The sequence below is a fragment of the Oncorhynchus tshawytscha genome, linkage group LG28, assembly GCF_018296145.1.
Source record: "Oncorhynchus tshawytscha isolate Ot180627B linkage group LG28, Otsh_v2.0, whole genome shotgun sequence".
In the NCBI taxonomy this organism is placed as follows: domain Eukaryota; kingdom Metazoa; phylum Chordata; class Actinopteri; order Salmoniformes; family Salmonidae; genus Oncorhynchus; species Oncorhynchus tshawytscha.
Window position 1 is genome coordinate 44,535,897 of NC_056456.1, and position 72,089 is coordinate 44,607,985.

Here is a 72,089-nt window from a genome sequence, read left to right on the forward strand (position 1 = left end):
TCTGGCTGACTGGCGGATCTGGAAGAGTCTGGCTGACTGGCGGATCTGGAAGAGTCTGGCTGACTGGCAGATCTGGAAGCTGGAAGAGTCTGGCTGACTGGCAGATCTGGAAGAGTCTGGCTGACTGGCAGATCTGGAAGAGTCTGGCTGACTGGCAGATCTGGAAGAGTCTGGCTGACTGGCGGATCCGGGCAGACTGAAAGATCTGGCTGCTCCATGCTGACTGGCGGCTCTGGCTGCTCCACGCTGACTGGCTGCTCTGGCTGCTCCATGTAGGCTGACAGCGCTGGCGGCTTCTTACAGACTGGCAGCTCTGGCAGCTCCTTACAGACTGGCAGCTCCTTGCAGACTGGCAGCTCCTTACAGACTGGCAGCTCCTTGCAGACTGGCAGCTCCGTGCAGACTGGCAGCTCCGTGCAGACTGGCAGCTCCTTGCAGACTGGCAGCTCCTTGCAGACTGACAGCTCCTTGCAGACTGACAGCTCCTTGCAGACTGACAGCTCTGACTGCTCCATGCAGACTGACATCTCTGGCTGCTTCATGCAGACTGGCAGCTCTGGCTGCGCTGAACAGGCGGGAGACTCCAGCAGCGCTGGAGATGAGGAAAGCTCTAACAGCGCTAGATAGGCGGAAGACTCCGGCAGCGCAGGAGAGGAGAAAGGCTCCGACAGCGCTGGAGAGGCGAGGCGCACTGTAGGCCTGATGCGTGGTGCTGGTACTGGTGGTACTGGACCGAGGACACGCAAAGGAAGCCTGGTGCGGGGAGCTGCTACCGGAGGGCTGGGGTGTGGAGGTGGTACTGGATAGACCGGACCGTGCAGGCGCACTGGAGCTCTTGAGCACCGAGCCTGCCCAACCTTACCTGGCTCGATGCCCACTCTAGCCCGGCCGATCCGAGGAGCTGGAATATACCTCACCGGGCTGTGCACCCGCACTGGGGACACCGTGCGCACCACCGCATAACACGGTGCCTGCCCGGTCTCTCTAGCCCCCCGGTAAGCACAGGGAGTTTGCGCAGGTCTCCTACCTGGCGTAGCCATACTCCCTGTGAGCCCCCAATAATTTTTGGGGCTGACTCCCGGGCTTCCATCCGCTCTGCCGTGCTAGCTCCTCATAATGCCGCCTCTCTGCTTTTGCTGCCTCCAGCTCAGCTTTGGGGCGACAATAATCTCCAGGCTGATTCCAGGGTCCTTTACCGTCCAGATCCTCCTCCCATGTCCATTTCTCCAGGTGGTGCAACCTCTCTCACTGTAGCTGCTGCTGCTCCTGCTGCTGCTGCCTCTGTTGCCTCTTCTCCTGTTTCACCTTTGGGCGGCTACACTCCCCTGGTTTAGCCCAGGGTCCTCTCCCGTCGAGGATCTCCTCCCATGTCCAGAAATCCTTCTTACACATCTCCTCTTTGGGCTGCTCCTGCCTGTTGACACGCTGCTTGGTCCGTTTGTGGTGGGTGATTCTGTTCTCTATGACACTCACACCAAACTCAAAGAATATGGCTGCCTAAATATGGTTCCCAATCAGAGACAACGATAAACACCTGCCTCTGATTGAGAACCACTTCAGACAGCCATAGACTTATCTAGAACACCCCACTAGCTACAATCCCCCATATATACACACCACATACAAAAACCCATGCCACACCTTGGCCTGACCAAATAAATAAAGATAAACACAAAATACTTCGACCAGGGCGTGACACCTACAGAGCATTCCAGATAGTGAGGTAATGTCTTGGTACTATGAAGAACCAGGAACGATATTAGAATCTTGTTTTAGAGACCAAACTGAACGATAATTTATAGCTAATGCTATCTGACTATGGGATAATCCTTTCTCAAGTAAAAGGCCTTTTGTGAAGAGTTCCTGAGATCTGTGGTTTGTCATGTAAGTTGAGAGGGGTGGATCGTTGCTATAAAAGATCTCAGTTGCCATTATGTTGACACTCTCAACTATTCATTAGAGATAGTGAATTGATCTGAGAGTCAAAGGGCTATTGTAATTCTCATACTATTAAAAGATGAAGTTTAAGTATAACTCTGACTGGTGTGTGGTTTGTAACTCTCCTCATTTAGTAATTGCCACGACACCTCTTGCTCAGTTCTGCACCGGGGCCTCCCACTCCTCCTTCTATTCTATTTCTATTTCTACACAGCATTGTACAAGATCTTCAGTTTCTTGGCAATTTCTTGCATGGAATAGCCTTCATTTCTCAGAACAAGAATAGACTGACGAGTTTTAGAAGAAAGTGCTTTGCTTCTGGCCATAATCGAACCCACAAATGCTGATGCTCCAAATACTCAACTAGTCTAAAGAAGGCCAGTTTTATTGCTACTTTAATCAGAACAACAGTTTTCAGCTGTGCTAACATAATTGCAAAAGGGTTTTCTAATGATCAACTAGCCTTTTAAAATGATAAAATTGGATTAGCTAACACAACGTGCCATTGGAACACAGGAGTGATGGTTTCTTCTAATGGGCCTCTGTACGCCAATGTAGATATTCCATAAAAAATCTGCCGTTTCCAGCTACAATAGTCATTTACAACATTGACAATGTCTACACTGTATTTCTGATCAATTTGATGTTATTTTAATGGACTAAAAAATGCTTTTCTTTCAAAAACAAGGACATTTCTAAGTGACCCCAAACTCTTGAACGGTAGTGTATATATTTATATATATTCCCCCCTCCTCCCAAGATGGACAGGGGACACAGTATATATTTATTATATTCCTTCTCCCTAGATGGACAGTAGGTACAAAATACAGTATATATTTATTATATTCCTCCCTAGATGGACAGTGGATACAGTATATATTTATTATATTCCTCCCTCCTCCCTAGTTGGACAGTGGATACAGTTTATATTTATTATATTCCTCCCTAGATGGACAGTGGATACAGTATATATTTATTATATTCCTCCCTCCTCCCTAGATGGACAGTGGATACAGTATATATTTAATATATTCCTCCCTCCTCCCAAGATGGACAGCAGATACAGTATGTATTTATTATATTCCTCCATCCTCCCTAGATGGACAGTGGATACAGAATATATTTATTATATTCCTCCCTCCTCCCTAGATGGACAGTGGATACAGTATATATTTAATATAGCATGTTTATTCTGGGCTCAGTTTTTGACAGTGTAACACGGAGGTCATGCTCAGCATTGACAGTTTCTGTACTTGAGAACCCGGACTCATGTATGTGGTGCCAAACTGGATCAGAACATCTACTGCTTTCTCAGTCAGGCAGGAGACCACTTCCTGTTGTAGATTTACGACCCAGAGCTGTGTGAGTGTGTTTACCTCAAAAAGCATCTTGCTTCAATCAGTTTATTCCAGTTCTGAATAAAAATGACTTGTATTTTAACAGCAACAGTTCCAACCTAGACTTGTTTTCAACAATAATTTCTACAGTAAGATATACAGTAGGCCTGATCATTTTTCATCTTCATCTGTACTGTTACTAGGGTTGCACTATCAGTAGCTAGTTAGCTTGCTCCGGCTAACATTATCTATTAGCTGTGTAACGTTACAAGGCCAGGGGATTGTTTTAAAGATAAACTCACATCTACTAGTATGAGAGATAGTACTCCCTTATTTCTGCTTATCATTACCTGTTATAAAATGACAACAACACCTTGCTAGCTGACTTACTTTTCCACAGTCGAAGCCCTGTTTCCTGAAGCATCCTGCCCTGTTCTGAAAGAACTCCCTGGGTTTACCGTCATGCTGTGGATGTTTGGTCAGGACGTGTCGTTTTATTAATTTGTTCATTTTGAGAGACTCACTACTCAGCACTTCCCCGCACAAAACACTCCTCGTTATTTCTCAAAGTTTGTATGAAAGAGACCGAAAGTCATTGCTGTATTTGCGTTTCATGACGATTGAGCTGTCAGAAGTTGTGCCTAGCATGAGTCCATTTCATGACAGTGGTGAGTGGGAATGACAAGTCAGTGGCACATTTTAAGACAATTAAATACCCTACTAACAAAAAAAGCTGTTTGAATTATAAGGTGTGTCCCTTAAGATCCTTGTGTAATGTGATATTGTACCCCCTAGCCCTGCCCCCAGCCCCGCCCCTAGCCCAATTGTTCTTTGTGTATTATTTATATATACTTGTGTTCCCACATGTACTTCCTGTATTGATTTGTTGTTAATAAAAAATAAAATAATAATAATAAACAGTTTATTTTAATTTTTTACAAATAAATAAATAAATAAAAAAAGACAAGTCAGTGGCGCATCGTCTGCTGATGAACAACAGCGCTGCAGTGTGTTGGTTGCGGTGTGATCTTCAAGAACGGGCTTCTCCCTCCACCTCTCCCACTCACACAGACTGAACCGAGAGCACAGTTGCACTTGGCTAAATCAATTCCAGTAATTCATTAAATAATTATACATTTATGTCGCTACCCATACTGTAAGAAACACTGAGTATTTCTTTTTTTTTTCTTCAAATTTTTAAAATTGTCTTTTTATTTTACATTTTTCTTATATATACAGTGGGGAGAACAAGTATTTGATACACTGCCAATTTGGCAGGTTTTCCTACACACAAAGCATGTAGAGGTCTGTAATTTTTATCATAGGTACACTTCAACTGTGAGAGACAGAATCTAAAACAAAAATCCAGAATATCGCATTGTATGATTTTTAAGTAATTAATTTGCATGAGAAACAATGAGAAACAACAATGAGAAACAAAACAAACCAGAAACAATGAGAATTTGTTCTGTACCTTTTAACCCAGTTGACTTTGATTGAAGAGAGTGAAGTCTAAGACATTTAGACGGCCATCACAAACCCCGTCGGTGATAACATCTCTTTATCTTATGTGGCTTGTTTAATGTGTCTTGTTGTGGCTTGTTTTTCTTATGTGGTATAGAGTATAGGCACACATTCTATATGTTGGTAACTAAGCACTGACTGCAATCATATGAATCCCGTTTAGATTATAAACATGATAAGATATATAGCTAATTCTGCTAATCAGAACATCTATATTTACTAAGCTGTAGTATTCCGTGGGATATTATATGTGAAAGCACAGATAGAGGAACATCTTACTTTCTTCAGAGGGAGAACATCAAATCATGAATCATTAAATGCTAAATAAATGCCCAAAGCATTTCTCCTATCATATGATATCTCCACATATACAGCTTGGCAGAAGTTCAATATCATTATATTATTATAATAATAGACAGTAGTCACTTATAGATCATATTCTATATGGGGTGTCTTATAGTTTTAAAAACAGCCAAGTTACAACTGGCCATGTCTCAATGGCATCTTATTCTCTATATATAGTGCACTAATTTTGTCCATGGCCCATAGACAATAGGGTGCCATTTGGGACACAGCTCATTGTTAATTGCCAAGTACTGTTCATTAAGGCACATTTTAAACAAACAACAACATTGTAATAATGGCACCCAACATTATTACAATGTTGTTGTTTGTTTAAAATGTGCCTTAATGAACAGTACTTGGCAATTAACAATGACCTGTGTCCCAAATTAAACCTATAGGAAGAAAGGAGAGAGAAAGATATGGATGTCCAGAATAATACATTTTAGTACAGCTAAGCCTGGAATGACACACAGGATCACCAGAAATAACTACCTCAGTATAAACATGTTTAACTTTGAATCACAAAGAAAGGTTTAAGGTGTTATATAAAGGTAAAGGATCAGATCATGTTCTTCCGGCGCCGACAGAGATGTTCTTCCGGCGCCGACAGAGATGGCCGCCTCGCTTCGCGTTCCTAGGAAACTATGCAGTTTTTTGTTTTTTTACGTGTTATTTCTTACACTAGTACCCCAGGTCATCTTAGGTTTCTTTACATACAGCCGACAAGAACTACTGAATATAAGATCAGCGTCAACTCACCATCAGTACGACCAAGAATATGTTTTTCGCGACGCGGATCCTGTGTTCTGCCTTACAACCAGTGTAACCGAGTGGATCACATGCAGCGAAGAAAAAGAGGGAAACGAAGCGGTCTTCTGGTCAGACTCCGGAGACGGGCACATCGTGCACCACTCCCTAGCATTCTTCTTGCCAATGTCCAGTCTCTTGACAACAAGGTTGATGAAATCCGAGCAAGGGTAGCATTCCAGAGGGACATCAGAGACTGTAACGTTCTCTGCTTCACGGAAACATGGCTAACTGGAGAGACGCAATCCGAAGCGGTGCAGCCAGCGGGTTTCTCCACGCATCGCGCAGACAGAAACAAACATCTTTCTGGTAAGAAGAGGGGCGGGGGCGTATGTCTTATGGCCAACGTGACATGGTGTGATGAAAGAAACATACAGGAACTCAAATCCTTCTGTTCACCTGATTTAGAATTCCTCACAATCAAATGTAGACCGCATTATCTACCAAGAGAATTCTCTTCGATTATAATCACAGCCGTATATATCCCCCAAGCAGACACATCGATGGCTCTGAACGAACTTTATTTAACTCTCTGCAAACTGGAAACGATTTATCCGGAGGCTGCATTCATTGTAGCTGGGGATTTTAACAAGGCTAATCTGAAAACAAGACTCCCTAAATTTTATCAGCATATCGATTGCGCAACCAGGGGTGGAAAGACCCTGGATCATTGTTACTCTAACTTCCGCGACGCATAAAAGGCCCTGCCCCGCCCCCTTTCGGAAAAGCTGACCACGACTCCATTTTGTTGATCCCTGCCTACAGACAGAAACTAAAACAAGAAGCTCCCACGCTGAGGTCTGTCCAACGCTGGTCCGACCAAGCTGACTCCACACTCCAAGACTGCTTCCATCACGTGGACTGGGAGATGTTTCGTATTGCGTCAGACAACAACATTGACGAATACGCTGATACGGTGTGCGAGTTCATTAGAACGTGCGTTGAAGATGTCGTTCCCATAGCAACGATTAAAACATTCCCTAACCAGAAACCGTGGATTGATGGCAGCATTCGTGTGAAACTGAAGGCACGAACCACTGCTTTTAATCAGGGCAAGGTGTCTGGTAACATGGCTGAATACAAACAGTGCAGCTATTCCCTCCGCAAGGCTATCAAACAAGCTAAGCGCCAGTACAGAGACAAAGTAGAATCTCAATTCAACGGCTCAGACACAAGAGGTATGTGGCAGGGTCTACAGTCAATCACGGACTACAGGAAGAAACCCAGCCCAGTCACGGACCAGGATGTCTTGCTCCCAGGCAGACTAAATAACTTTTTTGCCCGCTTTGAGGACAATACAGTGCCACTGACACGGCCTGCAACGGAAACATGCGGTCTCTCCTTCACTGCAGCCGAAGTGAGTAAGACATTTAAACGTGTTAACCCTCGCAAGGCTGCAGGCCCAGACGGCATCCCCAGCCGCGCCCTCAGAGCATGCGCAGACCAGCTGGCCGGTGTGTTTACGGACATATTCAATCAATCCCTATACCAGTCTGCTGTTCCCACATGCTTCAAGAGGGCCACCATTGTTCCTGTTCCCAAGAAAGCTAAGGTAACTGAGCTAAACGACTACCGCCCCGTAGCACTCACATCCGTCATCATGAAGTGCTTTGAGAGACTAGTCAAGGACCATATCACCTCCACCCTACCTGACACCCTTGACCCACTCCAATTTGCTTACCGCCCAAATAGGTCCACAGACGATGCAATCTCAACCACACTGCACACTGCCCTAACCCATCTGGACAAGAGGAATACCTATGTGAGAATGCTGTTCATCGACTACAGCTCGGCATTCAACACCATAGTACCCTCCAAGCTCGTCATCAAGCTCGAGACCCTGGGTCTCGACCCCGCCCTGTGCAACTGGGTACTGGACTTCCTGACGGGCCGCCCCCAGGTGGTGAGGGTAGGCAACAACATCTCCTCCCCGCTGATCCTCAACACTGGGGCCCCACAAGGGTGCGTTCTGAGCCCTCTCCTGTACTCCCTGTTCACCCACGACTGCGTGGCCATGCACGCCTCCAACTCAATCATCAAGTTTGCGGACGACACAACAGTGGTAGGCTTGATTACCAACAACGACGAGACGGCCTACAGGGAGGAGATGAGGGCCCTCGGAGTGTGGTGTCAGGAAAATAACCTCACACTCAACGTCAACAAAACTAAGGAGATGATTGTGGACTTCAGGAAACAGCAGAGGGAACACCCCCATCCACATCGATGGAACAGTAGTGGAGAGGGTAGCAAGTTTTAAGTTCCTCGGCATACACGTCACAGACAAACTGAATTGGTCCACTCACACAGACAGCATCGTGAGGAAGGCGCAGCAGCGCCTCTTCAACCTCAGGAGGCTGAAGAAATTCAGCTTGTCACCAAAAGCACTCACAAACTTCTACAGATGCACAATCGAGAGCATCCTGGCGGGCTGTATCACCGCCTGGTATGGCAACTGCACCGCCCTCAACCGTAAGGCTCTCCAGAGGGTAGTGAGGTCTGCACAACGCATCACCGGGGGCAAACTACCTGCCCTCCAGGACACCTACACCACCCGATGCTACAGGAAGGCCATAAAGATCATCAAGGACATCAACCACCCGAGCCACTGCCTGTTCACCCCGCTGCCATCCAGAAGGCGAGGTCAGTACAGGTGCATCAAAGCTGGGACCGAGAGACTGAAAAACAGCTTCTATCTCAAGGCCATCAGACTGTTAAACAGCCACCACTAACATTGAGTGGCTACTGCCAACACACTGTCAATGACACTGACTCTACTCCAGCCACTTTAATCATGGGAATCGATGGGAAATGATGTAAATATATCACTAGCCACTTTAAACAATGCTACCTTATATAATGTTACTTACCCTGCATTGTTCATCTCATATGCATACGTTGATACTGTACTCTATATCATCGACTGCATCCTTATGTAATACATGTATCACTAGCCACTTTAACTATGCCACTTGGTTTACATACTTATCTCATATGTATATACTGTACTCGATATCATCTACTGTATCTTGCCTATGCTGCTCTGTACCATCACTCATTCATATATCCTTATGTACATATTCTTTATCCCCTTACACTGTGTATGACAGTAGTTTTTTTTGGAATTGTTAGTTAGATTACTTGCTTGTTATTACTGCATTGTCGGAACTAGAAGCACAAGCATTTCGCTACACTCGCATTAACATCTGCTAACCATGTGTATGTGACAAATAAAATTTGATTTGATTTGATTTGAAATGCAAAACAGAATCTTCTATATATGAACAGTGGATAGACATATTTGATCTGATTTGTTTAAAAAAATAGTCTCTAACCCTAGTCTAGTCAGGTACAGGTGACTTAGCATTGGTCGCCCGGAATAGGCTAGTCAGGTTCAGGTGACTTAGCGTTGGTCGCCCGGGGCTAGTCTAGTCAAGTACAGGTGACTTAGCGTTGGTCGCCCGGGGCTAGTCAGGTACATAAAGGTGACTTAGCGTCAGTTCCCAGGCTAGTCTATTTAGGTACAGGTATAAAGGTGACTTAGCGTCGGTTCCTAAGGCTAGTCTATTTAGGTACAGGTATAAAGGTGACTTAGTGTCGGTCCCCCAGGCTAGTCTAGTCAGGTACAGGTATAAAGGTGACTTAGCGTCAGTCCCTCAGGCTAGTCTATTTAGGTACAGGTATAAAGGTGACTTAGTGTCGGTCCCTCAGGCTAGTCTATTTAGGTACAGGTATAAAGGTGACTTATCGTCGGTTCCTCAGGCTACTCTATTTAGGTACAGGTATAAAGGTGACTTAGTGTCGGTCCCCCAGGCTAGTCTAGTCAGGTACAGGTATAAAGGTGACTTAGCGTCAGTCCCTCAGGCTAGTCTATTTAGGTACAAGTATAAAGGTGACTTATCGTCGGTTCCTCAGGCTAGTCTATTTAGGTAAAGGTATAAAGGTGACTTAGCGTTGGTTCCTCAGGCTACTCTATTTAGGTACAGGTATAAAGGTGACTTAGCGTCGGTTCCTCAGGATAGTCTAGTCAGGTACAGGTATAAAGGTGACTTAGCGTCGGTTCCTCAGGCTAGTCTATTTAGGTAAAGGTATAAAGGTGAATTAGCGTCGGTTCCTCAGGCTAGTCTATTTAGGTACAGGTATAAAGGTGACTTAGCGTCGGTTCCTCAGGATAGTCTAGTCAGGTACAGGTATAAAGGTGACTTAGCGTCGGTTCCTCAGGCTAGTCTATTTAGGTACAGGTATAAAGGTGACTTAGCGTCAGTCCCTCAAGCTAGTCTATTTAGGTACAGGTATAAAGGTGACTTATCGTCGGTTCCTCAGGCTAGTCTATTTAGGTAAAGGTATAAAGGTGACTTAGCGTTGGTTCCTCAGGCTACTCTATTTAGGTAAAGGTATAAAGGTGACTTAGCGTTGGTTCCTCAGGCTAGTCTATTTAGGTAAAGGTATAAAGGTGAATTAGCGTCAGTTCCTCAGGCTAGTCTATTTAGGTACAGGTAAAAAGGTGACTTAGCGTCGGTTCCTCAGGCTAGTCTAGTCAGGTACAGGTATAAAGGTGACTTAGCGTCGGTTCCTCAGGCTAGTCTATTTAGGTACAGGTATAAAGGTGACTTAGCGTCAGTCCCTCAGGCTAGTCTATTTAGGTAAAGGTATAAAGGTGACTTAGCATTGGTTCCTCAGGCTACTCTATTTAGGTAAAGGTATAAAGGTGACTTAGCGTTGGTTCCTCAGGCTAGTCTATTTAGGTAAAGGTATAAAGGTGAATTAGCGTCGGTTCCTCAGGCTAGTCTATTTAGGTACAGGTATAAAGGTGACTTAGCGTCGGTTCCTCAGGCTAATCTATTTAGGTACAGGTATAAAGGTGACTTAGCGTCGGTTCCTCAGGCTAATCTATTTAGGTACAGGTATAAAGGTGACTTAGCTTCGGTTCCTCAGGCTAATCTATTTAGGTACAGGTATAAAGGTGACTTAGCGTCGGTTCCTCAGGCTAATCTATTTAGGTACAGGTAAAAAGGTGACTTAGCTTCGGTTCCTCAGGCTAGTCTAGTCAGTGCAGGTATAATGGTGACTTAGTGTCAGTCGCAAAAGCTTGGCTGACGCTGTTCCTAACAGAAGGTGAGGTTAACGGCTGTGACAGGCGCTAAAGGTCTAGAGGAGTATTCCAGGTGAGTTACAGGTGAGTTACAGGTATGTAATTAACACATACAGTTCAAGGGTGAAGTTTACATAAACTTAGGTTGTTGTCATTAAAACTCATTTTTCAACAACTCCACATATGTCTTGTTAACAAACTATAGTTTTGGCAAGTTTATTAGGACTTCTACTTTATGCATGACGCAAGTAATATTTCCATCAATCGTTTACAGACAGATTATTTCACTTATAATTCACTGTATCACAATTCCAGTGGGTCAGAAGTTTTCATACACTAAGTTGACTGTGCCTTTAAACAGCTTGGAAAATTCCAGAAAATGATGTCATGGCTTTAGAAACTTCTGATAGGTAATTTACATCATTTGTACCTGTGGATGTATTTCAAGGCCTACCTTCAAACTCAGTGCCTCCTTGCTTGACATCATAGGAAAATCAAAAGAAATCAGCCAAGTCTGGTTCATCCTTGGGAGCAATATCCAAATGCCTGAAGGTACCACGTTCATATGTACAAACAATAGTATGCAAGTATAAACACCATGGGACCACGCAGCCGTCATACCGCTCAGGAGGGAAACGCATTCTATCCCCTAGAGATGAACGTACTTTGGTGTGAAAAGTGCAAATCAATCCCAGAACAACAGCAAAGGACCTTGTGAAGATCCTGGAGGAAACAGGTCCAAAAGTGTCTATATCCACAGTAAAACGAGTCCTACATCGACATAACCTGAAAGGCCGCTCAGCAAGGGAGAAGCCACTGCTCCAAAAATGCCATAAAAAAGCCAGACTACGGTTTTCAACTGCACATGTGGAAAAATATTGTACTTTTTGGAGAAATGTCTTCTGGTCTGATGAAACAACCGTAAGCACGGGGGTGGCAGCATCATGTTGTGGGGGTACTTTTCTGCAGAAGGGACTGGTGCACTTCACAAAATAGATGGCATCATGAGGCGGAAAATTATGTGGCTATATTGAAGCAACATCTCAAGACATCAGTCAGGAAGTTAAAGCTTGGTCGCAAATGGGTCTTCCAAATGGACAATGACCCCAAGCATACTTCCAAAGTTGTGGCAAAAAGGCTTAAGGACAACAAAGTCAAGGTATTGGAGTGGCCATCACAAAGCCCTGACCTCAATCCCATAAAAGAATGGTGTGCAGAACTGAAAAAGTGTGTGCGAGCAAGGAGGCCTACAAACCTGACTCAGTTACACCAGCTCTGTCAGAAGGAATGGGCCAAAGTTCACCCAATTTATTGTGGGAAGCTTGTGGAAGGCTACCCAAATCGTTTGACCCAAGTTAAACAATTTAAAGGCAATGCTACCAAATACTGATCGAGTGCATGTGAACTTCTGACACACTGGGAATGTGATGAAAGAAGTAAAAGCTGAAAATAATTAATTCTCTCTACTATTATTCTGACATTTCACATTCTTAAAATATAGTGGCGATCCCAACTGACCTAAGACAGGGAATTTTCACGATTAAATGTCAGGAATTGTGAAAAACTGAGTTAAAATGTATTTGGCTAAGGTGCATGTAAACTTCCGACTTCAACTGTAGATACATCCAGTTGGGGGTGTCGGTGGATTGAAGAGTCTGTGAAGGCTCTTTACCCATAATGCACCTCAACTGTAAAAACAAAAACAATGTCAATCACAACATAGGAAAGGAAGGGTTTGGCTCAAATAACCTGCAATAAGCAACAGGGTTGGGTTCCATTACATTTCAATTCAGTCAATTCAGTAAGTTCTCAAGATCTGAAGTTCTGATTTTTCCTCATTGCTTCAAAGAGCTCTCATGTATAAAGTAGAGGTTGGCTCTTACGTACTCTACATATGATAAGAAACAGCGGATGGAGGATGGAGGGATGACATGTAATAGTCTCTGTCCAGTAGAGAGCGTTAGAGCTTCAGCCTCCTGGTCTGCTGCTTGATCCTAGTGCAGATCTACCGCTGAGGGAAACAACATAGAACTTCATGTTACCTGTCAATAGAGGTCGGTGTCTCTTCCCTTCATGTTACCTGTCAGTAGAGGTTGGTGTCTCTTACCTTCATGTTACCTGTCAGTAGAGGTTGGTGTCTCTTCCCTTCATGTTACCTGTCAGTAGAGGTTGGTGTCTCTTACCTTCATGTTACCTGTCAGTAGAGGTTGGTGTCTCTTACCTTCATGTTACCTGTCAGTAGAGGTTGGTGTCTCTTCCCTTCATGTTACCTGTCAGTAGAGGTTGGTGTCTCTTACCTTCATGTTACCTGTCAGTAGAGGTTGGTGTCTCTTACCTTCATGTTACCTGTCAGTAGAGGTTGGTGTCTCTTACCTTCATGTTACCTGTCAGTAGAGGTCAGTGTCTCTTACCTTCATGTTACCTGTCAGTAGAGGTCAGTGTCTCTTACCTTCATGTTACCTGTCAGTAGAGGTTGGTGTCTCTTCCCTTCATGTTACCTGTCAGTAGAGGTCAGTGTCTCTTCCCTTCATGTTACCTGTCGGTAGAGGTTGGTGTCTCTTACCTTCATGTTACCTGTCAGTAGAGGTTGGTGTCTCTTCCCTTCATGTTACCTGTCAGTAGAGGTTGGTGTCTCTTACCTTCATGTTACCTGTCGGTAGAGGTTGGTGTCTCTTACCTTCATGTTACCTGTCAGTAGAGGTCAGTGTCTCTTCCCTTCATGTTACCTGTCGGTAGAGGTTGGTGTCTCTTACCTTCATGTTACCTGTCAGTAGAGGTTGGTGTCTCTTACCTTCATGTTACCTGTCAGTAGAGGTTGGTGTCTCTTACCTTCATGTTACCTGTCAGTAGAGGTTGGTGTCTCTTACCTTCATGTTACCTGTCAGTAGAGGTTGGTGTCTCTTACCTTCATGTTACCTGTCGGTAGAGGTCAGTGTCTCTTACCTTCATGTTACCTGTCGGTAGAGGTTGGCTGTCTCTTACCTTCAGGTGTTTTGGTCACTCTGTGGAGACTCTGCCCCCTCTGACATAAGAGAAAATGTTCCCTGAAAAACCTGTTTAATATACAGTATAATGACACCTACACTTCTGTAATGGTGGGCTGGTGTCTGCTGCACTTCCAGTCTGTGTCCTCACTCCATCCCTCTCTCCTGTCCTCACTCCATCCCTCTCTCCTGTCCTCACTCCATCTCTCTCTTCGGTCTTCTCTGTGCATTTGTCCTGACGTAAGTTGAGCTCCTCTGGCACTTCACTCTCCTCTTCTCCCACTCCCTCCACCTCTTCTTCCTCTCCCTCTTCCTCTCCCTCTCCCTCCTGTGACTCTGTATCTCCCAGCTCTGTTTCAATTTCTCTCTCCTGGGGTTCCATAGTGTCTTCCTGCAGCACTCTCTCTTCCTCAGCCTCCCTTCTGGCCTTCTCCTGTGTCTCTGGAGGAACACACATACACACACACACATGCACACACACAAAAGTGTCAAGGGATATTGATTGGTTGGTTGGTTGATTGATTGGTCGATCAATAAAACTACAGACAAGACACCTTTAGTGGCCTGTGTCTTCCATCTCTCTCTGTTCTGATAAACCTCTTCGTTCCACAGAGCCTTGAAGTTCTTCAGGTCCACAGCCAGTAGAGAAAAATGTCCAGTAGCACTGCCCTCTGACCCGGTACTTTTTACACTACCATGCTTAGCATCCTCACAGCTAATACTGTTTAGACTGGAGAGAGGAGAGAAGAGAAGAGAAGAGAAGAGAAGAGAAGAAGAAGAGAAGAGAAGAGAAGAGAAGAGAAGAGAAGAGAAGAGAAGAGAAGAGAAGAGAAGAGAAGAGAAGAGAAGAGAAGAGAAGAGAAGAGAAGAGAAGAGAAGAGAAGAGAAGAGGGGAGGGGAGGGGAGGTTGAGGGGAGGGGAGTAAAAAGAAAAAGGTATCTGCATGGTTGACAGGGAGAAGACTTATAGTTAACTGAGACTGGACCACTAGAGGAGAGATAGTTTCTACAGGGTTGACAGGGAGAAGACTTATAGTTAACTGAGACTGGACCACTAGAGGAGAGATAGTTTCTGCAGGGTTGACAGGGAGAAGACTTATAGTTAACTGAGACTGGACCACTAGAGGAGAGATAGTTTCTACAGGGTTGACAGGGAGAAGACTTATAGTTAACTGAGACTGGACCACTAGAGGAGAGATAGTTTCTACAGGGTTGACAGGGAGAAGACTTATAGTTAACTGAGACTGGACCACTAGAGGAGAGATCGTTTCTACAGGGTTGACAGGGTGAAGACTGTGAAGTTGCCAACTCTCGGAGTGGAGGCCTGTGTTTGGGATAACAGCAGTGTTTAATCCTCCACAGACTCGACCACACAGTGGGTGTAACAGTGTATAACAGGGAATAACAGTGCAATCCTTCACAGGCCCTGAAACTCATTTTGACTTTCTCACAGTCCTTGGAGCCGGATGACCGCATCATCTCCTGGACCCACTGCCACACACTGATAGGTCCAGAAGATACACTGTGTTGGCGATGCACTCTTTTCCTACAGGAGAAACAGGAAGTAGAAGCCGGTACCAGGAAGTAGAAGCAGGAATTGTGGTACCTGGAGCGTCTGAACCCTGCCAGGCTGAGTGACGCCTCGTTGATGAGCGGAATGACAATCTTCTCCGTCATTTCTGTCAACACGGTGAAGGTTGGAACCACAATGAAGTCTATAAACCCTGGAGACAGACACATAGAGAGGCCAGTGGTTATCAACCGTGTTTTAACCATGGCACACCTTGATGGGATAAACAATTCTACAGCACAACTAACATTTCCCTATTCATTTATTTACTGGTAATGACTTGAATTTTTATTTTTGCAGAGCGTACCTGTCCCCCTGCGGGAATCGAACCCACAACACTGGCGTTGCAAAAGCCATGCTTTACCAACCAAGGCACATGGGACTCTCTCATCACACTTTTCATTTTCCATTTGTTTTGTCTTGTCTTCCTCACACCTGGCTCCAATTCCCTCATTACATGTTGTGTATTTAACCCTCTGTTCCCCCCCATGTCCTTGTCCGGAAATGTTTATTGTAAGTGCATGTGCACGTTTAGCTGGTGTGCAACGGGTTTTGTACCTATTTGACTGTTTGTTCTGGATGCCAGTGGTTTTATGTGTTAAACTGCTCCGTTGTAACCCAGTTTTTGCTCTCCTGCGCCTGACCTCCCTGCCGCCAGTACGCTGTATTCAGTTAAGGTGTATGTAAACATCTATTTTTTTGTGACAAAAGTTTTTTGTAGATTAAATTGGGTTTTGTCTAGAGACGAGTGGTTCTCTGCATTTTAAAGGTGCAACCACAGACACAAAGCCATGCTCTGTTTGTTTCTATGGCAGAGGCTGTGGTATAGCTAAGCCTAATCAGACTTGCTTGTGCTAATGCTTCTCACAAAACAAGTGAAATTATACAAATTAATTTGCTGATAATGTCGAATGACATTGGGTTCGAGTCCAGGCTTTGGTTGGGCCACTCAAGGACATTCAGAGACTTGTCCCGGAGCAACTCCTGAAGCTGTCTTGGCTGTGTGCTTAGGGTCGTTGTCCTTCACACCAGTCTGAGGTACTGAGCGCTCTGGAGCAGGTTTTCATCAAGGATCTCTCTGTACTTTGCTCCGTTCATCTTTCCCTCGATCCTGACATGTCTCCCAGTCCCTGCCACTCAAAAACACACAGCATGATGCTGCCACCACCACCATGCTTCACCATTGGGATGGTGCCAGGTTTCCTCCAGACATGATGCCTGGCATTCAGGCCAAAGAGTTCAATATTGGATTCATCAGACCAGAGAATGTAGTTTCTTATATCTGAGAGTCTTTAGGTGCCTTTTGGCAAACTCCAAGCTGCCTGTCATTTGCCTTACTGAGGAGTGGCTTCCGTCTGGCCACGCTATCATAAAGGCCTGATTGGTGGAGTGCTGCAGAGATGGTTGAGTTTCTGGACGGTTCTCCCATCTCCACAGAGGAACTCCGTAGCTCTGTCAGAGTGACAATCGGGTTCTTCATCTTAAATGATGAATACATTTTTTTGGTCGGAATACTTATGTAAATAAGGCTTTCTAGAAAGATTTCTAAAAACCTGTTTATGGGGTATTGTGTGTCTCTTTTTAAAATCCATTTTAGAATTAGGCTGTAAAGTAACAAAATATGGAAAAATGGAAGGGGTCTGAATACTTTCCAAACAGACTGTATATCACAATGTATGATACTTACTTTACTGTTCATGGAAATGTATCACATATGTCAGGGTTGAGGTTATGTAACTCACCTATCTGGGACTGGGCCACCATGGTTGACTTGCGGTCACACAGAGGAGAGAAGGGCAGTCCTAGCTCTGCCTCCTTATCACCCTGGAGACACACAGCACATCACATGATCAACATGATGACATCACACCGTCAATAACCCAATCAAGACATGGCATATGGGAGTGTAGTGAGACACCCAATGGACTGGAAGATTCTCTTCTCAACACTGATCTTGAAAAAAACGTAAAAACATGAAAATCAATCAATTCACCATTATTAACACAATGGAAAAATATCATTATTTATTATCAAAAAATTGAAATACTATGGATGACAGAGAAAAACACATTGGTACAATTTAAAGCCAAGTGGCAAACAATAATGCAGGCACCAGGTACTGGGGATGGAGGTGTGACTAGGTACTGGGGATGGAGGTGTGAATAGGTATTAGTGATGGAGGTGTGACTAGATACTGGGGATGGAGGTGTGACCAGGTACTAGGGATGGAGATGTGACTAGGTACTAGGGATGGAAATGTGACTAGGTACTAGGGATGGAGGTGTGACTAGGTATTAGTGATGGAGGGGTGACTAGGTACTGGGGATGGAGGTGTGACTAGGTATTAGTGATGGAGGTGTGACTAGATACTGGGGATGGAGGTGTGACCAGGTACTAGGGATGGAAATGTGACTAGGTACTGGGGATGGAGGTGTGACCAGGTACTAGGGATGGAGGTGTGACCAGGTACTAGGGATGGAGGTGTGACTAGATACTGGGGATGGAGGTGTGACCAGGTACTAGGGATGGAGGTGTGACTAGGTACTAGGGATGGAGGTGTGACCAGGTACTAGGGATGGAGGTGTGACCAGGTACTAGGGATGGAGGTGTGACCAGGTACTAGGGATGGAGGTGTGACCAGGTACTAGGGATGGAGTTGTGACTAGGTATTAGTGATGGAGGGGTGACTAGGTACTGGGGATGGAGGTGTGACTAGGTATTAGTGATGGAGGGGTGACTAGGTACTGGGGATGGAGGTGTGACTAGGTATTAGTGATGGAGGTGTGACTAGATACTGGGGATGGAGGTGTGACCAGGTACTAGGGATGGAAATGTGACTAGGTACTGGGGATGGAGGTGTGACCAGGTACTAGGGATGGAGGTGTGACCAGGTACTAGGGATGGAGGTGTGACTAGATACTGGGGATGGAGGTGTGACCAGGTACTAGGGATGGAGGTGTGACTAGGTACTAGGGATGGAGGTGTGACCAGGTACTAGGGATGGAGGTGTGACCAGGTACTAGGGATGGAGGTGTGACCAGGTACTAGGGATGGAGGTGTGACCAGGTACTAGGGATGGAGGTGTGACCAGGTACTAGGGATGGAGGTGTGACCAGGTACTAGGGATGGAGGTGTGACCAGGTACTAGGGATGGAAGTGTGACTAGATACTGGGGATGGAGGTGTGACCAGGTACTAGGGATGGAAATGTGACTAGGTACTGGGGATGGAGGTGTGACCAGGTACTAGGGATGGAGGTGTGACCAGGTACTAGGGATGGAGGTGTGACTAGATACTGGGGATGGAGGTGTGACCAGGTACTAGGGATGGAGGTGTGACTGGTACTAGGGATGGAGGTGTGACCAGGTACTAGGGATGGAGGTGTGACCAGGTACTAGGGATGGAGGTGTGACCAGGTACTAGGGATGGAGGTGTGACCAGGTACTAGGGATGGAGGTGTGACCAGGTACTAGGGATGGAGGTGTGACCAGGTACTAGGGATGGAGGTGTGACCAGGTACTAGGGATGGAGGTGTGACCAGGTACTAGGGATGGAGGTGTGACCAGGTACTAGGGAGGGAGGTGTGACCAGGTACTAGGGATGGAGGTGTGACCAGGTACTGGGGATGGAGGTGTGACCAGGTACTAGGGATGGAGGTGTGACCAGGTACTAGGGATGGAGATGTGACTAGGTACTAGGGATGGAGGTGTGACCAGGTACTAGGGATGGAGGTGTGACCAGGTACTAGGGATGGAGGTGTGACCAGGTACTAGGGATGGAGGTGTGACCAGGTACTAGGGATGGAGGTGTGACTAGGTACTAGGGATGGAGGTGTGACCAGGTACTAGGGATGGAGGTGTGACCAGGTACTAGGGATGGAGGTGTGACCAGGTACTAGGGATGGAGGTGTGACCAGGTACTAGGGATGGAGGTGTGACCAGATACTAGGGATGGAGGTGTGACCAGGTACTAGGGATGGAGGTGTGACCAGGTACTAGGGATGGAGGTGTGACTTCTTAAAACCTCTTAAGGATCGGACCCTTTTTTTTCTCAATTTTCGCCGAAAATGACATACCCAAATCTAACTGCCTGTAGCTTAGTAGCCCTGAAGCAAGGATATGCATTTTCTTGGTACCATTTGAAAGGAAGCACTTTGGAGTTTGTGTAAATGTGAAAGGAATGTAGTAGAATATAACACAATAGATCTGGTAAAAGATAATACAAAGACAAAAAAAACATATTTTTGTATTTTTTGGTTCCATCATCTTTGAAACGCAAGACAAAGGCTATAATGTATTATTCCAGCCCAGGTGCATTTTAGATATGGCCACTAGATGGCAGCAGTGTATGTGCCGAGTTTTAGTCTGATCCAATGAACCATTGCATTTCTGTTCAAAATGTTGTATCAAGACTGCCCAAATTTGCCTAATTTGTTTATTAATAACTTTTCATGTTCAAAACTGTGAACTCTCCTCAAACAATAGCATGGTATTATTTCACTGTAATATCTACTGTAAATTGGACAGTGCAGCTAGATTAACAAGAATTTAAGCTTTCTGCCCATATCAGATATGTCTATGTCCTGGGAAATGTTCTTGTTACTTTCAACCTCATGCTAATCGCATTAGTCTAAGTTAGCTCAACCGTCCCGTGGAAGGGACAACGATCCCAAAGAAGTTGCGTTTGAGCCAATCAGTTGCGTTGTTTAGGTAGGGGTGGTATACATAAGATATCCCTATTTGGTAAAAGACCAAGTCCATATTATGGTAAGAACAGCTCAAATAATCAAAGAGAAACAACAGTCCATCATTACTTTAAGTCATTAAGGTCAGTCATTTCGTTTCTTCAAGTGCAGTCGCAAAAACCATCAAGTGCTATGATGAAACAGGCTCTCATGAGGACCGCCACAGGAAAGGAAGACGCAGAGTTACCTCTGCTGCAGAGGATAATTTCATTAGAGTTAGCTGCACCTCAGTTTGCACCCCAAAAAATACTTCAGAGTTCAAGTAACAGACACATCTCAACATCAACTGTTCAGAGGAGACTGCGTGAATCAGGCCTTCATGGTTGAAATGCTGCAAAGAAACCACAACGGACACCAATAAGAAGATGAGACTTGCTTGAGCCAAGAAACACGATCAATGGACATTAGACCAGTAGAAATCTGATAATACTATAAGGCTATAAGACCTGTCAACACAGCATAATAAATAATTCCTGACAGGCCGCCCCCAGGTGGTGAGGGTAGGTAGCAACACATCTCCCATGCTGATCCTCAACACTGGAGCTCCCCAGGGGTGCGTGCTCAGTCCCCTCCTGTACTCTCTGTTCACCCATGACTGCATGGCCAGGCACGACTCCAACACCATCATTAAGTTTGCTGACGACACGACAGTGGTAGGCCTGATAACCGACAACGATGAGACAGCCTATAGGGAGGGGTTCAGAAACCTGACCGGGTGGTGCCAGAATAACAACCTATCCCTCAATGTGACCCAAGACTAAGGAGATGATTGTGGACTACAGGAAAAGGAGCACCGAGCACGTCCCCATTCTCATCGACGGGGCTGTAGTGGAGCAGGTTGAGAGCTTCAAATTCCTTGGTGTCCACATCAATAACAAACTAGATTGGTCCAAACACACCAAGACAGTTGTGAAGAGGGCACGACAAAGCCTATTCCCCCTCAGGAAACTAAAAAGATTTGGCTTGGGTCCTGAGATCTTTAAAAGGTTCTACAGCTGCAACATCGAGAGCATTCTGACCGGTTGCATCACTGCCTGGTACGGCAACTGCTCGGCCTCCGACTGTAATGCACTTCAGAGGGTAGTGGGTACGGCCCAGTACATCACTGGGGCAAAGCTGCCTGCCATCCAGGACATCTACACCAGCCGGTGTCAGAGGAAGGCCCTGAAAATTGTCAAAGACTCCAGTCACCCCAGTCATAGACTGTTCTCTCTACTACTGCATGGCAAGCGGTACCGGAGTGCCAAGTCTAGGACAAAAAGGCTTCTCAACAGTTTTTACCCCCAAGCCATAACACTCCTGAACAGGTAATCAAATGGCTACCCGGATTATTTACCCCTCTTTTACGCTGCTGCTACTATCTGTTTATCTTATATGCATAGTCACTTTAACTATACATTCATGTACATACTACCTCAATTGGCCCGACCAACCAGTGCTCCCGCACATTGGCTAACCGGGCTATCTGCATTGTGTCCCGCCACCCGCCATCACCTCTTTACGCTACTGCTACTCTCTGTTCATCATATATGCATAGTCACTTTAACCATATCTATATGTACATACTACCTCAATCAGCCTGACTAACAGGTGTCTGTATATAGCTACATGTACATACTACCTCAATAAGCCTGACTAACAGGTGTCTGTATATAGCTACATGTACATACTACCTCAATAAGCCTGACTAACAGGTGTCTGTATATAGCTACATGTACATACTACCTCAATAAGCCTGACTAACAGGTGTCTGTATATAGCTACATGTACATACTACCTCAATAAGCCTGACTAACAGGTGTCTGTATGTAGCCTTGCTACTCTTTATTCAAATGTATTTTTACTGTTGTTTTATTTCTTTACTTACCTACACACACACACACACACACACACACACACACACACATACCTTTTTTTGGCACCATTGGTTAGAGCCTGTAAGTTAGCATTTCACTGTAAGGTTTACACCTGTTGTATTCAGCGCATGTGATAAATAAACTTTAATTTGATTTGATTTGATATAACCCTGTAAGTGTTGTCAACACAGCATAATAAACTAGAACCCTATAAGTCCTGTCAACACAGAATAATTAGAGGTCAAGGGTTAGAAGTCAGAGGTTACCGGTCTGAAGAACTCCTCCAGAAGGGATACTGTCCAGCGGTGGTATAGGGTCAGAGGTCAGAGGTTACCTGTCTGAAGAACTCCTCCAGAAGGGATGCTGTCCAGCGGTGGTATAGGGTTAGAGGTCAGAGGTTACCTGTCTGAAGAACTCCTCCAGAAGGGATACTGTCCAGCGGTGGTGCAGGGTTAGAGGTCAGAGGTCAGAGGTTACCGGTCTGAAGAACTCCTCCAGAAGGGATGCTGTCCAGCGGTGGTGTAGGGTTAGAGGTCAGAGGTTACCTGTCTGAAGAACTCCTCCAGAAGGGATGCTGTCCAGCGGTGGTATAGGGTTAGAGGTCAGAGGTTACCTGTCTGAAGAACTCCTCCAGAAGGGATGCTGTCCAGTGATGGTATAGGGTCAGAGGATAGAGGTCAGAGGTTACCTGTCTAAAGAACTCCTCCAGAAGGGATACTGTCCAGCGGTGGTATAGGGTTAGAGGTCAGAGGTCAGAGGTTATCTGTCTGAAGAACTCCTCCAGAAGGGATGCTGTCCAGCGGTGGTGTAGGGTCAGAGGTCAGAGGTTACCTGTCTGAAGAACTCCTCCAGAAGGGATGCTGTCCAGCGGTGGTGTAGGGTCAGAGGTCAGAGGTTACCTGTCTGAAGAACTCCTCCAGAAGGGATGCTGTCCAGCGGTGGTGCAGGTCCCATGTCTTAGCTGGGTGGCTGATATCAGCTGTATGGAGCAGCAAAGACATGGCTTTGGGTTTATCAATCCTGGTGGAGACACACACACACACACACGCGCGCACGGTTAGATAGTTAACAGTAGAGACAGGGCTTTGGGTTTCTCAATTCTGGAGAAGGAGACAGAGAGATAAAAGGGTAAATCCATGACATCACAGCAGACAGTCTGTATGTGTTGTAACAACGACAAGGTCAGAGTTCAGCAGACAGTCTGTATGTGTTGTAACAACGACAAGGTCAGAGTTCAGCAGACAGTCTGTATGTGTTGTAACAACGACAAGGTCAGAGTTCAGCAGACAGTCTGTATGTGTTGTAACAATGACAAGGTCAGAGTTCAGCAGACAGTCTGTATGTGTTGTAACAATGGCATGGTCAGAGTTCACTCAACATGTATCTATCAGTCTGACCCAGCAGGAACTAATAGAGGATCAGGACAGTGGTGACAGAGGAGAGGACAGGAACTAATAGAGGATCAGGACAGAGGAGAGGACAGGAACTAATAGAGGATCAGAACAGAGGAGAGGACAGGAACTAATAGAGGATCAGGACAGAGGAGAGGACAGGAACTAATAGAGGATCAGGACAGAGGAGAGAACAGGAACTAATAGAGGATCAGGACAGAGGAGAGAACAGGAACTAATAGAGGATCAGGACAGAGGAGAGGACAGGAACTAATAGAGGATCAGGACAGTGGTGACAGAGGAGACAGCAGGAATGGGGAAGGAGATATAGATGTATATAAGATCCGGAGGCTGTTAAGTCTCACCCCTCCGGTTGCTGGAGAAAGTTCTTCATATGTTTCAGCTGCTGGAAGTGGCAGGACATGTCTGTAGCCAGAACCATCTGTACCACCAGGCCCCTCAGCTCTCTACAGACAGACAGACAGACAGACAGACAGACAGACAGACAGACAGACAGACAGGTTAGGGTTAGAGAGAGGAGCAGGACATGTCTGTAGCCAGAACTATCTCTCCTACCAGGCCCCTCAGCTCTCTGGGGAGACATACAGACATTGTCGAGAAGGAACCTGCAAGTAAGCATTTCATTGGACGTATGACATGCATGTCCTTCACAACGAATAAAACTTGGAAGATGTTATTACCTGGTAGGTTCATTGATAATTTGTGTGAGATTGAGGGCATCAAGTTTAGAATTGTAGGATGGCCGGGGTGTTAAGCATGTCCCAGTTTAGGTCACCTAGTCGCACGAGCTCAGAAGATAGATGGGGGGCAATCAATTCACATATGGTGTCGAGGGCATAGCTGGGGGCAGAGGGTGGTCTATAGCAAGCGGCAACGGTGAGAGACCTGTTTCTGGAAAGGTGAATTTTTAGAAGTAGAAGCTTGAATTGTTTGGTTACCGACCTGGATAGTAAGACAGAACTCTGCAGTAGATTGCAACACCGCCCCATTTGGCAGTTATATCTTGGCGGAAAATGTTATAGTTAGGGATGGAGATAACATGTTATTACACTCCTATTACACTCCTATTACTTGTTATTACACTCCTATTACATGTTATTACACTCCTATTACATGTTATTACACTCCTATTACATGTTATTACACTCATAGTACTCATAGTACATGTTATTACATGTTATTACACTCATATTACTCCTATTACATGTTATTACACTCCTATTACTCATATTACATGTGATTACATGTTATTACACTCCTATTACTCCTATTACATGTTATTACACTCCAATTACTCCTATGACATGTTATTACACTCATATTACTCATATTACATGTTATTACATGTTATTATGCTCCTATTACTCCTATTACATGTTATTGCACCCCTATTACTCATATTACATGTTATTACATGTTATTACACTCCTATTACATGCTATTACATGCTCTTACACTCCTATTACTCCTATTACATGTTATTACACGCCTATTGCTCCTGTTACATGTTATTACACTCCTATTACCCATATTACAAGTTATTACATCTTATTACACTCATATTACCCCTATTACATGTTAATACATGTTATTACACTCCTATTACCCATATTACAAGTTATTACATCTTATTACACTCATATTACCCCTATTACATGTTAATACATGTTATAACACTCCTATTATTACTATGACATTTTATTACATCTTATTACACTCCTATTGCTCCTATTACATGTTAATACATGTTATAACACTCCTATTATTACTATTACATTTTATTACATGTTATTACACTCCTATTACTCCTATTACATGTTATTACACTCATATTAATCATATTACTCATATTACATGTTATTACACTCCTATTACATGTTATTACACTCCTATTACCCCTATTATATGTTATTACATGTTACAACACTTCTGTTATTACTATTACATTTTACTACATGTTATTACACTCATATTACTCCTATGACATATTTATGACATTTCAAGAATGTCTCACCTCCAGTCGTCTTTAGACAGGTTGTATAGTATGTTGATCTCATCATCGTCCTGTAGGAGGCGGTATGCTGCGCTGACATGGTGGCTCTCGAGGACAGACTGGTCGTTGTACAGGATCGCTGTGTCTGATCTGGAGACACGTTCATAGTGTCACCTAACATATTTTCTTCCATTGAGAAACACTGAATTACTATTATATTTAACTCTGTGTGGTGTTCATCGTCTCTTTCTAATCAGGTACCTATTCAGACCTGGAATGGACCCGTTAGATGGTCTGGATCTGTTATATCAGTCATCTATTACCTGGTCTGGATCTGTTATATCAGTCATCTATTACCTGGTCTGGATCTGTTATATCAGTCATCTATTACCTGGTCTGGATCTGTTATATCAGTCATCTATTACCTGGTCTGGATCTGTTATATCAGTCATCTATTACCTGGTCTGGATCTGTTATATCAGTCATCTATTACCTGGTCTGGATCTGTTATATCAGTCATCTATTACCTGGTCTGGATCTGTTATATCAGTCATCTATTACCTGGTCTGGACCTGTTATATCAGTCATCTATTACCTGGTCTGGATCTGTTAGATCAGCAATCTATTACCTGGTCTGGATCTGTTAGATCACCTGGTCTGGATCTGTTATATCAGTCATCTATTACCTGGTCTGGATCTGTTATATCAGTCATCTATTACCTGGTCTGGATCTGTTATATCAGTCATCTATTACCTGGTCTGGATCTGTTATATCAGTCATCTATTACCTGGTCTGGATCTGTTAGATCAGTCATCTATTACCTGGTCTGGATCTGTTACATCAGTCATCTATTACCTGGTCTGGACCTGTTATATCAGTCATCTATTACCTGGTCTGGATCTGTTACATCAGTCATCTCTTACCTGGTCTGGATCTGTTAGATTAGTCATCTATTACCTGGTCTGGATGTGGAAATTGTTGGTGGTTCCAGTGTGTTCGTAGTCGTGAACCGCTGCTGCAAAGATCATCGCAAAGATTTCTAGCTCTGTCAACCAATGCTGCGCCCGACACCGTAGAAAGAGACCATAAAGAAAGAATAGAAAGGGAGAAGAGGGTGTGGCAATGACAAACGGAACAGTTGAACATTACATCCTGTTCTATCAGTCTCCTCTTCTATCAGTCTCTCAGCCAGTTGAACATTACATTCTGTTCTATCAGTCTCCTGTTCTATCAATCTCCTGTTCTATCAGTCTCCTGTTCTATCAGTCTCCTGTTCTATCAGTCTCCTGTTCTGCCAGTCTCCTGTTCTATCAATCTCCTGTTCAATCAGTCTTATGTTCTCTCAATCTCCTGTTCTATCAGTCTCCTGTTCTTTCAGTCTCCAGTTCTATCAGTCTCCTGTTCTATCAGTCTCCTGTTCTATCAATCTCCTGTTCTATCAGTCTCCTGTTCTATCAGTCTCCTGTTCTACCAGTCTACAGTTCTATCAGTCTCCTGTTCAATCAGTCTCCTGTTCCATCAGCCCACTGATCTATCAGTCTCCTGTTCCATCAGCCCACTGATCTATCAGTCTCCTGTTCCATCAGGCTCCTGTTCTATCAGTCTCCTGTTCTATCAGGCTCCTGTTCTATCAGTCTCCTGTTCTACCAGTCTCCTGTTCTATCAGTCTCTCAGCCAGTTGAACATTATATCCTGTTCAATCAGTCTCCTGTTCTATCAGTATCATGTTCTATCAGTCTCCTGTTCTATCAGTCTCCTGTTCTATCAGTATCATGTTCTATCAGTCTCCTGTTCTATCAGTCTCCTGTTCTATCAGTCTACAGTTCTATCAGTCTCCTGTTCAATCAGTCTCCTGTTCCATCAGCCCACTGATCTATCAGTCTCCTGTTCTATCAGGCTCCTGTTCTATCAGTCTCCTGTTCTATCAGGCTCCTGTTCTATCAGTCTCCTGTTCTACCAGTCTCCTGTTCTATCAGTCTCTCAGCCAGTTGAACATTATATCCTGTTCTATCAGTCTCCTGTTCTATCAGTTTCCTGTTTTATCAATCTCCTTTGCTATCAGTCTCCTGTTCTATCCGCCTTTAAGTCAGTTGAACATTATATCCTGTTCTATCAGTCTCCTGTTCTATCAATCTCCCATTCTATCAGTCTCCTGTTCTATCAGTCTCCTGTTCTATCAGTCTCCTGTTCCATCAGCTTCCTGTTCTACCAGTCTCCTGTTCTATCAGTCTCTCAGTCAGTTGGACATAATATCCTGTTCTATCAATCTCCTGTTCTATCAGTCTCCTGTTCCATCAGCTTCCTGTTCTACCAGTCTCCTGTTCTATCAGTCTCCTGTTCTACCAGTCTCCTGTTCTATCAGGCTCCTGTTCTATCAGTCTCCTGTTCCATCAGCTTCCTGTTCTACCAGTCTCCTGTTCTATCAGTCTCCTGTTCTACCAGTCTCCTGTTCTACCAGTCTCCTGTTCTATCAGTCTCCTGTTCTATCAGTCTCCTGTTCTATCAGACTCCTGTTCTATCAGACTCCTGTTCTATCAGTCTCCTGATCTATCAGTCTCTTGTCCTATCATGATCCTGTTCTATCAGTCTCCTGTTCAATCAGTCTCCTGTTCAATCAGTCTCCTGTTCTATCAGTCTCCTGTTGTATCGGTCTACAGTTCTATCAGCCTCCTGTTCAATCAGTGTCCTGTTCCATCAGCCCACTGATCTATCAGGCTCCTGTTCTATCAGCCTCCTGTTCTATCAGTCTCCTGTTCTATCAGTCTCCTGTTCTATCAGTCTCTTAGTCAGTTGAACATTATATCCTGTTCTATCAGGATCCTGTTCTATCAGTCTCCTGTTCAATCAGTGTCCTGTTCCATCAGCCCACTGATCTATCAGGCTCCTGTTCTATCAGTCTCCTGTTCTATCAGTCTCTCAGTCAGTTGAACATTATATCCTGTTCTATCAGCCTCCTGTTCTATCAGTCTCCTGTTCAATCAGTCTCCTGTTCTATCAGTCTCCTGTTCTATCAGCCTCCTGTTCTATCAGCCTCCTGTTCTATCAGTCTCCTGTTCAATCAGTCTCCTGTTCAATCAGTCTCCTGTTCTATCAGTCTCCTGTTCTATCAGCCTCCTGTTCTATCAGTCTCCTGATCTACCAGTCTCCTGTTCAATCAGTCTCCTGTTCTATCAGTCTCTTAGTCAGTTGAACATTATATTCTGTTCTATCAGTCTCCTATTATATAAGTCTCCTGTTCAATCAGTCAAGAGGCTTCTAAACAGCTTCTATCCCCAAGCCTCCTGAACATCTCGTCAAATGGCTACCCAGACTATTTGCATTGCACCCCTCAACCACACCGCTGCTACTCTCTGTTGTTATCATCTATGCATAGTCGCTTGCATGTCACTTGGGTACACTGCAGCATCCACCAAGAGGCTCTTGCTGCCAAGGGAATGCCTGACAGCTTGAAAGACATTTTTGATACTACAGTGAAAATGGTTAACTTTGTTATAGCAAGGCCAGAGAACACTTGCATATTTTGTGCATTTTTTATTTAACTAGGCAAGTCAGTTAAAACCTCTTGATCCTACTTGAGACGCAGACGTCCCACCTAGAGCTCTGGAAATGCAAATGCGCTACGCTACACGCTAATAGTATTAGTTAAAACGCAAACGTTCATTAAAATACACATGCTTGGTATTGAAATAAAGCTACAGTCGTTGTGAATCTAGCCACCGAGTCAGATTTTTAAAATGCTTTTCGGCGAAAGCATGAGAAGCTATTATCTGATAGCATGCAACACCCCAAAAGACCCGTAGGGGATGTAAACAAAAGAATTAGCATAGTCGGCGCTACACAAACCGCACAATAAAATATAAAACATTAATTACCTTTGACCATCTTCTTTCTTTGCACACCTTGATGTCCCATAATCAATACTGGGTCTTTTTTTGGATTAAATCGGTCCATATATAGCCTAGATATCGATCTATGAAGACTGTGTGATAAACGGAAAAAAATAGCGTTTCATAACGTAACGTCATTTTTTAAAAGTTAAAAATTCGACGATAAACTTTCACAAAACACTTCGAAATACCTTTCTAATGCAACTTTAGGTATAACTACACGTTAATAAGCTATAAAAATCATCAGGAGGCGATGTAAATTCGATAGCTGGCCGTGTGGAAAAATGTCCGGAAAAACACAGAGACAATGCCTCGGGTTGGTGGTCGGAGGGAATCGGTTCCCTTTGGTCGGATCTACCAAGAATCAAATCAGAATCAAATGAGGAGACTCTATACATCCTGTGGAAGCTGTAGGTACTGCAAGCTCGGCCTCATTTAATACGGTTCACCTTCAACAAATCCTGGGAGTGGCGCATGGATATTTTTTTCCATCTCCAGTGATCAGATTTTCCTGCGCTTTTCGATGAAACAGACGTTCTGTTATAGTCACAGCCGTGATTTAAACAGTTTTAGAAACGTCTGAGTGTTTTCTATCCACACATACTAATCATATGCATATACTATATTCCTGGAATGAGTAGCAGGGCGCTGAAATGTTGCGCGATTTTTAACAAAAAGCTGCGAAAATATCATCCCAAAGAGGTTCTAAACAGCTTCTATCCCCAAGCCATAAGACCCCTGAACATCTAATCAAATGGCTACCCAGACTATTTACATTGCCCCTCCCTTTTATGCTGCTGCTACTCTGTTATTATCTATGCATAGTCAATTTAATAAATCTCCCTACATGTACATACTACCACAATTACTTTGATTAACCTGCGCCCCCGCATATTGACTCTGTACTGGTACCCCCTATATATAGTCTCCACATTGACTCTGTACCGGTACCCCCTGTATATAGTCTCCACATTGACTCTGTACCGGTACCCCTGTATATAGTCTCCACATTGACTCTGTACTGGTACCCCTATATATAGTCTCCACATTGACTCTGTACCGTAACACCCTGTATATAGCCTCCACATTGACTCTGTACCGGTACCCCTGTATATAGTCTCCACATTGACTCTGTACCGGTACCCCTGTATATAGTCTCCACATTGACTCTGTACCGTACCCCTGTATATAGCCTCCACATTGACTCTGTACCGGTACCCCCTGTATATAGTCTCCACATTGACTCTGTACCGGTACCCCTGTATAGATCCTCCACATTGACTCTGTACCGGTACCCCTGTATAGATCCTCCACATTGACTCTGTACCGTAACACCCTGTATATAGCCTCCACATTGACTCTGTACTGGTACCCCTGTATAGATCCTCCACATTGACTCTGTACCGTAATACCCTGTATATAGCCTCCACATTGACTCTGTACCAGTACCCCCTGTATATAGCCTCCACATTGACTCTGTACCGGTACCCCCTGTATATAGTCTCCACATTGACTCTGTACCGTACCCCCCTGTATAGATCCTCCACATTGACTCTGTACCGGTACCCCTGTATAGATCCTCCACATTGACTCTGTACCGTAACACCCTGTATATAGCCTCCACATTGACTCTGTACTGGTACCCCTGTATAGATCCTCCACATTGACTCTGTACCGTAATACCCTGTATATAGCCTCCACATTGACTCTGTACCAGTACCCCTGTATATAGCCTCCACATTGACTCTGTACCGTACCCCCTGTATATAGTCTCCACATTGACTCTGTACCGTAATACCCTGTATAGATCCTCCACATTGACTCTGTACCGGTACCCCTGTATAGATCCTCCACATTGACTCTGTACCGTAACACCCTGTATATAGCCTCCACATTGACTCTGTACTGGTACCCCCTGTATAGATCCTCCACATTGACTCTGTACCGTAATACCCTGTATATAGCCTCCACATTGACTCTGTACCGTAATACCCTGTATATAGCCTCCACATTGACTCTGTACCGGTACCCCCTGTATAGATCCTCCACATTGACTCTGTACCGTAATACCCTGTATATAGCCTCCACATTGACTCTGTACCAGTACCCCCTGTATATAACCTCCACATTGACTCTGTACCGTAACACCCTGTATATAGCCTCCACATTGACTCTGTACCGTAACACCCTGTATATAGCCTCCACATTGACTCTGTACCGGTACCCCCTGTATAGATCCTCCACATTGACTCTGTACCGTAACACCCTGTATATAGCCTCCACATTGACTCTGTACCGGTACCCCCTGTATAGATCCTCCACATTGACTCTGTACCATAATACCCTGTATATAGTCTCCACATTGACTCTGTACCGTAATACCCTGTATATAGCCTCCACATTGACTCTGTACCGTAATACCCTGTATATAGTCTCCACATTGACTCTGTACCGTAATACCCTGTATATAGTCTCCACATTGACTCTGTACCGTAATACCCTGTATATAGCCTCCACATTGACTCTGTTCCGTAATACCCTGTATATAGTCTCCACATTGACTCTGTACCGGTACCCCCTGTATAGAGCCTCCACATTGATTCTGTACCGGTACCACCTGTATATGGTCTCCACATTGACTCTGTACCGTAATACCCTGTATATAGCCTCCACATTGACTCTGTACCAGTACCCCCTGTATATAGCCTTCACATTGACTCTGTACCGTAATACCCTGTATATAGTCTCCACATTGACTCTGTACCGTAACACCCTGTATATAGTCTCCACATTGACTCTGTACCGTAATACCCTGTATATAGCCTCCACATTGACTCTGTACCGTAATACCCTGTATATAGCCTCCACATTGACTCTGTACCGTAATACCCTGTATATAGCCTCCACATTGACTCTGTATATAGCCTTATTATTGTTATTTATTGCTGCTCTTTAGTTATTTGTTATTCTTATATCTAACTTTTTTTGGTATTTTACAGTTTTTTCCAACTGCTTACACACAAAATCTTTTCATGTCACACGATTTTTGAAACCTCTCACTCAAAGTGCAAAACTACACACCAAATGTGAAAAACCATAAGCTATTTCTCAGCCTTTGACTCAGTTGTCATTGTCATTTGTCATTGTCATTTGTCATTGTCATAAAACACTTTTTTCAAAATACTACACACAAGTCTCAACCTAAAACACAAAAATCTAACAGGAAGTGACTTGCTTTACTTTTCCAAACACAACCAATCAAAATGCTACACTTATTCACCAGGTCTCACACACACTCCTCACATGTGCAAACACTAATAGCTTAACTGATCACTAACCAATCACTGCTTTACTGTAGTATAGGCCTATAAATAGGTCAAAGGTCAGATGACCTGTTTTGAACAATGGATGCCAACAATGGACAGAGAGCAAGAGGAGTAGGAGGGAGAGGAAGAGGACGAGGGCAAAGAAGAGAAGGAAGGAGAGGCATCTCTAATGAGATTAGGGCAAAATTTGTTGATCATGTGATCAACCACGGTTTGACCATGAGAGAGGCTGGACTGAGAGTCAGTGGCGTCCATAAAATCAAACCTTCAGAAATGAGAACAGGTATGCAACTATCTAATGACTATTTTAGCATTACAGTAATGTACTGTAAAATACGTATGACTTCATAGTATTGCATAAACATCTGTAACTCTAAGCCATCCATTTACTGCACTGCATTGAATGAATGAGGTTGGTTATGTACTACATGTTTTGTTGTACTTTGTTTACAGTTCCTATGCTGAACACATACTGTGTTTGAATTCTGTACAGAGTGGAAAGGCAAAGACATAATGGAGGACGAGGACACTTGTTTACAGATGTCCAAGAGACTGCAATTATAAATATGGTCTATGTGGGGACATAGAGGTTGCCTCTGTCCAAGGTTGGATACGCCATGCTAGGAGATTCTTCCCTCGATGTTTGGCAAGAGAAAACCTATCTTGTGATGTGGACGAACTATCGTGGCCAGACTCAGGCCGGAGAAGAGATGAAGGGTAGCTTAGCACTGGTGACTGCCCCCCCCTGCCAATCCCTGTACTGCCCCCGGGACCCCACACACACAATTGTGTTCTTTACTGTATTCTAAAGAATATACTTTTGGTTTACATATGTTTATGGTTTTGTTGTATGCTACTGTATACAACAGTAATGTTTGGCCTAATAAATATTTTCTGTTTCTACATTGCATTGGTGTTTACAGTGTACTTGTTACCCCTCACAGCAGATGACTTTCACTGTAGAACATTGTATTGAAATGTAGATATAAGCCTATGAAAGACCAAAGAGCTTTAGATTTAGAACAACAGTGTTTACATGGTATATCCAAACATGTACTATTATGAAAGCAGTGTTTGCCATTTGATGCAAATGCTTCATTCTGACATGTGTTTATGGCATTTTGAATGCAGTGTTACATTTTGAAGGAGATGTGAGGCATTTTGAATGCAGTGTTACATTTTGAAGGAGATGTGAGGCATTTTGAATGCAGTGTTACATTTTGAAGGAGATGTGAGGCATTTTGAATGCAGTGTTACATTTTGAAGGAGATGTGAGGCATTTTGCATTTTGTGTGTGCAGTTTGGGGAATTGTGTGTAGAGTTTTGAAAAAAAGGAGACAGTTTTGAAAACTTGTGTAAGCAGTTGGAAAAAACTGTATTAAAACTGCAATGTTGGTTAACGTGTATGTGGTGTGTGTGTGTGTGTGTGTGTGTGTGTGTGTTGTGTGTGTGTGTGTGGCTGTATGTGTGTTTGTGTGTGTGCGTGTATGTATGTATGGCGTGTGTGTGTGTGTGTGTGTGTATCTCACCACGATGCCAGTCTTCAGCAGTAGGTAGTGTATTGTCTGTGTGACGTCTGCAGCATGCATCAGGTTATGGTAGGGGTTGTTGTGTTTACCGTAGCCCACCTCCAGAGCTTCTACGAACAAGAACACCGCTGAGACCGGGATCTGATTAGAGGACACACACACGCACACAATCACGCCATACACACACACACGACACACACACAAACACACACGCCATACACACACACACAAACACACACACATAGATGAGAAACAGTAGCGATGAAAGGACATACTGCTGGAGCTCTGTAGGAAAGAAGGAATGGGGGAACAAATTACTTGTTTTATTTAGGTCCAATGCAAGAGTACAGCGTTATTTCCTGTGTTTGTAGTTGGGTCAGTTAAGGAACATAAAACAGACCAATCATTCAAAACGTATATTATCCCATTGTGCTTTCCAGATACTGCAACTCGTACCTTATATCTGCTGATGAGGTCGTATCTGGTCAGTAGTTCAAAGAAGATGAACTTGAGGGCGTGGTCTCCACTGGCCTCGTTCAGAGCAAACACATCAAACGACCACTTATCAACGTGCTGCAGGGAGCATTATAAAGACACAATATTAACAACAGGAGAGACACTAACTAACTGCTGGCCTCATTCAGCACTAGAAAGACAGACAGACAACATATTCATGTGTTGGGAGGAGACAGAAGGACAGACAGACAACATATTAATGTGATGGGAGGAGACAGAAGGACAGACAGACAACATATTAATGTGATGGGAGGAGACAGAAGGACAGACAGACAACATATTAATGTGATGGGAGGAGACAGAAGGACAGAGAGACAACATATTAATGTGATGGGAGGAGACAGAAGGACAGACAGACAACATATTAATGTGATGGGAGGAGACAGAAGGACAGACAGACAGACAACATATTAATGTGTTGGGAGGAGACAGAAGGACAGACAGACAGACAACATATTAATGTGATGGGAGGAGACAGAAGGACAGAGAGACAACATATTAATGTGATGGGAGGAGACAGAAGGACAGACAGACAACATATTAATGTGATGGGAGGAGACAGAAGGACAGAGAGGAGGAGACAGAAGGACAGACAGACAACATATTAATGTGTTGGGAGGAGACAGAAGGACAGACAGACAACATATTAATGTGTTGGGAGGAGACAGAAGGACAGACAGACATACAACATATTAATGTGATGGGAGGAGACAGAAGGACAGAGAGACAACATATTAATGTGATGGGAGGAGACAGAAGGACAGAGAGACAACATATTAATGTGTTGGGAGGAGACAGAAGGACAGAGAGACAACATATTAATGTGATGGGAGGAGACAGAAGGACAGAGAGTGGTTTGTTTTGTCGTTAAGACTAGTTTCTTTCAGTAGGCTCTGTTTAATATTCTGCACTGTGTATGTGTTACCTTCAGTACTGCTACAACTGTAGCAGGAGAGCTCACTCCCACCATGCTAGAGGTACGTCTGTACATCCTGGGACAGAGAGAAACACATCAACACAAACCTTACACACCACTCCCTGAGTGTCTTTTAATGGTGCAAGTAGAAGTAAAGAAATAAAGGACAAATAAACTGTTGTAGTCATTGACTAGAGAGAACAGATTACAGTGGGTCTGGATTGGGAACACTTCACACTGACATGTCTTAGAATGGAACTACATCCAGTATATATGAACATGATGGTGTGTGTGTCTGTGTGTGTGTGTGTGTGTGTGTGTGTGTGTGTGTGTGTGTGTGTGTGTGTGTGTGTGTGTGTGTGTGTGTGTGTGTGTGTGTGTGTGTTCTCCTGAGGGATGGTTCTAATCCAGCCTAGTCAGGCGGTGATGAATGGACACTCACAGTACTGATATAGAGCTGACAGCTCGGTACACCCTGAGACAGTCTGAACACACAGTACTGATATAGAGCTGACAGCTCGGTACACCCTGAGACAGTCTGAACACACAGTACTGATATAGAGCTGACAGCTCGGTACACCCTGAGACAGTCTGAACACACAGTACTGATATAGAGCTGACAGCTCGGTACACCCTGAGACAGTCTGAACACACAGTACTGATATAGAGCTGACAGCTCGGTAGAGACAGTCTGAACACACAGTACTGATATAGAGCTGAATAGCTGGTACACCCTGAGACAGTCTGAACACACAGTACTGATATAGAGCTGACAGCTCGGTACACCCTGAGACAGTCTGAACACACAGTACTGATATAGAGCTGACAGCTCGGTACACCCTGAGACAGTCTGAACACAGTATGTAGGGAAAAGGCTCTGGTCTAAAGTAGTGCACTATATAGGGAATAGTGTGTATAGTGTGTGTATATATATACACTATTCCCTATATAGTGCACTACCTTAGACCAGGACCCTATACCATATATAGTGCACTACTTTAGACCAGGGCCCTATACCCTAAATAGTGCTCTACCTTAGACCAGACTCACCAGAGCGCTATGGTCCCTGGTAAAAAGGAGTGCACTATGTAGGGAATAGGGTGCCATTTGTGATGCTAGAGGGTCTGGTGAGGTCTGCTTTATAAAAATACTACAGGGAAGCTAGAGGTGTGTGTGTGTGTAATTTCTCCTCACTGTGTGTATGTGTGTGTATGTGTGAGTAAGTTTACCTCTCTACGAAGATACCAGCCTGCACAGCGTGTACGATGCTCCTGAAGCGTGGTTTCTCCTCGGTCTGCGGCAGCATCAAACCCATCTGACGGGTGAATGTAGAGGCCAACCAATCACGCACCTCTGAAGGCACATACTCTGATTGGATATCGCTGAGCTCTTCCTCTGTATCCACCAATCTCCTGGAGGGAGAGAGGGAGAGAGGGAGGAGGGAGAGAGGGAAAGAGGGAGGGAGGAGGGAGGGAGAAGGGTGGAGGGATAGAGGGAGGAGGGAAGAGGGAGAGGGAGGGGGAGAGAGGGAGGAGAGTGGAGGGAGGAGGGAGGAGGGAGAGACGGAGGAGAGTGGAGGGAGGAGGGAGAGAGGGAGGAGGGAGGAGGGAAGAGGGAGGAGGGAAGAGGGAGGAGGGAGGAGGGAAGAGGGAGGAGGGAAGAGGGAGGAGGGAGGAGGGAGGAGGGTGGAGGGAGGAGGGAAGAGGGAGGAGGGAGGAGGGAAGAGGGAAGAGGGAGGAGGAGGAGGGAAGAGGGAGGAGGGAGGAGGGAAGAGGGAGGAGGGTGGAGGGAGGAGGGAAGAGGGAGGAGGGAAGAGGGAGGAGGGAGAGGGAAGAGGGAAGAGGGAAGAGGGAGGAGGGAAGAGGGAGGAGGGAAGAGGGAGGAGGGAGGAGGGAAGAGGGAGGAGGGAAGAGGGAAGAGGGAGGAGGGAGAGAGGAAGGAGGGAGGAGGGAGAAAGGGAGGAGGGAGGAGAGTGGAGGGAGGAGGGAGAGAGGGGAGGAGAGTGGAGGGAGGAGGGAGAGAGGGAGGTTGACCTTTTTTATTTAACTTTTACTAATGTTATGGTGATAGATCAATCTAGAGGGTTTCAGTCAGTCAGATGATATGGTGATAGATCAATCTAGAGGGTTCCAGTCAGTCAGATGATATGGTGATAGATCAATCTAGAGGGTTTCAGTCAGTCAGATGATATGGTGATAGATCAATCTAGAGGGTTTCAGTCAGTCAGATGATATGGTGATAGATCAATCTAGAGGGTTTCAGTCAGACTGAAAAACAGCTTCTATCTCAAGGCCATCAGACTGTTAAACAGCCACCACTAACATTGAGTGGCTGCTGCCAACATACTGACTCAACTCTAGTCACTTTAATAATGGAAAAATTGATGTAATAAATGTATCACTAGCCACTTTATATGTTTACATACCCTACATTACTCATCTAATATGTATATACTGTACTCTGTACCATCTACTGCATCTTGCCTATGCCGTTCTGTACCAATCACTCATTCATGTATCTTTATGTACATAGGCTGTTAGTTTAGATGTCCGCAGGAGACTGAGGTGTGTGCGAGTTGGTACGTGTGTGTGAGAGGTTAATTAACGTTACTGTGTAGTAGTGCGTACCTGGTCTCCTCTATATAAACTGTCTCCAGAACAGTGTGTGTAGTAGTGTGTACCTGGTCTTCTCTATATAAACTGACTCCAGAACAGTGGCAGCATACTCCAGGTTCTTCTTGAGGTCCACCAGAGACACCTCTCCTCTCTCCAGCTGTTTCAGCAGACATCTCAACCTACAGGAGGACAGGATCAGCATTACCATTACAACATTATTACAACACAGAGACAACATTATCCTCTCCTCCCTCTCCAGCAGCTTCAGCAGTCATCTTAACCTACCAGAAGACAGAGAAACAACATAAATATTGTGACTCAGTCAAACTGCAGGAGGACAGAGACAACATGATCGTTGCATTTCAGACATTTAGCAGACAATCTTATCCAACTTACAATCAGTCAGTTATTATACTTATGCTTACGTATCAACAACATCAATTACATTAAATCAATTCCCCTCATTGATTGAAAGTTAGTGTTAGTCATATTGGTTGATGCTCTTTTTATTAAGAGAGGTTGGTACTCTTTGCTTCAAATGGTCAGCATGTACAGCTCATTTATCAGAAACATCTGAAAATGAACCGCTCCACATCTCTGATCTCAACACCTGGAGCTGTTTTTGGCAGGAGGAGGAAAAGACTTCTCACTAAAACCTGTTGATTATCCTGGGAGGATAGGGGCTGGGGGGGGGGGCTGGGATGGGGCTGGGGGCTGGGAGGGCTGGGGGGATAGGTGTATTGTGTTTGAGCCAATCAGAATCAATCCACAAGTTGTGTTTGAGCCAATCAGAATCAATCCACTGATAAATACTAGTTGCTATGGACATCGTAAAACAGCAAGGGGAAGGGGTTCTGTAAGTCAAAATACAGCCCTGTAGCAGATTAATGTGTGTGTTTCTATGTGTGTGTTTCTGTGGGTGTTTCTATGTGTGTGTTATTATGTGTGTGTATCTGTGGGTGTTTCTGTGTATGTGGGTTTGTGTGTGTGCGTGTTGAGAAGAGTCAGACAGATGAGAGGATGTCCTGACATCCAGACTGAAGAGCACCTCTAAACAGACAGTTTAAAGCTGCATCACAATAACTTTGAGTTAACATGGTCCTCTAGATTAGAGGTAAACTGATTTTTCAATGCCGATACCACTACCAACTATTGGAGGACCCAAAAAAAAAGCCGATACCGATTAATCGGCCGATTTTTACAAAATGTATTTGTAATGACAATTACAACAATACTGAATGACCACTTATTAACTTAATATAATACATCAATAAAATCAATTTAGCCTCAAATAGTGCCTGGTTAAATAAAGATGAAATAAAGGTGTGAAAAAACAAAACAAAATGTAAAACGGCAAACCGGTGTCCAAAAATACAGATTTGCAAATTGTTATGAAAGCATGAAATCTAATTAATCGGCCATTGCAATTAATCGGTCGACCTCTACTCTAGATATGCAGAGATAAATGGATAGACTGATAACATTGAAAGGATTTTTCTGTAGAAGGCTTTACAATACATACTCTACACAAGGACAGTAATAACCAACAAGTAATCTAACTAACAATCACAAAACTAAACTACTGTCTTATACACAGTGTAAGGGGATAAAGAATATGTACATAAGGATATATGAATGAGTGATGGTACAGAGCAGCATAGGCAAGATACAGTAGATGGTATCGAGTACAGTATATACATATGAGATGAGTATGTAAACAAAGTGGCATAGTTTAAAGTGGCTAGTGATACATGTATTACATAAGGATGCAGTCGATGATATAGAGTACAGTATCTACGTATGCATATGGGATGAATAATGTAGGGTATGTAAACATTATATTAGGTAGCATTGTTTAAAGTGGCTAGTGATATATTTTATTTTACATAATTTCCCATCAATTCCCATTATTAAAGTGGCTGGAGTTGAGTCAGTGTGTTGGCAGCAGCCACTCAATGTTAGTGGTGGCTGTTTAACAGTCTGATGGCCTTGAGATAGAAGCTGTTTTTCAGTCTCTCGGTCCCAGCTTTGATGCACCTGTACTGACCTCGCCTTCTGGATGATAGCGGGGTGAACAGGCAGTGGCTCGGGTGGTTGTTGTCCTTGATGATCTTTATGGCCTTCCTGTAACATCGGGTGGTGTAGGTGTCCTGGAGGGCAGGTAGTTTGCCCCCGGTGATGCGTTGTGCAGACCTCACTACCCTCTGGAGAGCCTTACGGTTGTGGGCGGAGCAGTTTCCGTACCAGGCGGTGATACAGCCCGACAGGATGCTCTCGATTGTGCATCTGTAGAAGTTTGTGAGTGCTTTTGGTGACAAGCCAAATTTCTTCAGCCTCCTGAGGTTGAAGAGGCGCTGCTGCGCCTTCTTCACGATGCTGTCTGTGTGAGTGGACCAATTCAGTTTGTCTGTGATGTGTATGCCGAGGAACTTAAAACTTAAAACTTACTACCCTCTCCACTACTGTTCCATCGATGTGGATAGGGGGGTGTTCCCTCTGCTGTTTCCTGAAGTCCACAATCATCTCCTTAGTTTTGTTGACGTTGAGTGTGAGGTTATTTTCCTGACACCACACTCCGAGGGCCCTCACCTCCTCACCTCCTCCCTGTAGGCCTGTAGGCCGTCTCGTCGTTGTTGGTAATCAAGCCTACCACTGTTGTGTCGTCCGCAAACTTGATGATTGAGTTGGAGGCGTGCGTGGCCACGCAGTCATGGGTGAACAGGGAGTACAGGAGAGGGTAGTTGTAGTTTTGCAGTGTTATAGTGTCTAGAGACATGACAGATGGTAGTTGTAGCTTTGCAGTGTTATAGTGTCTAGAGACATGACAGATGGTAGTTGTAGTTTTGCAGTGTTATAGTGTCTAGAGACATGACAGATGGTAGTTGTAGTGTTATAGCATCTAGAGACATGACAGATGGTAGTTGTAGTGTTATAGCATCTAAAGACATGACAGATGGTAGTTGTAGTTTTGCAGTGTTATAGTGTCTAGAGACATGACAGATGGTAGTTGTAGTTGACCTTCTAATGGCGTCAGACCGAGGCCCTGTATCTGTCCTCGTGCTCCTAGACCATAGTGCTGCTTTTGATACCATCAATCACCACATTCATTTGGAGAGATTGGAAACCCAAATTGGTCTACACGGACAAGTTCTGGCCTGGTTTAGATCTTATCTGTCGGAAAGATATCAGTTTGTCTCTGTGAATGGTTTGTCCTCTGACAAATCAACTGTACATTTCGGTGTTCCTCAAGGTTCCGTTTTAGGACCACTATTGTTTTCACTATATATTTTACCTCTTGGGGATGTCATTCGAAAACATAATGTTAACTTGCACTGCTATGTGGATGACACACAGCTGTAAATTTCAATGAAACATGGTGAAGCCCCAAATTTGCCCTTGCTAGAAGCCTGTGTTTCAGATATAAGTACAGATATAAGGACATGGATGGCTGCAAACTTTCTACTTTTAAACTCGGACAAAACAGAGATGCTTGTTCTAGGTCCCAAGAAAAAAAGAGATCTTCTGTTGAATCTGACAATGAATCTTGATGTTTGTACAGTCTTCTCAAATTAAACTGTGAAGGACCTCGGCGTTACTCTGGACCCTGATCTCTCTTTTGACGAACATATCAAGACTGTTTCAAGGACAGCTTTTTTCCATCTACATAACATAACATTGCAAAAATCAGAAATCAGAAACTTTCTGTCCAAAAATGATGCAGAAAAATGAATCCATGCTTTTGTTACTTCTAAGTTAGACTACTGCAATGCTGTACTTTCCGGCTACCCGGATAAAGCACTAAATAAACTTCAGTTAGTGCTAAATACGGCTGCTAGAATCCTGACTAGAACCAAAAAAAATGATCATATTACTCCAGTGCTAGCCTCCCTACACTGGCTTCCTGTTAAGGCAAGGGCTGATTTCAAGGTTTTACTGCTAACCTACAAAGCTTTACATGGGCTTGCTCCTACCTAGGGGCGGCAGAGTAGCCTAGTGGTTAGAGCGTTGGACTAGTAACCGGAAGGTTGCAAGTTCAAACCCCCAAGCTAACAAGGTACAAATCTGTCGTTCTGCCCCTGAACAGGCAGTTAACCCACTGTTCCTAGGCCGTCATTGAAAATAAGAATTTGTTCTTAACTGACTTGCCTGGTTAAATAAAGGTAAAAATAAAATTTCCGATTTGATCCTGCCGTACATACCTACAAGATGCAGGCCTCCTAATTGTCCCTAGAATTTCTAAGCAAACAGCTGGAGGCAGGGCTTTCTCTTATAGAGCTCCATTTTTATGGAATGATCTGCCTACCCATGTGAGAGACGCAGACTCTGTCTCAACCTTTAGGTCTTTACTGAAGACTCATCTCTTCAGTAGGTCATATGATTGAGTGTAGTCTGGCCCAGGAGTGTGAAGGTGAACGGAAAGGTTCTGGAGCAGTCTTCTCTGTAATCTATATAACACCAGACCTGATAGCAGTCTTCTCTGTAGTCTATATAACACCAGACCTGACAGCAGTCTTCTCTGTAGTCTATATAACACCAGACCTGACAGCAGTCTTCTCTGTAGTCTATATATTCCATATAACACCAGACCTGACAGCAGTCTTCTCTGTAGTCTATATAGTCCATATAACACCAGACCTGACAGCAATCTTCTCTGTAGTCTATATATTCCATATGACACCAGACCTGACAGCAGTCTTCTCTGTAGTCTATATAGTCCATATAACACCAGACCTGACAGCAGTCTTCTCTGTAGTCTATATAGCACCAGACCTGACAGCAGTCTTCTCTGTAGTCTATATAACACCAGACCTGACAGCAGTCTTCTCTGTAGTCTATATAACACCAGACCTGACAGCAGTCTTCTCTGTAGTCTATATAACACCAGACCTGACAGCAGTCTTCTCTGTAGTCTATATAACACCAGACCTGATAGCATTCTTCTCTGTAGTCTATATAACACCAGACCTGATAGCATTCTTCTCTGTAGTCTATATAACACCAGAATTGATAGCAGTCTTCTCTGTAGTCTATATAACACCAGACCTGATAGCAGTCTTCTCTGTAGTCTATATAACACCAGACCTGACAGCTGTCTTCTCTGTAGTCTATATAACTCCAGACCTGATGGCTGATAGGCTGACCTGATAGCAGTCTTCTCTGTGGCTTCTGGCCCGTTAGAAGCAGGAAGTTCATCAGCCAGGACCTCCTCGGGGCTACGAGGGTCAAATAGAACCTTCGTCTCTCCGTCTCTCACGCCAATCCCTGCTGCAGGGGCCGACCACATTGCACTCTGGGACTTGGAACCTGTGGGGTTTAGGTGACACTGTCAGATTCAACAATTTGGTACATGATCAGTAGGTAACCAAGATTTAGGTAAATCTGCGTTGATTTTTTTGTGCCTTTAGTCTTTTTTTGTATCGCCAAAATGCATAACAGTTGGTGGAGATGGTGCCTCTAAGGCAGGCGGATAGTAGAGGGTCTTTTTACCGATGAATGTGTTTGACTCATATAATTGTGTTTTGCGTTTTGTGTTTTGTGATTGCATTTCATGTATTGCGTAATTGATGTGTAACACTGAGTTTACAAAACATTATGAACACCTTTCTAATATTGAGTTGCACCCACTTTTGCCTTCAGAACAGTTAGTCAGGAATGGTCTAACCCTAACCCTAACCCTTTTGCCTTCAGAACAGTTAGTCAGGAATGGTCTCAAGGTGTCAAAGAGTTCCACAAGGATGCTGGCCCATGTTGACTCCAATGCTTCCTACAGTTGTGTCAAGTTGGCCTGTAGTGGATCTCTACTCCAAATAGCTTGTTCCATCTATCAGTAACTGGGATTCATCAGACCAGGCAATGTTTTTCCAATTCTCCTGTGTCCAGTATTTTCGCTCCTTAGCCCACTGCAACCACAGTCTCTTGTTTTTTTGCTGAAAGAAGTGGAACTCTGTTAGGTTTTCTGTTAGGAACTCTGTTAGGCTGCCATACCCAATTTGTGTCAAGGTACACAACAAGTTGTGCATTCTTTAAAAAAATGTGCCATTCCTGAACCTGTGACAAGAAACAAGCTACATACTAACAATGCCGGAATAAATGATCTAGTGATTCTGTTGAATCAAGTGTAGTTGTTTGTATCAGTTCATAAACCATGTGCCATGGAATCGGTACATCAGAAATCTCTTTCCATTTATTATGCAACCTGTATGGAGCAGCTGGCAACATTTTTGTCCTTTTTGTCCTCAAACTAAACTGGTATATTTTTCTAATTATATAAATTACTTTCAGCCAAATTGTATCTTTAATAAATGGGCAGACAAACAAGTTCCCCCTCTTCCACTTGCTTCCTCCATTTTTGTGGTAATGCTGGAATCAGTTGGTTGTAACTTTGATTGAGCAGACATTCCCATATATTTTCGATAGCTGCATATGTGACATAACTCCACCGTTTCTATTTATAATATCATTAAGAAATATAATACAATTAAAATTAAAGAGTAAATTTGAGTTGAACCATAATATTTGTTATTTTCTGGAGGATAAAATTGAAATTGTAACTTGCTTTGTATAGCTTGTTTAACTTCTTTGGGACAGGGGGCAGTATTTTCACATCCGGATGAAAAGCATGTCCAAAGTAAACGGCCTGCTACTCAGACCCAGAAGCTAAGATATGCATATTCTTAGTAGATTTGGATAGAAAACACTATGAAGTTTCTAAAACTGTTTGAACAATGTATGTGAGTATAACAGAACTTATTTGGCAGGCAAAACGTTTTTGAGGTCACTCTCTTTTCAATGAGTTTTCATTGGAAATCCAGATTTCTAATCAACTTTCCTGCGGTTTCTATCACTTCCACTGGATGTCAACAGTCTTTAGAACATATTCCGTGCTTCTACACCTGCATTGCTTGCTGTTTGGGGTTTTAGGCTGGGTTTCTGTACAGCACTTTGAGATATCAGCTGATGTACGAAGGGCTATATAAATACATTTGATTTGATTTGATTTGATTTGAACATGGTTGAGGTTTTTCCTTTGAGAAATGAAGAAGTAACACTGTTCAGAATGAGGGTCGAGGGAAGTGTACTCTTTGTTAGAGGCGTGTGACCTGAAAGCTAGCTCCACTTTGTTTTCCTCCGGTATTGAACGCAGTACATCCCGTCTTCAATTGTATCGATTATTTACGTAAAAAAATACCTAAAGTTGTATTACAAAAGTAGTTTGAAATGTTTGGACAAAGCTTACAGGTATCTTTAGAGATATTTTGTAGTCATGTTGCGCAAATTGGAACCGGTGTTTTTCTGGATCAAACATGCCAAATAAATGGACATTTTGTATATATATCGACGGAATAAATCAAACAAAAGGACCATTTGTGATGTTTATGGGCCATTTTGGCGTGCCAACAGAAGAAGCTCATCAAAGGTAAGGCATGAATTATATTTTTATTTCTGCGTTTTGTGTCGCGCCTGGAGGGTTGAAATACGATGGTCTGTGTTTGTTTACTGGTATCCTCACATAATAGCATCGTTTGCTTTTGCCGTAAAGCATTTTTTAAATCTGACACGTTGGCTGGATTCACAACAAGTGTAGCTTTAATTTAATTTGGTATATTGAATGTGTGATTTCATAACAGTTACATTTTTATAGTAATTTATTTGAATTTGGTGCTCTGCATTTTCACTGGATGTTGGCCAGTTGAGATGCTACCATCCCACATATCCCAGAGAGGTTTAAGAAAGGCCGATACTTTAAACAATGTTTAATTTTCAGTCTGTGTGCAAAAAGGCACAAAAAAGTATGGGCCTTTCTTATTAATCAACTGGAGAACCAGTTCAGGTTGAAATATAACTTATGTATGAACTAAGCTTTTAGTGAGAGGTTAAATGCTTTAATATTTAATAATTTTAGCCCCCCAAACTCATATTCATTATAATAATAGGCATGTTTAATTCTGTCTGGCTTCCAAATAAAGTGAAGTATTTTTTGCTATGATTTAAGAAACAAAGTCTGGAGGTGGTGGAGCCCTTAGTAAGGTCTGGAGGTGGTGCCCTTAGTAAGGTCTGGAGGTGGTGCCCTTAGCCCTAGTATGTCTGGAGGTGGTGATGCCCTTAGTAAGGTCTGGAGGGGTGCCCTTAGTAAGGTCTGGAGGTGGTGGAGCCCTTAGTAAGGTCTGGAGGTGGTGGTGCCCTTAGTAAGGTCTGGAGGTGGTGCCCTTAGTAAGGTCTGGAGGTGGTGGTGCCCTTAGTAAGGTCTGGAGGTGGTGGTGCCCTTAGTAAGGTCTGGAGGTGGTGGTGCCCTTAGTAAGGTCTGGAGGTGGTGGTGCCCTTAGTAAGGTCTGGAGGTGGTGCCCTTAGTAAGGTCTGGAGGTGGTGGTGCCCTTAGTAAGGTCTGGAGGTGGTGCCCTTAGTAAGGTCTGGAGGTGGTGGTGCCCTTAGTAAGGTCTGGAGGTGGTGGTGCCCTTAGTAAGGTCTGGAGGTGGTGCCCTTAGTAAGGTCTGGAGGTGGTGCCATTAGTAAGGTCTGGAGGTGGTGGTGCCCTTAGTAAGGTCTGGAGGTGGTGGTGCCCTTAGTAAGGTCTGGAGGTGGTGCCCTTAGTAAGGTCTGGAGGTGGTGGTGCCCTTAGTAAGGTCTGGAGGTGGTGGTGCCCTTAGTAAGGTCTGGAGGTGGTGGTGCCCTTAGTAAGGTCTGGAGGTGGTGCCCTTAGTAAGGTCTGGAGGTGGTGCCCTTAGTAAGGTCTGGAGGTGGTGGTGCCCTTAGTAAGGTCTGGAGGTGGTGGTGCCCTTAGTAAGGTCTGGAGGTGGTGCCCTTAGTAAGGTCTGGAGGTGGTGCCCTTAGTAAGGTCTGGAGGTGGTGGTGCCCTTAGTAAGGTCTGGAGGTGGTGCCCTTAGTAAGGTCTGGAGGTGGTGCCCTTAGTAAGGTCTGGAGGTGGTGGTGCCCTTAGTAAGGTCTGGAGGTGGTGGTGCCCTTAGTAAGGTCTGGAGGTGGTGCCATTAGTAAGGTCTGGAGGTGGTGCCCTTAGTAAGGTCTGGAGGTGGTGCCCTTAGTAAGGTCTGGAGGTGGTGCCCTTAGTAAGGTCTGGAGGTGGTGGTGCCCTTAGTAAGGTCTGGAGGTGGTGCCCTTAGTAAGGTCTGGAGGTGGTGGTGCCCTTAGTAAGGTCTGGAGGTGGTGCCCTTAGTAAGGTCTGGAGGTGGTGCCCTTAGTAAGGTCTGGAGGTGGTGGTGCCCTTAGTAAGGTCTGGAGGTGGTGGTGCCCTTAGTAAGGTCTGGAGGTGGTGCCCTTAGTAAGGTCTGGAGGTGGTGCCCTTAGTAAGGTCTGGAGGTGGTGGTGCCCTTAGTAAGGTCTGGAGGTGGTGCCCTTAGTAAGGTCTGGAAGTGGTGCCCTTAGTAAGGTCTGGAGGTGGTGGTGCCCTTAGTAAGGTCTGGAGGTGGTGGTGCCCTTAGTAAGGTCTGGAGGTGGTGCCCTTAGTAAGGTCTGGAGGTGGTGCCCTTAGTAAGGTCTGGAGGTGGTGGTGCCCTTAGTAAGGTCTGGAGGTGGTGGTGCCCTTAGTAAGGTCTGGAGGTGGTGGTGCCCTTAGTAAGGTCTGGAGGTGGTGGTGTCCTTAGTAAGGTCTGGAGGTGGTGCCCTTAGTAAGGTCTGGAGGTGGTGGTGCCCTTAGTAAGGTCTGGAGGTGGTGATGCCCTTAGTAAGGTCTGGAGGTGGTGCCCTTAGTAAGGTCTGGAGGTGGTGGTGCCCTTAGTAAGGTCTGGAGGTGGTGCCCTTAGTAAGGTCTGGAGGTGGTGGTGCCCTTAGTAAGGTCTGGAGGTGGTGGTGCCCTTAGTAAGGTCTGGAGGTGGTGGTGCCCTTAGTAAGGTCTGGAGGTGGTGCCCTTAGTAAGGTCTGGAGGTGGTGGTGCCCTTAGTAAGGTCTGGAGGTGGTGATGCCCTTAGTAAGGTCTGGAGGTGGTGCCCTTAGTAAGGTCTGGAGGTGGTGGTGCCCTTAGTAAGGTCTGGAGGTGGTGCCCTTAGTAAGGTCTGGAGGTGGTGCCCTTAGTAAGGTCTGGAGGTGGTGCCCTTAGTAAGGTCTGGAGGTGGTGGTGCCCTTAGTAAGGTCTGGAGGTGGTGGTGCCCTTGGTGCCCTTGAACTCTTTCGGACCAAAGAGTTCATCTGTATGATTTTCTCATAAATAGACAAGTATTTACCTCTCTATGATTGTAGAATCCTATCTATTTCATCTATTTAATCCATCTAATCCTATCTATTTTTGCAAACCTTCTATTGAAATTGATTGTGGTAAGTTCATTTCTATTTTTTGAGATATGAATACCAAGTATGTCGACTTCACCATCAACCAATTTTATTGGTAAATTATTGGATTGTCTTTTAACAATCCAATACGTAATATGGTACACTTGTCATGATTAGATTTTAGTCCAGAGAGTCTAGAAAAGAGGTCAAGATCTTTAATGAGACTGTGCAGGGATCCAGATTGTGGACTTAAGATAAAAATTGAGTCATTGGCATACATTGATACTTTTGTTTTTCACCCCTTGACTTCTAACCACGTGTCACGTTCTGACCTTAGTTCCTTTGTGATGTCTTTGTTTTAGTATGGTCAGGGCGTGAGTTGGGTGGGCAGTCTATGTTCTTTTTTCTATGATTTGGTATTTCTGTGTTTGGCCTGGTATGATTCTCAACCAGAGGTTTAAATAAATAACATGAACAAGCACCACGCCGCGCTTTGGTCCTCACCTTCTTCCACCGACGTCCGTTACACCACGATGTTATTGTTGGATCTGATTTTAATAGCTAGCATTTCAATGACCATAACAAATAGAGACAATGGACAGCCTTGTTGTATAGTTAAAACATGCTAATAATGGAACTTTGAGTACATAAAAATAGGTCTAGAGGAGATCTGCATGGAGGAACGGGCCAAAAGACCAGCAACAGTGTGTGAAAACCTTCTGAAGACTTACAGAAAACGTTTGACCTCTGTCATTGCCAACAAAGGGTATATAACAAAGTATTGAGATAAACTGAAAATTGACCAAATACTTATTTTCCACCATAATTTGCAAATAAATTCATTAAAAATCCTACAATGTGATTTTCTGGATTTTTTTTCTTCTCACTTTGTCTGTCATAGTTGAAGTGTACCTATGATGAAAATTACAGGCCTCTCTCATCTTTTTAAGTGGGAGAACTTGCACAATTGGTGGATGACTAAATACTTTTTTGCCGCACTGTATATTCTGGTAATCCGACCAATTGAACATATGCGGTGGTACTTAATGAATATGATGTCAGTTCGGTTGTCAACTGAGACATTCTCATCAATGACATAAACTCTACAGTGGAAAGTCTGCACATTGTAGTTATCGGATTCACATGGAATTGTTGTTCAATATAAATGTTTGAATATAAATTTATTGGTGAAAAGATTAAATGTAATTTTAGCTTCCAAATGAGAGATTTGGGTTTTCATAAGGTTAGGGCTCAATCAGTGGCCCGCCCCTGTGAAGAGACATGGGTTATACAACTTTTCAAACACACCCTTCTTGCTCCCCTTTATAAAGCAGCTCAGAGTAAATATTTATTGCATTTTCCTTTTCCAAATGGGAGGTCATTTAGAATGCATAAGATACTGTATTTACGATAGCACAGCTTCGCCCTTTGTTCCTCAGTCTTCCCGCTCTTTCACTCAAACCCAGCCCCTTTTCTTTTCAAGCTGTCATATCTGTTCCATCTGCTAGGGATGTTTTCCTTTATGATATAATTTGTAATCAAGGTATGATTCATTCTGTGTATATGTAATTCTGTGTTATTAGTTAGATATTAACTAAATAAATAATTCAACCCAATTTTGTATTGCTGATTCAACTTGTTAGCCAGGGTTCGTGAAGATTTACAACTTTCAGATAAGACTGAAATAAGGTGATGATTAATATTGACTGCTATTGATGTAAAATATTACTAGGTCTTTAAGAGTTTAATCGGAAGATAACAGCTCTATAAATATTATTTTGTGGTGCCCCGACATTCTAGTTAATTACATTTACATGATTAGCTCATTCAGGTATTATTAATTACAGAGAAAGGATTTTATAGAATAGCATGTCTTATCACTTAATCCGGCATAGCCAAAGACACGACAACAGGTTTAAAGGGTTAGGGATATCTTCACCACTACAGGTTTAAAGGGTTAGGGATATCTTCACCATTACAGGTTTAAAGGTTTAGGGATATCTTCACCACTACAGGTTTAAAGGGTTAGGGATATCTTCACCACTACAGGTTTAAAGGGTTAGGAATATCTTCACCACTACAGGTTTAAAGGGTTAGGGATATCTTCACCACTACAGGTTTAAAGGGTTAGGGATATCTTCACCACTACAGGTTTAAAGGGTTAGGGATATCTTCACCACTACAGGTTTAAAGGGTTAGGGATATCTTCACCACTACAGGTTTAAAGGGTTAGGGATATCTTCACCACTACAGGTTTAAAGGGTTAGGGATATCTTCACCATTACAGGTTTAAAGGGTTAGGGATATCTTCACCACTACAGGTTTAAAGGGTTAGGGATATCTTCACCACTACAGGTTTAAAGGGTTAGGGATATCTTCACCATTACAGGTTTAAAGGGTTAGGGATATCTTCACCACTACAGGTTTAAAGGGTTAGGGATATCTTCACCATTACAGGTTTAAAGGGTTAGGGATATCTTCACCACTACAGGTTTAAAGGGTTAGGGATATCTTCACCACTACAGGTTTAAAGGGTTAGGGATATCTTCACCATTACAGGTTTAAAGGGTTAGGGATATCTTCACCACTACAGGTTTAAAGGGTTAGGGATATCTTCACCACTACAGGTTTAAAGGGTTAGGGATATCTTCACCACTACAGGTTTAAGAAAGGTTTTCTTCAGCTAGTTTCACTCCGTGTGGCTAACCTTCAAACTATACATTGACACTGATACCATCTCCTAGACACACACACTTCAAACCATGCCACCTCAAACCAAACCACCTCAAACCAACTCAACTCAAACTAACCCACCTCAAACCAACCCAACTCGAACCAACTCACCTTGAACCAGCTCACTTGAACCAACTCACCTCAAACCAACCCACCTCAAACCAACTCACCTCAAACCAAACCAACTCAAACCAACCCACATCATACCAAACCACCTCAAACCACCCCACCTCAAACCAACTCACCTCAAACCAACTCACCTCAAACCAACCCACCTCAAACCAACCCACCTCAAACCAACTCACCTCAAACCAAACCACCTCAAACAAACCCACATCATACCAAACCACCTCAAACCAACCCACCTCAAACCAAACCACCTAAAACCAAACCACCTCAAACCACCCCACCTCAAACCAACTCACCTCAAACCAAACCACCTCAAACCAACCCACATTATACCAAACCACATCAAACCAAACCAACTCAAACCAAACCAACTCAAACCAACTCACCTCAAACCACCCCACCTCAAACCACCCCACCTCCAACCAACTCACCTCCAACCAACTCACCTCCAACCAACTCACCTCCAACCACCCCACCTCAAACCACCCCACCTCAAACCAAATGTCACGACTCCGACCGAAGGACACTCCCCTTCCCGTTCGGGTGGCGCTCGGCGGTCGTCATCGCCGGCCTACTAGCTGCTACTGATTATTTTCTCCCCCTCCTTATGTGTTGATTGTGTGCACCTGTTTTGAGTTAGGTAGTAGGCTTTATTAGTCAGCCGGCCCGCAGGGTTCCTTGTGCGGGATTAATTATTGTGATCGTCTGTTTGGTGTACTTATGTGCACGTCTATTTGGGTTTTGTGTTTTCCCATTTTGTGGGTTTTCCCTGGACGGTTTAAGTCCCCCTGTTTGGGGCATTTGTTTGTTCAGTACGCCCTGTGTTTTTGTGAGGGTTGGCTTATGTTCAGCGTTTGTGTCAGTGCATTAAAATAGCACTCTCCTGAACTCTCTGCTTCCTGCGCCTGACTCCTCACCCACTACACTCAGACCGTTACACCAAATCACCTCAAACCAACTCACCTCAAACCAACTCACCTCAAACCAACCCACATCATACCAAACCACCTCAAACCAACCTACCTCAAACCAACTCACCTCAAACCACCCCACCTCAACCCACCCCACCTCAAACCAACTCACCTCAAACCAACTCACCTCAAACCACCCCACCTCAAACCAACCCACCTCAACTGATACCCTGTTCTGTCCTTTCCCCTCCCAGACACAGAATCCTGTAGTGTCCTTTAAATGACTTCACACATAATAATAATATTCTGGAAATGATTTATTAAGACACAAATGTTTGTTGTCATAAGACACTGATCAACTGATGTTTTCATTAAAACATGTCTTTCCTGCTGTCTCTCATGTGGTTTAGGCTGGGCTAGAGCAGAAGCCTGAACACCCAGCGTACGTCCAGGAGAAGGACTGGCCTGCTACAGTTGTAATACGGTTGTATCCTACATTGTGTGACTTTTAACTGTGTTGTTGTATACAACATTAGAGTCACTGTGTCATGGCTCTCCTCCTAATGGACATGTGATGTAGACTCACAGGAGGTTCTGTGAATGTCCTCCCTCAGGTCAACGTTGTGAGTGGAGGTGAGACCCGGGGGGGTGGGGGGGTGAGGGGGAGACTACAGGTGAGAGGTTCCCAGGAAGTTGAGAGGAAACTCACTTGGTTGTCTCATCGTCACGTAGTCATCGTTACAACACAACAGAGGGTATTTTAGGAGCCAACCAGGGACAACCCTTCCCCTCTCGGGGAGTCAGGTAGAGAGAGACAGAGGTATGTAGAAAGAGAAAGCAGGAGACTGAGGAGAACCAACCAACTGTATGGAAATGTGATCTCTGAAACACTGTGTTTATTTCAGACCAGATACTGCCACATCAAACAGAGGCTTTGGTAGTTGTGTTTATTTCAGACCAGATACTGCCACATCAAACAGAGGCTTTGGTAGTTGGACAGACATGCACCATTGATATCCATCTTCAAAGGACTCTATCTGCCCATTCATGTTGTGGATGAATTCAATGAACATTATTCCACAGACAAGCAACAGTATACAGGGTCTCTATGTCTGTAGTATACAGAGAACAGTGCAGGGATGCATCTGGGTTTCAGGGGAAATGGAAAAGGAGCATGTGACTGGAATTACGCTTTTGGACATTAACAAGGCAACACTCCATCCTCCACGTCTACTGGTTGAACAGTGCAGAAGAAAACCTCCCACATCAGTTTTCTCTCTTCTCATCAGGGCCAGATTGAAAGGAAAACCATTAGGTCATCACTTATTAGCAGACCAATGGACATGAGAGATCTGTTAGACTAAGAGTCCAACAAGAGAGATCTGAGAGTCCAACAAGAGAGATCTGTCAGACTGAGATCATGTTATATTATATCTGTATCTATCAAGCGCAAATAGTCGGCAGCTAGTTTAACTTTTTATCGTCTTTTTGAAGTGTGTCCTTGGTTTTAAATGCTCTCAGTGTCGTGTATTCATGGAAGCCAAAGGAAACCAGGCTTCCCCCCAAAAAATACAAAAATTACAAAAAACAAGTAAAATGATGTATCTGTCTTCTCTCTGTTTCATAATTTTCCTTCAATTCCCAAAAGGCTGAACCTATCTCTCCAGAGAAAGCATCTTAAACCACGCCCCTCTGTCTGACTCTGTCATAAACCACGCCCCTCTGTCTCTGTATGTCATAAACCACGCCCCTCTGTCTCTGTATGTCATAAACCACACCCCTCTGTCTCTGTGTGTCATAAACCACACCCCTCTGTCCGACTCTCATAACCACACCCCTCTGTCTCTGCATTCTGTGCAGAATGTTGTGCAACAGGTCATTCATATGTTCTCCATACTGGCCAATGATTATACTGGTGATTCTGATCCAACCATTAATTCATACATTGTGCCTCTGGCTTGAGAGGATGGAATTCAATATGTAGCTGGAGGTAGTATGCTAATGTTAACTAGCTGGCTAATTGTTTTCCATGAAAGAAAGTTAGGTTAGTGAGCAAGGATTTTAGCCAGGTAGCTTAGGACAACAAAACTGAAAGGTTGTACTGTATGACAGTGACATAGACCGTTTAGACAACATGAAAGATGAAGATGGCATCGGTGTGTCTACAAGTAGGATGTGTCAACGTGTTTTTTATACTTATGTACACACACAGAAATCAGTACCATGGACAGCCACATCATATTTAGCTTACTTTGATTGGACTAAATCGTTGTTGGTATCTTTCAGTTGTCACTGTATCAGACTAAGCAGATGTATTAGATGATGTTGAAGTGTTGAAGTGTAAATGGTGCTGGAATAGTGGAGGCAGCTCCTGTTGTTGACATGGTGCTGGAATAGTGGAGGCAGCTCCTGTTGTTGACATGGTGCTGGAATAGTGGAGGCAGCTCCTGTTGTTGACATGGTGCTGGAATAGTGGAGGCAGCTCCTGTTGTTGACATGGTGCTGGAATAGTGGAGGCAGCTCCTGTTGTTGACATGGTGCTGGAATAGTGGAGGCAGCTCCTGTTGTTGACATGGTGCTGGAATAGTGGAGGCAGCTCCTGTTGTTGACATGGTGCTGGAATAGTGGAGGCAGCTCCTGTTTTCTTTGTGACTTGCAGTAACTCTCCGTGGTTCTAAATCAATAATTGTTTTGTCCCCAAATGCCGGAAACATTACCTTGCTTGACCGTACTGTAGGTCATGTAACTGGTTGTTATAAGAAAAAGGATTTGTTGGCTTCACCAGACAGATTTCGCTCTCCGGTTTGGTGATGAAACAAATGTGTGGTTGAATTTATTCTGCCACTGTGTCTTCTTATTGTTTCGGCCTTAGGGCCTATATATCACGGTTACAAGGCATATGAATTAATAGGCTATAGAAGCAAACAACGAAATTATCACAACACACAGGTTGTAATATGTAGAAAAAAATGATTGCTTGTTTTCCCCAGTGATTTACCCCACGCACCGTTACTGAATGTAATTTAAAATCAAAGAAAGTTGAACTGAAAACTCACCGTTGAGCCCGTTACCAGGGGGCTCGAGAGCGCTCTGTGAAGTCCCCACTCTTCCGCCACCAGCATCTGGCGCGTTCAGCTCCTCTGACAGCGACTGTCTCGTGCTCTGCCGTCCGATCTGGTTCGAGGAGGAGACGTTGAGGCGCACGCTCCTCTTCCTCCCGTGGTCAGACTTCGGGGCGGAGAGGTTCCGGTCAGTCTCGTGCTCGGGTTCTGAACCAACTTTGACCAATGCGTGTCTGGTCCGTCTGGTCAAGGCAGACGTCACAGAGCCCATGGCTTCAATACTTATTTTTAGTGATCAGAGCAGCAGGTCTTTAGAAAGTTAAAGTGCAGTGAAGGACGCATAATATGGATATTAAAAAACATTCCCCGTGAAGTCTTCCAGTAGGTTTGCAGAGAAACAGCCTGGTTCCAGCTACTAAAACTCACTGGGGGGAGTAGGCTGAGGGAACTTCTTCATCGTTCAAATTATTAGTTGGTTCATCGGTTTTCCTCCTCTCCTTCCCCGCAGACTGTAGCAGCCCAGTTCATGCTGGGTGAAATTAGATGAAATATTTCCAGTCCAGGACAGCGGAGCAGAACAGTGTTTGGGCTCATCATCCTCCCGCAAGCCTTTCCTCCTCTCATCCTCCTCTTCTCTCAGAGGCATCCTGTCTGTCGCCAGGGGATGGCGTCACATGGTGGAGAAAGTTGCTATGTCAAACACAAGGGAGTCTCGAGGGCAAAGACCTGCAAAAACAAGCTCAGTAATGAGTCTGGTGCTTGTCGGATGTATTAATACCGCAGGATATCAAGCGCTCCGGAACACCCGGGCTCCTGAGTGTCGCAGTGGTCTAAGGCACAGCATCTCAGTGCAAGAGGCGTCACTGCAGTCCCTGGTTCTAATCCATCTGCATCACACCCGGCCGTGATTGGGAGTCCCGTAGGGCGGCACACAATTGGCCCAGCATTGTCCGGGGTTGTAAATAAGAATGACTTCTTAACAGACTAGCCTAGTTAGATAAAGGTAAAATGATTGATGTATTTTCAGCTCTGCTGCAGTTTATTTTTTTACATTTTTTATTTCACCTTTATTTAACCAGATAGGCAAGTTGAGAACAAGTTCTCATTTACAATTGCGACCTGGCCAAGATAAAGCAAAAGATAAAAGTTTAGAGGGGATTTATAATGGTCAGTAGGCATCGTTCTACAGCACCCATCCAATTGAAGGTGGCATGGGAAGGACTGCTCATTGTAATAGCTGGAATAGAAAGCTATCAAACACTAAACATTTTCAGCAGTTTTTTTAAATGTATATATTTATCATAGTTAATGTAATCCTAGAATGGACGTGAACATTCTTAAGATGTTATAAAGGTCAGCCATGTTGGTCAGGGAGATGGTCAACTGTGGTTTGCCAGTGTTGTCATAAGATATGCAGGCAAATTGGAGCATGGGAGGGGCGGAGTATGAGTTCAAATCAAATCAAAGTTTATTTGTCACCTGCGCGAAATACAACAGGTGTAGACGTTACAGTGAAATGCTGAATAGAACAGGTGTAGGTAGACCTTACAGTGAAATGCTGAATAGAACAGGTGTAGTAGACCTTACAGTGAAATACTGAATACAACAGGTGTAGGTAGACCTTACAGTGAAATGCTTACTTACAGGCTCTAACCAATAGTGCAAAAAATGTATTAGGTGAACAATAGGTAGGTAAAGAAATAAAACAACAGTAAAAAGACAGGCTATATACAGTAGCGAGGCTATAAAAGCAGTGGGGCTACATACAGACACTGGTTAGTCAGGCTTATTGAGGCAGTATGTACATGTAGGTATGGTTAAAGTGACTATGCATATACAGTGGGGCAAAAAAGTATTTAGTCAGCCACCAATTGTGCAAGTTCTCCCGCTTAAAAAGATGAGAGAGGCCTGTAATTTTCATCATAGGTACACTTCAACTATGACAGACAAAATGAGAAAAAAAATCCAGAAAATCACATTGTAGAATTTTTTATGAATTTATTTGCAAATTCTGGTGGAAAATAAGTATTTGGTCAACTACAAACAAGCAAGATTTCTGGCTCTCACAGACCTGTAACTTCTTATTTAAGAGGCTCCTCTGTCCTCCACTCGTTACCTGTATTAATGGCACCTGTTTGAACTTGTTATCAATATAAAAGACACCTGTCCACAACCTCAAACAGTCACACTCCAAACTTTACTATGGCCAAGACCAAAGAGCTGTCAAAGGACACCAGAAACAAAATTGTAGATCTGAAGCAGGCTGGGAAGACTGAATCTGCAATAGGTAAGCAGCTTGGTTTGAAGAAATCAACTGTGGGAGCAATTATTAGGAAATGGAAGACATACAAGACCACTGATATCTCCCTCGATCTGGGGCTCCATGCAAGATCTCACCCCGTGGGGTCAAAATGATCGCAAGAACGGTGAGCAAAAATCCCAGAACCACACGGGGAGACCTAGTGAATGACCTGCAGAGAGCTGGGACCAAAGTAACAAAGCCTACCATCAGTAACACACTACACCGCCAGGGACTCAAATCCTGCAGTGCCAGACATGTCCCCCTGCTTAAGCCAGTACATGTCCAGGCCCGTCTGATGTTTGCTAGAGAGCATTTGGATGATCCAGAAGAAGATTGGGAGAATGTCATATGGTCAGATGAAACCAAAATAGAGCTTTTTGGTAAAAACTCAACTCGTTGTGTTTGGAGGACAAAGAATGCTGAGTTGCATCCAAAGAACACCATACCTACTGTGAATCATGGGGTGGAAACATCATGCTTTGGGGCTGTTTTTCTGCAAAGGGACCAGGACGACTGATCCGTGTAAAGGAAAGAATGAATGGGGCCATGTATCGTGAGATTTTGATTGAAAACCTACTTCCATCAGCAAGGGCATTGAAGATGAAACGTGGCTGGGTCTTTCAGCATGACAATGATCCCAAACACACCGCCCGGGCAACGAAGGAGTGGCTTCGTAAGAAGTATTTCAAGGTCCTGGAGTGGCCTAGCCAGTCTCCAGAATCTCAACCCCATAGAAAATCTTTGGAGGGAGTTGAAAGTCCGTGTTGCCCAGCAACAGCCCAAAAACATCACTGCTCTAGAGGAGATCTGCACGGAGGAATGGGCCAAAATACCAGCAACTGTATGTGAAAACCTTGTGAAGACTTACAGAAAACGTTTGACCTCTGTCATTGCCAACAAAGGGTATATAACAAAGTATTGAGATAAACTTTTGTTATTAACCAAATACTTATTTTCCAACATAATTTGCAAATAAATTAATTAAAAATCCTACAATGTGATTTTCTGGATTTTTTTTCTCATTTTGTCTGTCATAGTTGAAGTGTACCTATGATGAAAATTACAGGCCTCTCTCATCTTTTTAAGTGGGAGAACTTGCACAATTGGTGGCTGACTAAATACTTTTTTGCCCCACTGTACACGTAGGCACACAATGCGTAGCCATTTGATTACCTGTTCAGGAGTCTTATGGCTTGGGGGTAAAAACTGTTGGGAAGCCTTTTGTTCCAAGACTTGGCACTCCAGTACCGCCATGCGGTAGTAGAGAGAACAGTCTATGACAGGGATATGTGAAACGTGCTCCGTTTGTACATATTTTGAAGCATGCACAGATGCAAGCTTCAACGGAAAGTATGCAAAGAAATGAAAAAAAGATTTAAAAATAAAGAAATAAACAAAATATACACTCCGACTTTAGAATTAAATGTTGCCTATGTTACCACATCGCATATGTTGTCTTACTGCAATATTGTATCTTGATCAGTTAATAAATACATGCTCAGTTAATTTTGTCATGTTTACCTGCATACAGTGGCAGCATCATGTTGTGGGGGTGGCAGCATCATGTTGTGGGGGTGGCAGCATCATGTTGTGGGGGTGGCAGCATCATGTTGTGGGGGTGCTTTGCTGCAGGAGGGACTGGTGCACTTCACAAAATAGATGGCACCATGAGGACGGAAAATGATGTGGATATATTGAAGCAGCATCTCAAGACATCATTCAGGAAGTTAAAGCTTGGTCACAAATGGGTCTTCCAAATGGACAACGACCCCAAGCATACTTCCAAAGTTGTAGCAAAATGGCTCAAGGACAACAAAGTTAAGGTATTGGAGTGGTCATCACAAAGCCCTGACCTCAATTCTATAGAAAATTTGTGGGCAGAACTGAAAAAGCGTGTGCAAGCAAGGAGGCCTACAAACCTGACTCAGTTACACCAGCTCTGTCAGGAGGAATGGCCGAAATTCACCCAACGTATTGTGGGAAGCTTGTGGAAGGCTACCCGAAACGTTTGACCCAAGTTAAACAATTTAAAGGCAATGCTACCAAATACTAATTGAGTGTATGTAAACTTCTGACCTACTGGGAATGTGATGAAAGAAATAAAAGCTGAAATAAATCATTCTCTCTACTATTATTCTGACATTTCACATTTTTAAAATAACGTGGTGTTCCTAACTGACCTAAGACAGAGACGTTTTACTACGATTAAATGTCAGGAATTGTGAAAAACTGAGTTTAAATGTAATTGGCTAAGGTGTATTTAAACTTCCGACTTCAACTGTACGTATAGAAGAAAACATCACAACAAGAGAGACAACACAACACTACATAAAGAGAGAACTAAGACAACAACACAGCATGGTAGCATCACATGACAACACAACATGGTAGCAACACAACATGACAACAATATGGCAGCAACACAACATGGTAGCAGCACAAAACATGGTACAAACATTATTGGGCACGAACAACAGCACAAAGGGCAAGAAGGTAGAGACTACAATATATCACGCAAAGCAGCCACAACCGTCAGTATCGGTGTCCATAATTGAGTCTTTGAATGAAGAGATTGAGATAAAACTGTCCAGTTTGAGTGTTTGTTGCAGCTCGTTCCAGTCGCTAGCTGCAGCAAACTGAAAAGAGGAGCGAACCAGGGATGTGTGTGCTTTCTGGACCTTTAACAGAATGTGACTGGCAGAATGGGTGTTGTATGTGGAGGATGAGGGCTGCAGTAGATATCTCAGATAGGGGGGAGTGAGGTCTAAGAGGGTTTTATAAATAAGTATCAACCAGTGAGTCTTGCGACAGGTATACAGAGATGACCAGTTTACAGAGGAGTATAGTGTGCAGTGATGTGTCCTATAAGGAGCATTGGTGGCAAATCTGATGGCCGAATGGTAAAGAACATCTCGCCGCTCGAGAGCACCCTTACCTACCAATCTATAAATGACGTCTCCATAATCTAGAATGGGTAGGATGGTCATCTTAATCAGGGTTAGTTTGGCAGCTGGGGTGAAAGAGGAGCGATTACGATAGAGGAAACCAAGTCTAAATTTTACTTTAGCCTGCAGCTTTGATATGTGCTGAGAGAAGGACAGTGTTCCGTCTAGCCTCTTCATATGACGTGATTCATTGTGATTCATTGTCGACGTGATTCGTGACGATGACAGCTTGTCTAGCTTGCTAGCTAAGATGTTGAAAGTATGATGGTCAGTCTAATCAAAGCTACGGTAGATATAACTTGATTTGACAGAGGAGCCAGCATGCCTTTGCTACCACTGGTGTGTTCTCCATTGTAGTTGGTCAGTACATGTGAGCAGATGAGACATGTGACAGACATTTTTACTAGATTCTGACAGTTAAACATGTTTTACTGTGACTTACTGTTCTGTCGCGTCCTGCATGCCCACATTATGTCAATCGGTAATCAATTTTCTTCTCTCTTTGTATTTACACAGTAAGTGTCATGAAAACTCAGGAGGTCCTAAAATATGCCCCTGACCTCTGTGGTGAAAGACACAAAGTATATGAACAAATTGCTCTTTTTTGAAGATGTCTCTAAGTGTCACGCCCTGGTCAAAGTATTTTGTGTTTATCTTTATATATTTGGTCAGGCCAGGGTGTGGCATGGGGTTTTTGTAATTGTGGTGTGTTTGTCTTGGGGTTTTGGTGGTGGTATTGGGATTGTAGCTTAGTGGGTTGTCTAGCAAGGTCTATGGCTGTCTGGAGTGGTTCTCAATCAGAGGCAGGTGCTTATCGTTGTCTCTGATTGGGAACCATATTTAGGCAGCCATATTCTTTGAGTTTGTCGTGGGTGATTGTCCTTAGTGTCTTACTTGTACTCTCTGTTAGTTTGCACTAGATAGGCTGTTTTCGGTTTTCATTACGTTTATTGTTTTGTAGTGTTTAGTGTTTAGTCGTGTTTACGTTTTTGTTTAATAAATATGGATCGCAATCGACACGCTGCAGTTTGGTCCGACTCTCCTTCATCACCACTAGAAAACCGTTACAGAATCACCCACCACCAACGGACCAAGCAGCTTGTTAACAGGCAGGAACCACAGGAGAGGCAACAGAGGCAGCAGCAGCAGGAGCAGCAGCAGCTGCAGTGGGAGAGGCTGCACCACCTGGAGAAATGGACATGGGAGGAAGAACTGGACGGTAAAGGACCCTGGGCTCAGCCTGGAGAATATCGCCGCCCCAAGGAAGAACTGGAGGCGGCGAAAGCTGAGAGGCGCAGATATGAGGAGGCAGCACGGCGTAGCGGATGGAAGCCTGAGAATCAGCCCCAAAAATTTCTTGGGGGGCTCAGGGAGAGTGTGGCAGAGTCAGGAGTCAGACCTGAGCCAACTCTCCCTGTTTATCGTGAGGAGCCAAGGAGGAGACCAGAACCAGAGACTGTGAAGGAGTTAATGGGGAAATTGGAGGAGAGAGAAATGAGGGAGTTGCTGTGTTGGTGCTTTTTGCATGGAATTCGCCTGACGGAACGTGTTGGGGATTTGATGGCACCTGGGTTAGCGCTCCATACTCGTCCTGAGGTGCGTGTTAGTCGGCTGGTGAAGTTGGTGCCAGCCTCACGCAACAGGCCTCCTGTGCACATCCCTAGCCTTGCACATCCTGTGCCAACACTGCTCTCAAGATCTCCAGTACGCCTTCACGGTCTAGCCCATCCTGTGCCACCTCCACACTCCAGTCCTCCGGTAGCAGCTCCCCGCACCAGGCTTCCTGTGCGTGTCCTCGATCCAGTACCACCAGTTCCAGCACCACGCACCAGGCCTTCAGTGTGCCTCGCCTGTTTAGCGCAGCCAGAGCCTTTCTCCTCTCCTGCGCTGCCGGAGTATCCCGCCTATCTAGCGCTGTTAGAGCTTTCCTCATCTCCAGCGCTGCCGGAGTCTCCTGCCTGTTTAGCGCAGCCAGAGCCTTCCTCCTCTACAGCGCTGCCGGAGCCTCCCGCCTGTTTAGCGCAGCCAGAGCCTTTCTCCTCTCCTACGCTGCCGGAGTCTCCCGCCTGTTCAGCGCAGCCAGAGCTGCCAGCCTGCATGGAGAAGCCAGAGCTGCCAGCCTGCATGGAGCAGCCAGAGCTGTCAGTCCGCATAGAGCAGCCAGAGCTGTCAGTCCGCATGGAGCAGCCAGAGCTGTCAGTCTACATGAAGCAGCCCGAGCTGTCAGTCTGCATGAAGCAGCCAGTCTACATGGAGCAGCCAGAGCTGCCAGTCTGCATGAAGCAGCCAGAGCTGTCAGTCTGCATGGAACAGTCAGAGCTGTCAGTCTGCATGGAGCAGCCAGAGCTGTCAGTCTACATGAAGCAGCCCGAGCTGCCAGTCTGCATGAAGCAGCCAGTCTACATGGAGCAGCCAGAGATGTCAGTCTGCATGAAGCAGCCAGAGCTGCCAGTCTGCATGGAGCTGCCAGTCTGCATGGAGCTGCCAGTCTGCAAGGAGCTGTCAGTCTGCAAGGAGCTGTCAGTCTGCACGGAGCTGCCAGTCTGCACGGAGCTGTCAGTCTGTAAGGAGCTGCCAGTCTGCAAGGAGCTGCCAGTCAGCACGGAGCCGCCAGAGCGGTCAGTCTGTAAGAAGCCGCCAGAGCTGTCAGCCTATATGGAGCAGCTAGTGCCGCCAGTCTGCCCAGCGCCGCCAGTGCCCCCGCCAGTCTGCCCAGCATCGCCAGTCTGCCCAGCGCCGCCAGTCTGCCCAGCATCGCCAGTCTGCCCAGCATCGCCAGTCTGCCCAGCATCGTCAGTCTGCCCAGCGTCGTCAGTCTGCCCAGCACCGCCAGTCTGCCCAGCACCGCCAGTCTGCCCAGCGCCGCCAGTCTGCCCAGCATCGCCAGTCTGCCCAGCGCCGCCAGTCTGCCCAGCGCCAGTCCAGATCTTCCAGCCAGTCAGCCAGACTCTTCCAGATCTGCCAGAGACTCTTCCAGATCTGCCAGTCAGCCAGACTCTTCCAGATCTGCCAGTCAGCCAGACTCTTCCAGATCTGCCAGTCAGCCAGCCAGTCAACCAGACTCTTCCAGATCTGCCAGTCAGCCAGGATCTGCCAGTCAGCCAGGATCTGCCAGTCAGCCAGGATCTGCTGAAACCACCAGCCAGCCAGGAGCTGGTAGATCTATCTACCTGCCTGAGCTTCCTCTCACTCCTGAGATTCCTCTCACTCCTGAGATTCCTCTCACTCCTGAGATTCCTCTCCTGAGCTCCTGAGCTTCCTCTCACTCCTGAGCTTCCTCTCACTCCTGAGCTTCCTCTCACTCCCGAGCTTCCCGAGCTTCCTCTCACTCCCGAGCTTCCTCTCCTCCCGAGCTTCAGAGCTTCCCCTCAGTCCCGAGCTGCCTCGGTCCCGAGCTGTCCTTCAGTCCCGATCTGCTCCTCAGTCCAGTGGGGTTCTGGGTGGGGACTACTAGGCCATGGTCGGCGGCGAGGGTGGACTATCCAGGGACGAAGGGAGAGGGGACTAAGACATTAAAGGAGTGGGGTCCACGTCCCGCGCCGGAGCCGCCACCATGGACAGACGCCCACCCGGACCCTCCCTATTGTTTTGAGGTGCGTTCGGGAGTCCGCACCTTAGGGGGGGGGTTCTGTCACGCCCTGGTCAAAGTATTTTGTGTTTATCTTTATATATTTGGTCAGGCCAGGGTGTGGCATGGGGTTTTTGTAATTGTGGTGTGTTTGTCTTGGGGTTTTGGTGGTGGTATTGGGATTGTAGCTTAGTGGGTTGTCTAGCAAGGTCTATGGCTGTCTGGAGTGGTTCTCAATCAGAGGCAGGTGCTTATCGTTGTCTCTGATTGGGAACCATATTTAGGCAGCCATATTCTTTGAGTTTGTCGTGGGTGATTGTCCTTAGTGTCTTACTTGTACTCTCTGTTAGTTTGCACTAGATAGGCTGTTTTCGGTTTTCATTACGTTTATTGTTTTGTAGTGTTTAGTGTTTAGTCGTGTTTACGTTTTTGTTTAATAAATATGGATCGCAATCGACACGCTGCAGTTTGGTCCGACTCTCCTTCATCACCACTAGAAAACCGTTACACTAAGATACAACTGCCACAAAGTGTCTTCAACTAGTACCATGGAAATGCTGTTAGCTAGCTGCCCCATCACACCACTCTGATTAATCATTAATACTGCCCCATCACACCACTCTGATTAATCATTAATTCTGCCCCATCACACCACTCTGATTAATCATTAATACTGCCCCATCACACCACTCTGATTAATCATTAATACTGCCCCATCACACCACTCTGATTAATCATTAATACCCCCATCACACCACTCTGATTAATCATTAATACTGCCCCATCACACCACTCTGATTAATCATTAATACTGCCCCATCACACCACTCTGATTAATCATTAATACTGCCCCATCACACCACTCTGATTAATCATTAATACTGCCCCATCACACCACTCTGATTAATCATTAATACTGCCCCATCACACCACTCTGATTAATCATTAATACTGCCCCATCACACCACTCTGATTAATCATTAATACTGCCCCATCACACCACTCTGATTAATCATTAATACTGCCCCATCACACCACTCTGATTAATCCTTAATACAAAACACGAAGGTCCCACGCTGTGGTTTGTTCAACGCTGGTCCGACCAATCTGATTCCACACTCCAAGACTGCTTCCATCACGTGGACTGGGATATGTTTCGTATTGCGTCAGACAACAACATTGACGAATACGCTGATTCGGTGAGCGAGTTCATTAGAACGTGCGTTGAAGATGTCGTTCCCATAGCAACGATTAAAACATTCCCAAACCAGAAACCGTGGATTGATGGCAGCATTCGCGTGAAACTGAAAGCGCGAACCAGTGCTTTTAATCAGGGCAAGGTGACCAGAAACATGACCGAATACAAGTAGAATCGCAATTCAACGGCTCAGACACAAGAGGTATGTGGCAGGGTCTACAGTCAATCACGGATTACAAAAAGAAAACCAGCCCAGTCACGGACCAGGATGTCTTGCTCCCAGACAGACTAAACAACTTCTTTGCTCGCTTTGAGGACAATACAGTGCCACTGACACGGCCCGCAACCAAAACATGCAGACTCTCCTTCACTGCAGCTGAGGTGAGTAAAACATTTAAATGTGTTAACCCTCGCAAGGCTGCAGGCCCAAACGGCATCCCCAGCCGTGTCCTCAGAGCATGCACAGCCCAGCTGGCTGGTGTGTTTACGGATATATTCAATCAATCCTTATACCAGTCTGCTGTTCCCACATGCTTCAAGAGGGCCACCATTGTTCCTGTTCCCAAGAAAGCTAAGGTAACTGAGCTAAACGACTACCGGCCCGTAGCACTCACTTCCGTCATCATGAAGTGCTTTGAGAGACTAGTCAAGGACCATGTCACCTCCACCCTACCTGACACCCTAGACCCACTCGAATTTGCTTACCGCCCAAATAGGTCCACAGACGATGCAATCTCAACCACACTGCACACTGCCCTAAACCATCTGGACAAGAGGAATACCTATGTGAGAATGCTGTTCATCGACTACAGCTCAGCATTTAACACCATAGTACCCTCCAAACTCGTCATCAAGCTCGAGACCCTGGGTCTCGACCCCGCCCTGTGCAACTGGGTACTGGACTTCCTGACGGGCCGCCCCCAGGTGGTGAGGGTAGGCAACAACATCTCCTCCCCGCTGATCCTCAACACTGGGGCCCCACAAGGGTGCGTTCTGAGCCCTCTCCTGTACTCCCTGTTCACCCACGACTGCGTGGCCACGCACGCCTCCAACTCAATCATCAAGTTTGAGGACGACATGAGTGTTAGGCTTGATTACCAACAACGACGAGACGGCCTACAGGGAGAAGGTGAAGGCCCTCGGAGTGTGGTGTCAGGAAAATAACCTCACACTCAACGTCAACAAAACTAAGGATATGATTGTGGACTTCAGGAAACAGCAGAGGGAACACCCCCCTATCCACATCGATGGGACAGTAGTGGAGAGGGTAGTAAGTTTTAACTTCCTCGGCATACACATCACAGACAAACTGAATTGGTCCACCCACACAGACAGCATCGTGAAGAAGGCGCAGCAGCGCCTCTTCAACCTCAGGAGGCTGAAGAAATTCGGCTTGTCACCAAAAGCACTCACAAACTTCTACAGATGCACAATCGAGAGCATCCTGGCGGGCTGTATCACCGCCTGGTACGGCAACTGCTCCGTCCACAACCGTAAGGCTCTCCAGAGGGTAGTGAGGTCTGCACAACGCATCACCGGGGGCAAACTACCTGCCCTCCAGGACACCTACACCACCCGATGTCACAGGAAGGCCATAAAGATCATCAAGGACAACAACCACCCGAGCCACTGCCTGTTCACCCCGCTATCATCCAGAAGGCGAGGTCAGTACAGGTGCATCAAAGCTGGGACCGAGAGACTGAAAAACAGCTTCTATCTCAAGGCCATCAGACTGTTAAACAGCCACCACTAACATTGAGTGGCTGCTGCCAACACACTGACTCAACTCCAGCCACTTTAATAATGGGAATTGATGGGAATTGATGTAAAATATATCACTAGCCCTTTAAACAATGCTACCTAATGTTATATAATGTTTACATACCCTACATTATTCATCTCATATGTATACGTATATACTGTACTCTATATCATCTACTGCATCTTTATGTAATACATGTATCACTAGCCACTTTAAACTATGCCACTTTGTTTACATACTCATCTCATATGTATATACTGTACTCGATACTATCTACTGTATCTTGCCTATGCCGCTCTGTACCATCACTCATTCATATATATTTATGTACATATTCTTTATCCCCTTACACTTGGTGTATAAGACAGTAGTTTTGAAATTGTTAGCTAGATTACTTGTTGGTTATTACTGCATTGTCGGAACTAGAAGCACAAGCATTTTGCTACACTCGCATTAACATCTGCTAACCATGTGTATGTGACAAATAAATTTGATTTGATTTGTAGACATGTGGTCATTACCATGATGAGGTCTTAACTATGACCAGCAGGCTACATAATATAGTGGTCACAATTATGACCAGCTGGTCAGACAGAGCTCACAATTATGACCAGCTGGTCAGACAGAGCTCACAATTAGGACCAGCTGGTCAGACAGAGCTCACAATTAGGACCAGCTGGTCAGACAGAGCTCACAATTAGGACCAGCTGGTCAGACAGATCTCACAATTAGGACCAGCTGGTCAGACAGAGCTCACAATTAGGACCAGCTGGTCAGACAGAGCTCACAATTAGGACCAGCTGGTCAGACAGAGCTCACAATTAGGACCAGCTGGTCAGACAGAGCTCACAATTAGAACCAGCTGGTCAGACAGAGCTCACAATTAGGACCAGCTAGTCGTATGGTGGTCAGAAAAATGCGTAATATTCTGGCCACTGAAAAGACGTCAAAATATGTTTGTTTTTTCAACCAGTTTGCGACCAGAATAAGACCATAAAAAACATGTCTTTTCAACCAGGTTTTGCTCATTTGGAAGTGCTGATATTGTATCATATAATAGCACAGTCCGCTTTCAAAGAAAACTCAATCTGAGACATTCATGGTATGTTTACATATATTTTAGGGGATATTTATACAGACAGTTGGTATAAACCCTGTATAAACCTTATTTATAATTATATGACAATATTTGAGGTTGACTACAATTCTATTAAAACATTTCTGATACCCTACTTTTATTAAAATAAGAAAATGCATCACCTATGCCTCTATTGCCATTAATTGCAATTAGTGGATTTGTTTTGGATTTCTCCCTGACCAAGATGGCTGCCATTTTCACCCCATTCTGGAACTTTTAGGGCTTATGACCCCCCCTAGTAATTTAGTAGGATCTTTATGAGTTATGCCTTGTTTAAGAACATCAATATCACATCATTAGAACAAGAGGTGTGTAAATAATCCAGCTAAGTGGGGCATCTGTGTCTCTCTGGGCAGCACCCTGTGTGTCGTTCACAGCATCACCACCTGGTTGCAGTAATCAGCTACTGTCGGCTATCAAGCAGACAGTCACCACTGTTGGCAATAAGAAATACAGCAAAGCTCTACTGAGGTTTATTCTGTCTGGTTTAAAGGGGACACACTTATAGTCATTCTTCTTGGAGGGTTTCTACAGCTGTGATGATGCCTGGAGCACACTAGAAATGAGTGAGAGGAGACCTGAGAGCTGTGTTCAACATGTGATTGTGCCCACCTCCCGTAGCAGTAAGATGTAACCCTTCACCACTGACCCAGGACCAGTTTAACCCTTCACCACTGACCCATGACCAGTTTAACCCTTCACCACTGACCCAGGACCAGTTTAACCCTTCACCACTGACCCAGGACCAGTTTAACCCTTCACCACTGACCCATGACCAGTTTAACCCTTCACCACCCAGGACCAGTTTATCCTGAACCAGGTATTTATCACACCAGTTTAACCCTTCACCACTGACCCAGGACCAGTTTAACCCTTCACCACTGACCCAGGACCAGTTTAACCCTTCACCACTGACCCAGGACCAGTTTAACTCTTCACCACCCAGGACCAGTTTATCCTGAACCAGGTATTTATCACACCAGTTTAACCCTTCACCACTGACCCAGGACCAGTTTAACTCTTCACCACCCAGGACCAGTTTATCCTGATCCAGGTATTTATCACACCAGTTTAACCCTTCACCACTGACCCAGGACCAGTTTAACCCTTCACCACTGACCCAGGACCAGTTTAACTCTTCACCACTACAATTTAACTGTATGACTACGTAATACCACCATATTCCCTATAAAGTGTACCCTACACCATACACTCTTAGAGAAAAGGTGCTATCTAGAACCTTAAAGGGTTCTGTCTCCAATTGGGACAGCTGGAGAACCCTTTGGAGCCCCTATTTCTAAGAGTGAATGGAACCTGGTAAAAAAAAGTAGTGTACTAATATAGGGAATAGGGTGCCATTCTGACCCTTACTTGTAGTTAGAATGAGGATAATCTATAAGGTCTGATTTTGGACCTGTTAATATCTAGCTGACATGGCAACTTTCATCAGATAAGTGTTGTTATGGAGACAGCAGGGGTAACCATCATGAGCTGGTTGTCCCATTGTTGTTGTGTTTTTATCACATGCAACACACTTCTTAACTCTATTTCCTGTTTATCACATACAACACACTTCTTAACTCTATTTCCTGTTTATCACATACATCACACTTCCTAACTCTATTTCCTGTTTATCACATACAACACATTTCCTAACTCTATTTCCTGTTTATCACATACAACACACTTAACTCTATTTCTTGTTTTAGTTCCTCTATTATAATCACAATGTTAGAATAAGAAAATTAATTTAGAGGACCCAGTAGTTTGAGCCCAATAATAGTTACAACGTTGGTGTTATAATTCTGCTTTCATGGCCTCCACTCTCTCATCACGAAAAGTGCCTGGAAGTGTAGAATTTCCATTCCCATTAGGGGGAACAAGTTGTTTAGGTGTAATCAGCATGAATTAGGTCAGCTCAACAGTAGAGGTACTGTAACAAGTTGAACCAAAATAAAACTGTTTAGGAGAAATCAGCATGAATTAGGTCAGCTCAACAGTAGAGGTACTGTACGTTTCAGAGAACTGCAAATGGTGGCCTTATGGCACAAAGGAAATTAAGAGGATTTAGTACATCAAATAACTTCCCTGAGACCGAGGATGTCTGTCTACCAGTTTTATTGTTCTTTAGATGAACAGTGTTTAATGTGTTGCTCTTCCGCTAGACTGACAGATGTAGGACCGGTCGTGAAGGACAGGCTGTGAAAGACAGACCGTGAAGGACAGGCCGTGAAGGACAGGCCGTGAAGGACAGGCCGTGAAGGACAGGCCAGCTGGTTCATTCAGACAAATAATTATATTGTATCTGGTAACATTGACTGGTTTTTACAGAGTTAACAAAATATTGCTGTGACGACAAATGTAATGTTTCTGTCGACTCTAGAGTCTCTCCATTCCCTCTCTCTCTTCTCTCCCTGTCCACCACCTAGAAGTAGTGCAAACATGTCCTAGAATAACAGTCTCAGCCCTAACGTCTAGCTCACAACAGTTGGAATATTCTAGCAGGCTCACACAGTAACAAGACACTTGAAGCAGGCTTGGATGGGTGTTTACTGTGGGTAGGTAGTCCTGTCTGGTTGTTTACTGTGGGTAGGTGGTCCTGTCTGGTTGTTTACTGTGGGTAGGTAGTCCTGTCTGGTTGTTTACCGTGGGTAGGTAGTCCTGTCTGGTTGTTTACCGTGGGTAGGTAGTCCTGTCTGGTTGTTTACCATGGGTAGGTAGTCCTGTTAGTCCTGTCTGGTTGTTTACCGTGGGTAGGTAGTCCTGTCTGGTTGTTTACCGTGGGTAGGTTGTCCTGTCAGGGCGTTTACTGTGGGTAGGTAGTCCTGTCTGGTGTTTACTGTGGGTAGGTGGTCCTGTCTGGTGTTTACCGTGGGTAGGTGGTCCTGTCTGGTTGTTTACCATGGGTAGGTAGTCCTGTCTGGTTGTTTACCGTGGGTAGGTGGTCCTGTCTGGTTGTTTACCATGGGTAGGTAGTCCTGTCTGGTTGTTTACCGTGGGTAGGTAGTCCTGTCTGGTTGTTTACCATGGGTAGGTAGTCCTGTTAGTCCTGTCTGGTTGTTTACCGTGGGTAGGTAGTCCTGTCTGGTTGTTTACCGTGGGTAGGTTGTCCTGTCAGGGCGTTTACCGTGGGTAGATAGTCCTGTCTGGTGTTTACTGTGGGTAGGTAGTCCTGTCTGGTGTTTACCGTGGGTAGGTGGTCCTGTCTGGTTGTTTACCATGGGTAGGTAGTCCTGTCTGGTTGTTTACCGTGGGTAGGTAGTCCTGTCTGGTTGTTTACCGTGGGTAGGTAGTCCTGTCTGGTTGTTTACCGTGGGTAGGTAGTCCTGTCAGGGTGTTTACCGTGGGTAGGTTGTCCTGTCAGGGTGTTTACCGTGGGTAGGTAGTCCTGTCCGGGTGTTTACCGTGGGTAGGTAGTCCTGTCCGGGTATTTACCGTGGGTAGGTGGTCCTGTCAGGGTGTATACCGTAGGTAGGTAGTCCTGTCTGGGAGAATGGTCCAGAAACATAATCCAGATATATAACAGACAGATATATTGTTTATGGCTGCGGGTTATAGAAATAGAATCTAGATACAAATATCATCTATGTTTTTCTGTGTTGTAGATGGCTGGTCTCTAGTTGAAGACATCGATGGGGTCGTCATGGTTCATGGACTCATTGATCACCTGTTGGGGAGGGAGAGAGAGGAAACAGTTAACACCTGGTCATAACTGGACCCTGTGTGGCTCAGTCAG

The 72,089-nt window shown here is 44.6% G+C and overlaps 2 protein-coding genes across 2 annotated transcripts in view; both read right to left on the bottom strand.

Annotated features, from left to right (window-relative positions):
- Positions 1-12,549: 12,549 nt before the first annotated feature.
- On the bottom strand, positions 12,550-37,177 carry LOC121841189 (calcium/calmodulin-dependent 3',5'-cyclic nucleotide phosphodiesterase 1C-like). The gene is made up of 13 exons (XM_042308081.1): positions 37,002-37,177; positions 35,782-35,848; positions 34,797-34,913; positions 34,341-34,481; positions 26,556-26,656; positions 25,619-25,747; positions 23,949-24,050; positions 23,092-23,212; positions 17,336-17,417; positions 15,630-15,747; positions 14,579-14,754; positions 14,124-14,465; positions 12,550-13,051 (listed from the first exon to the last, which is right to left on the bottom strand). The coding sequence occupies exons 1-13, from the start codon at positions 37,085-37,087 to the stop codon at positions 13,035-13,037; spliced, it is 1,599 nt and encodes a 532-aa protein (XP_042164015.1). The 5' UTR covers positions 37,088-37,177; the 3' UTR covers positions 12,550-13,034.
- A 33,277-nt stretch (positions 37,178-70,454) lies between these two features.
- Positions 70,455-72,089, bottom strand: part of LOC112242070 (vimentin A2-like) — a 17,698-nt gene continuing 16,063 nt past the window's right edge. The window contains exon 9 of the mRNA XM_042308107.1: positions 70,455-72,020. Within this exon, the coding sequence (XP_042164041.1) occupies positions 71,970-72,020 (51 nt within the window). The 3' untranslated portion in view covers positions 70,455-71,969. The remainder of the gene's footprint in view (positions 72,021-72,089) is intronic.

What these genes read in the sequence shown, in the direction of transcription:
- LOC121841189 (XM_042308081.1), bottom strand. Translation starts at nt 37,087, where the DNA reads ATGGGTTTGATGCTGCCGCAGACCGAGGAGAAACCACGCTTCAGGAGC. An exon ending in TGCTGAAGACTGGCATCGTG is followed by an intron (nt 26,657 to 34,340) that starts GTGAGATACACA and finishes TGTCGGGCGCAG; the next exon opens with CATTGGTTGACAGAGCTAGA. An exon ending in GCAGGGTTCAGACGCTCCAG is followed by an intron (nt 14,755 to 15,629) that starts GTACCACAATTC and finishes TCCTCTCTCCAG; the next exon opens with TCTAAACAGTATTAGCTGTG.